This window comes from Macaca nemestrina, chromosome 17 (assembly GCF_043159975.1).
Source record: "Macaca nemestrina isolate mMacNem1 chromosome 17, mMacNem.hap1, whole genome shotgun sequence".
Classification (NCBI taxonomy): domain Eukaryota; kingdom Metazoa; phylum Chordata; class Mammalia; order Primates; family Cercopithecidae; genus Macaca; species Macaca nemestrina.
Genome location: NC_092141.1, coordinates 24,105,436 through 24,171,932, shown reverse-complemented (window position 1 = coordinate 24,171,932; position 66,497 = coordinate 24,105,436). Strand labels below are relative to the sequence as shown.

At 45.4% G+C, this 66,497-nt stretch overlaps 3 long non-coding RNA genes across 3 annotated transcripts; 2 read left to right on the top strand and 1 right to left on the bottom strand.

Moving 5' to 3' along the window:
* Positions 1-10,078: 10,078 nt before the first annotated feature.
* LOC139359342 (uncharacterized) lies at positions 10,079-15,884 on the bottom strand. The gene is made up of 3 exons (XR_011615263.1): positions 15,824-15,884; positions 12,038-12,187; positions 10,079-10,190 (listed from the first exon to the last, which is right to left on the bottom strand). It is a non-coding gene; the product is annotated as an uncharacterized lncRNA (long non-coding RNA).
* A 7,587-nt stretch (positions 15,885-23,471) lies between these two features.
* LOC139359341 (uncharacterized) lies at positions 23,472-26,668 on the top strand. The gene is made up of 3 exons (XR_011615262.1): positions 23,472-23,589; positions 24,535-24,633; positions 26,545-26,668. It is a non-coding gene; the product is annotated as an uncharacterized lncRNA (long non-coding RNA).
* Positions 26,669-53,969: 27,301 nt separating this feature from the next.
* On the top strand, positions 53,970-57,388 carry LOC139359494 (uncharacterized). The gene is made up of 2 exons (XR_011615532.1): positions 53,970-54,141; positions 56,346-57,388. It is a non-coding gene; the product is annotated as an uncharacterized lncRNA (long non-coding RNA).
* The last annotated feature ends 9,109 nt before the right edge of the window (positions 57,389-66,497 follow it).

Here is a 66,497-nt window from a genome sequence, read left to right as displayed (position 1 = left end):
TGCAGTGAGCTGAGATCATGCCACTGCACTCCAGCCTGAGCTCACAGAGCCAGACTCCGTCTAAAAAAAAAAAATTCAGAAGTTATAGGTACAAAAACAACATACAAAAACCAGTTAGATTTCTATATACTAGAAATGAGTAATCTGAAAATAAAATCAAGAAAGCTATTACCATTAAAATAACATCAAAAATAAAAAAATAATATGTAGGAATAAATTTAACCTAAGAGATGCAAGACTTGTACACTACTGAAAGAGGTCTTAAAGGCTACAAACAAATGGAAATACATCCCTTGCTGATGAATTGGAAGACTTAATAGTGTTAAGACAGCAGTACTACCAAAAACAATCTACAGATTCAATGCAATCCCTACCAAATGCTAACAACTTTGTTTACAGAAATGGAAAAGCTAAGAAAACTTACACTTCCTGATTTAGAACTTACTACAAGGCTATGATAAAACAGTGTGGCACTGGCATAAGGACAGAAATATAGATCAACGGAATAGAACTAAGATCTCAGAAATAAATCCATAGATCAACAGTCAATTGATTTTTGACAAGGGTTCCTAGACAACGCAATGGAGAAATGGTGCTAAGGCAAGTGGACATCCACATGCAAAGGAATAAAGTTGGATGCCTACCTCACATCACATACAAAAATTAACTAGAAATGGATTGACAGCCTAAATATGAGCTAAAATTGTAAAACTCTTAGAAGAAAATATAGGAGTAAATCTTCATGACCTTGGAATTGACAATAGATTCCTAGATATGTATGACACCAAAAGCATGACCAACAAAGAAAAAATTGCTAATTTGGATTCCATCGAAATTAAAAACTTTTTTGCATTAAAGAACACTATCAACAGAGTAAGAAAGCAAGTGACAGAACAGGAGAAAATGTTTGCAAATCATAAATATGACAAGGCTATGGCACCCGTAACATATAAAGAACTATTACAGTTCAACAATAAAAAGACAAAGAATCCAACCAGTAAACAGGTAAAGGACTTGAACAGACATTTCTTCAAAGAAATATGCAAATGGTCAAGAAGTACATGAAAAGATGCTCAACATTCTCAGTCATTAAGGAAATTAAAATCAAAACTACAGTAAGATATCACTTCACACCAACTATGACGGCTACAATTCTTTTTCTTTTTTTCTTTTTTTGTGACAGGCTTGCTCCGTCACCCAGACTGGAGTGCAGTGATAGGTACACTCTCAGCTCACCGCAACCTCTGCCTCCCGGGTTCAAGCAGTTCTCCTCCCAAGTAGCTGGGACTACAGGCGCCTCCCAGCCTCCCAAGTAGCTGGGACTACAGGCGCCTGCCACCATGCACGGCTAATTTTTGTATTTTTAGTCAAGACCAGGTTTCACCTAGTTGGTTAGGTTGGTCTCAAACTCCTTACCTCAGTTGATCAACCCACCTCGGCCTCCCAGGCGTGCACTACTGCACCCGGCCAATTTTTTTTTTTTTTAAGTGTTGGAGAGGATGTGGAGAAATCATAACCCCCTTACATCAATGGTTGAAATGTAAAATGTTGCAGGCACTGTGAAGAAAAATTTGATGTTTCCTCAGAAAATCAAACATAGAATTACAATGTGACCCAGCAATTCCACTGACACATACATAACCAAAAGAATTAAGCATAGGTACTCAGGCTGGGTATTGTGGCTCATGCCTGTAATCCTAGCACTTCAGGAGGCCAAGGTGGGCAGATCACTTGAAATCAGGAGTTTGGGGACCAGCATGGCCAACAAGATGAAACCCTGTCTCTACCAAAAATAAGCTGGGCGTGGTGGCACAAAACTGTGATCCTAGCTACTCAGGAGGCTGAGGCACGAGAATCACTTGAACCCAGGAAGCAGAGGTTGCAGTGAGCTGAGGTTGCACCACTGCACTAAAGCCTCGCCAATAGAGCGAGATTCCATCTCAAAAAAAAAAAAAAAAAAAAAAAAGGAAAGAATAGGTACTCAAACAAATCCTTGTACACAAATGTTTCTCACAGTATTATTTACAATAACCAAAGAGTGGAAATAGCCCAAATGTCCACTGATAGAGGAAGGAATAAACAAAATGTAGTCTGTATATACAATGGAATATAATTCAGCCTTAAAAAGGAATGAAATCCTGACACATCCTACAACGTGGATGAATCCTGAAGGCATTTTACTAAAATCCTGAAGGCACATTCCACTCATGTGAAATTATAGTATGTTTATAATAGGTATATCCACGGAGACAGAAAGCTGACTAGCGGTGCCAGAGAGTGGGAGGAAAGAGGAATGAAGAGTTACTGTTTGGTGGGCATGGAGTTTCCTTTGGAAATTAAAATAGTTTGAGGCTAGATAGAGGCAATGGTCACATAGCATTGTGAATTTACTAAGTACCACTGAATTGTTAACTTTCAAAGATTAATATTATGCGATGTAAATTTAACTCAATAAAAGAGAAAAAAAGAACCTGGGCCTTTGAGAGTGACAACATCACCATGGCCATCACCACCATCACCATCACCAACATTGCCACACCATTGTCACGACCACCTCAACCACCATCACCACCATCACCATCACCAACATCACACCATCATCATTATCATCATCACCTGCACCACCACCATCATCATCACCATCACCAGGTAAGGTGAGGCAGGACGGCTTGAACTGAGGAGGCAGAGTTTGCACCATCACCAATGTTGCTACACCACCATCATCATCTGAACCACTATCATCACCACCAACATCACCACACCATTATCATCTCAACCACTATCATCACCACCATTATCACCATCACCACCGACACCAAGATCACACCATCATTATCATCTCAGCCACTATCATCACCACCACCATCACCATCATCATTGACACCAACATCATCTCAACCACTAACATCACCACCGCCACAATCACCATCACCACTGACACCAACATCACCACACCATCATCACCTCAATCACTATCATCACCACCATCACCACCAACACCAACATCACCACCACCATCACCACCGACACCAACATCACCACACCATCATCTCAACCACTATCATCACCACCACCACCATTATCATCATCACCACTGACACCAATATCACCACACCATCATCATCATCATCTCAACCACTATCATCACCACCACCACCATCATCACCACCACCATCAACACGGACACCAACATCACCACACCATCATTATCATCATCTCAACCACTATCACCACCAGGATCATCAACATCACCATCACCATCACCACCACCACCACGACCACCATCATCACCATCACCACCAACACCAACATCACCACCCCATCATCATCATCTCAACCACCATCATCATCACCACCATCACCATCACCACCAACACCAACATCACCACACCATCATCATCTCAACCACTATCATCACCACCACCACCATCATCACCCTCACCACGAACATCACCACACCATCATCATCATCATCTCAATCACTATCATCACCACCATCACAAACACCACCACCAACAACATCACCACCATCATCACCATCACTACTGACACCAGCATCACCACACCATCATTATCATCATCTCAACCACCATCACCACCACCAACACCAACATTACCACACCTTCATTATCATCTCAACCACTATCACCACCACCACCACCATCACCACCAACACCAACATCACCACACCATCATCTCAACTACTATCACCACCACCAACTTCACCACACCACCATTATCACCATCTCAGCCATTGTCATCAACACCACCATTGTCATTATCATCACCATCACCACCAATACCATCACCAACATCACCATGCCAGCATTATCATCTCAACCACTATCATCACCACCAGCACCATCACCAACATCGCCACACCATCATTATCATCACCCCCATCGCCATCATTATCACATCAAACACCATCATAATCCTCACCGACATCATCACTATCACCATCATCACCATCACCACCATTGCAAACTCCATCATCACTAACTCTGGCTGAGCAGTCACTCTGAGACAGGCAGCATGCCAAGAACTAGTCTAATACCATTATTTTCCAACAATGCTGCAATAATGGGAATTCTTATTTTTAGCCTTATTTACCGGAATAGGGAAATTGAGGTATGAGAAGTTAAGGGCCTGCCCAGACACAGATTAGTCTCCTTATTCATTCATTGGGGATAGTACTGCCCTTGCCCTTAGGGCACTTACATGTGCAAATAAAGCCAGGCAAAGAGATGGGTGGGCCTGGCCCAGAGAGAACACTTGTTAGACAGGGTGAGCTGTTACTGCTAGTGCCCAAAGTATCAGACTAACCCTGCCAGGCCAGCAGGGTCTTGGGCCCTAGATGGGTGTTCTCTTCCACAGCCACCAGTCCTGAGTTCTGAGAACAGAGCGTGAAGCCCAGAAAAAGATCTTGGCAAATTATTTTTGAAAATATAAAGTTCACCGTATCCTAGAATACAAGCTAAAATAAAATCAATGAAGTCCAAAGAGTCAAGTATAAAAGGCAGGCCATTGGCCAGGCACAATGGCTCATGCCTATAACCCCAGCACTTTGGGAGGCTGAGGCAGGAGGATCATGAGGTCAGGAGATCAAGACCATCCTGGCTAATACGGTGAAACCCCCTTCTCTGGTAAAAGTACAAAAAATTAGCTGGTCATGGTGACACATGCATGTAATTCCAGCTACTCGGGAGGCTGAGGCAGGAGAATCGCTTGAACCCAGGAGGCGGAGGTTGCCATGAGCAGAGATTTCACCACTGTACTCCAGCCTGGTCGACAGAGTGAGACTCCGTCTCAAAAAACAAACCAACAGAAACAAAACAAAAACCCTCTAATCCCTGAATGCTTGGAGAGACTGATTTGAGTAACAAACTTTGGTCTGCCACACAGCCAGCTGTGCATGAATTACTTTCTCCACTGCAATTCCTCTGTCTTGATAACTTGGTTCTGTGTAGGCAGCAGGCAAGGTGAACCCATTGAGCTGTTACAGTACATTTTATAGAGTTAAAGACCTCCCCTTATTTTCCTTATCTTAGACTCTCAGATTCTTGATAACCTATTTCACAACCCTAGACAGTTATCAGCTAAATAACCTTAAATTTGAATATTAAAGGAAACAATTCAGTTGAAAATCAAATAGCAAAATTTACATCATAAAGTACAGAAAGAAGTCGTCTGATGGTGCTAGAGGGAGACACTAATATTTTTCTTTGAGCCAAATTAAACATAAAATTAAATTACACTCTTCCTTAAAAACCCAAGATTAGCCTCTCTCGCAATAACTATTTTAGAGAAAAAAAAAAAGTGAAAACAGAATTCAGTCAACTGACAAAAAAAAAAAAAAAAAAAAGACAAGGTCTTAGGAGAGTAAAACAAACACAAAAACCAAAACCATGAAGGCCTTTCATACAAAAACATGCACACATGCACACGCAGCACACATACATACATCTTGGAATTTACCCTTTAAATTAAGCTGACTTTTACACAGTTGTTCTCCTTTAAATGAAACTCTTTTCACCTTATTACCATATTTCAGCTAGGACAAAATTCTGCTAAACTAACAACGATCACACAAATTATATGATTTCTGAGGACTCTAAGTGTAAGCAGAAATTAACACCAGCTGGATGTTAAATGTTAACTTTATTCTTCAAATGCAATTTGCAAGACAGAATCCAAAACCAGTTTCTTACCTTGTCATGGGTCTCAGGCTGTAGACTGCTCTCTACCATCCCAGAAGCAGGGAAAAAACAAACAAAGAAACAAACAAAAACGAATTTGCCTGTTGGAAGAAGTGAGCTCAAACTCCGTACAGGAGTCACCTGCCTTCCATCATCACGGAGGTACGAAAACTTGTCTTCTCATTGGACGCAAGTAAAACTCCAAAAACCGAGGAGTTGTACAGCAAAATAAACTTTAGATCTTGGCCAAATTTTTGGAGATCACGGATTCTCTGGAGGGGGTGCTCTCAGACTTCAGCAAATTGTTCTATTGGTTTGAGCCATAAAGTTAGCTCACGCTGGTACCAAGCAATGATAGAAATTTGTCAAAGCTCAGGGCATCTCCACTCAGAATCCCCCCGTGGTTACCAAAAGGAGAACTCAGAAAATATGAAACAGGTTTCAGTTAATTTAGACAGTTTATGGCCAAGGTTGAGGACACACTCATTACGAAGCCCCAGAAACTCCTGACATGTGTACACCAAGGTGGTCAGGGCACAGCCAGGTTTAAACATTTTAGGGAGACATGAGACTTCAATCAATATACATTAAGAAGTACACAGGTTCAGTCTGGAAAAGCTGAACAACTTTAAGCAAAGGCAGCAAGACCGGAAGCAGGGAGGGAGCTCCAAGGTCATGGAAAAGTGATACACAAATAATTACATTATTTTGAGTTTCTGGTTAGCTTCTCCAAAGGAGGCAATCAGATATGCAACTATCTCAGTGACCAGAAGGGTGACTTTGAATAGAATGGGAGGTGGGTTGGCCCTAAGCAATTTCCAGCCTGAGTTTTCCTTAGTGATTTTGGAGGACCAAGATATTTTCCTTTCACAACAAAGAGTAAGCACATGTTTGAAAAGAACCACAAAAGTCACCCTGGGAAGTGACAGTCTGTCCAATACAGCGTTTGGGGAACAGGATATCCCTAGGAAAATAACAACATACAGTCTTTATTGTGTGAAATTCACAATAATTCATTCAACATGAATGAAAGACCTATACCCAGAACTTGAAAAAGTCACTCTCTAAGAAGAAAACATACAGTGTGCAGATACCAGGGCCGACTTGGATCTATGCTCACGGTTTGCCAAGAGGAAAACAAAAAAATAAAGAGGACAGAAAAAAATACAACCAACCAACAACCCAAACTCACTGACAACAGATTGATATGCTAATGAATTTCTTTTACTTCATCTGTTACCAACGTTAATGGAAAACCAGAACACTACACACACCTGAAACTGCATCTGACTACACGGCTTATGGGCAAGAAAGAATGAAAACAATGAATGAAAAGAAACATACAAAGGATGATAAGAAGTGTCTGGAGAGAAACACAGGTGATGAGGCATTTTTTGGAAAAGGTATAAGTAACTAACGTTACTAACTAGCAAAAAACACCAGAAAAAAGAAATTAATTACCAAACCCAAACTTATAAACCAGAGGCTTTTCTGCAAAGAACACATAAAACTGAAAACAAGTATGCTTGTTAACACCTGGTTAACATCACTAATCACGGCAAAAATGAAAATCAGAACAAGACTCAGATACCGCGTCCCTCTTGGTGAAATGAGTATTACAAAGACCTTCACATATCTTAAAAGAAGGGAAACCACAAATGCTGCTGTAAATTTCCAGAGAGGAGAGCTGTCTTATCCACAACTGTTGACAAGGTAAATTAGTATGTATGCTACAGAGGCCACTTGGATGTTCCTCTGAAAACTAAAAACACACCTACCATTTCATTGAGCTGTGCTACTATTGGAAACATACGAAATCAGTACAGGAAAGACATATCTGCCTTCCCATGCTGACTATGGCACCAGTCACAATAGCCAAGATAAGGAATCAACCTACTTGTCCACCCGCAGAGGATGAGATCCAGAAACTGCAGTATCCAGTCACAACCAGATACTCTTCAGCCAGACATGGGTACTGATATCAGGTCATCTGTGGCAACATGATGTAACCTGGAGGACATTATGGTAAATAAAACACACTAGGCAGAGAAAGACAAACCTCGCATCACCTCAATCATGAGGAATCTAGGAAACTATCTCACACAAACCTACAAAGCACCATAGTGCTTGCCAGGGTTAGAACTGAAGGCTGGGCATGGGTGGGCATAGGAAACAGGTACAAAGACACATTGCATAAGAGGAATGAAACTTGCCGTTCTATTCCTCAGCAGGATAACTAGGGAAAACTTTACCAAAGGGTAGTTTTCAAGACAACCAGAAAGGAAGGTTCTCACTCTCCTCAAAGATATGAAAACTCTACAAGGCAAAAAACAATGCTAAATATCCTGATTTCATCACTATGTGATGTATACATGGACCCAAATGTCCCACTCTACCATCTAGTTGTACATCTTAAGGACAGGGCTAATTCTGATTTTTGAAAGCAATGTAGAGAAACAATGCTAAAATTACCATGGGACCACAAGAGGCCCTTAAACTCCAAAGCCAGGCTGGGAGATCCAAACTACATTGGATGGAACGCACTCTCCGATTTCAAATTTCATGGAAGAGCTACAGACCCACTTCTGCCTACACAGAATAGGGAACCCTGAAGTAACCTGACATACCTACAACCATTTGACCTTTGAAACACCAAAGGTCAGATGGACAAAAGGCTCACTATGCAATGAAGGGCACTGGGGTAGGTGGCTAGCCACATGCAGATGGAACAACACTGGAGGCTTAACTCTCATCAGATGCAAAAAGTAATCCAAAGTGAATGAAAGATTTCAGTAGAAGACCTCAAACTATAAAAGTCCTACAAGAAACCCTAAGACATACCTTTCTTAATACGGGCTTTGAAAAGCATTTAGATAAGAAGTAACAGCAAGAAAAGCCACAATGGACAGTTGGGCATGAGAAACTGAAACACTGCCAGATAGCAAAATAAATCACAAGCATGGTAAATACAGAGTCTACAGGATGGGAGAAAATATTCCCAAACTATGCTTCTGACCCAGATCTAATAAGCCAAACTTTAACATGACCTTAAAAAAACCAGGAGATAGAAAAACAAACCATTCAAACAATGAGTAGACAATATAAACACACAGTTGTCAAAAGAAGATGTACAAGTGACTAACAGACAAGAATAAAACCTCAACATCACTCATCATGGGAGAAATGCCACTCACACACACACTGAGATACCATCTCATGCCGATCAGGATGACCATTTGTCCTAAGTCCAAGCATTAACATGCTGGCAAGGCAGAGGAGGAAAGAAAACACTGCTACACTCCTGGTGGGAATAAAAACTAGTTCTCACACTATGAGAAGTGGTTTGGCAACTCCTCAAAGAACTTAGAACCACCATCCAAATGAGCAATTACATAACTGGGTATCAACACACAGAAAAATAAATCATAAATCCTTCTTTCAAAATGACACAGGCCGGTATGTTCCTGGAAGTGCTATTCACATGGAAATATAAAATAAAATCGACCTATGTTCCCCTTAAGTTGATTCAATGTTTTAAAAGTGTTGTACATAGATGCCACAACATCCCATACAGTCAAAAAAGATAAAATAAAATTCATGCCCTTGGCAGCAACAAGGATGGAGCTGCAGGCAACTATGCTAAGCAAACTAAGGCAAGAACAGAAAATCAGATTCCATATAGTCTCATGGGGAAAGTATCTATAGACAACACAATGACTTTGTGATCCCTTTTTTTTCTCTCTGATGGGACACAGAAATTCCTGCTGACAAAAGCAAATATAAACTTGTGAGACAAACACTTCCGAGCTTCTGCATGGGGGAGAAAACAACGAACCCAAAGAGAAAGCATCTTACCCTGGCGGAAAGGATGATTGGGGTAAAATTAAGGAAAATCATAATTTTGGAAGAGTTGTTATCGAACATATTCAAGCACTATAGCTACTAAGTGGGGAAAAGATTAAATAAATAGACAAGCTAAAAATATGCAAAGGACCTGCACAACCTCTTCTGCACAGGACGTGAAACTGATTCACAGGTGAAACTAAAGATTCTCCACATAACTAGTCACTCCAAACATGTAAGTCAGAATCACACTCTGATATCAGATACCATTAAACTCCACTGAGAATGAACATTACCAGAAAAAAGCAATAAAAACTTTGGAAGGTAAAAGCAAGTGTAGGCTTACAGAAAGGGAAACTCTTATACACTATTCATGCCAATGTAAATTAGTGAATATACTGTGAAAAAATGTTGGGATGTTCCTTACACTGTGTATATGCATTTAAAGCAAAGGAAACCAGTACCTTAAGGAGTTATCTGACTTCCCATGTTTCATGGAGCACTATTCACAATACAGAAGATATGGAATCAACCTACCTGTCCACCCACAGATGAAGGGATGAAGAAACTGCAGTATATCTGCACAACGCAATACTCTTCATCCGTAACAAAGTAACGTAATTTTCATTTGGAGTCACATGGATGAACCTGGAAAATATGTTACATAAAATAAGCTAGGCATAGAAAGATAAAGACAGATTCATCTCACTTATATCAAATCCAAAAAACTTTGCCTTCACTAAGCAGAAAGTACAGTAGTGGTTTTCCAAGCAGAGGGGAAGGAGAGGATGGAAGGATTGGTTATGGAAACAAAGTTGCAGTTAGTTGGGACAAATACATTCTTGTTTGTGCTCTATACCACAGCTTGGTGTTTCTGTTTAACAAAATACTGTATTTTTCAAAAAACCTGGAAGGGAGCAATTTCAATGTTCTCACAAAAGAACAATAATACCTGTATGAAGGAACAAATATGATAAGTACCCCGATTTGATCATTACTAAAACTATACATGCATCAAAATGTCCCAGAGGAAAAACAGTCCCAGCATACTCTCTTAATTATATACTTTACTATGCACAGAAATGTAACGTGAATACACAATGCTAACGTTCACATGGAAACACAAACGGCCCTGAATGTCTAAGGAATCCTGACAAATAGAAACTAAGTTGGAGGACTCACAATCCCTGATATGCCACTATGCTCCAGCCTGGGTAAGAGAAAGAGACTCTGTCTCAAAAAGATTGTTAAAAATTTTGAGAGAATCATAGAAGTGATAACTACAGGGACTCTGTCACTCAGGCTGGAGTGCGGTGGCATGATCATGACTCGCTGCAGTCTTGACCTCCCCAGCACAAGTGATCCTCCCACCTCTTCCTCCTGAATAGTTGGAACTACAGGGCACACACCACCACGCCTGGCTAATTTTTTGAATTTTTTTTATACAGATAAAGTTTTGCCATGTTGCCTAGGCTGGTCTCAAATTCTTTGGCTCAAATGAGCTGCCCATCTCGGCCTCCCAAAGTGCTTGGATTACAGGCATGAGTCATCATGCGTGGCGATAAAAAAAAGAATGGCTAAATCAAAGTGAAAAATTTTTGCAAAAGAAAGGAAACAATGAACCCAAAGAGAAAGGCTGGGACAAGGTTTTGATGAATCACATATTGGCTAAGGGATTGTTATGGAGAATATGCCATATATTAACAGGACTAGGTAGCAAGAAAAAAACAAATGATCCACCCAAAACTCCCTTCCCCAGGTCAGGTGGCCATGAGTAGAGGGAGAGAATTAGGCAGGCGCTTGCATGGAGTGGAGAAAAGTGACCCCTATGTCCTGACAGCAGGGACAGAGATTTAAACATTCAGCAGACCAAGCACACTGGTTCACACCTATAATCCCAGCACTTTGGGAAGCTGAGGCAGGAGGATTGCTTTGAGCTCAGGAGTTCGAGATGAGCCTGGGCAACATGGCAAAACTCCGTCTCTACCAAAAATATTTTTTTAAAAATAGCTGGACATGGTGGCACAGGCTCAGCTACTGTGGAGGCTGTAGCTGGAGAATCCCTTGAGCCCAGAAAATGGGGTTTGCAGTGAGCTGAGATCTGCACTGCACTGTAGCCTGCGCAACAGGGCCAGACCCCATCTCCAAAACAAAACAAAAAAAAAAACAATTAAAAAATCACCAAACTCTGCAGGTTAAGTTGGATCCTTTCCTTCCATCTAAGGCTTGGATGCAAGACAGCCAAACTGGGGCCTGACCCAGGCCGGGCTTCCCCTTCCTCCCACAGCCAGAGCCTTCCTCTCTCTCCAACTACATGGGGAGTTTCTCTCAGAAACAGCCCTAAAGTCTCCTACACTTTCCAACCTCAAAAGCCCTTAAGGAATGAGTACTACTGTAAAATCAATACTAAGATGGCAAGAGAGAAAAAAGAAAAAGAGTGGGAACCTAGCAGGAATACACAGAACATTCCAGAAAATGAAATCTTCTGTACTCACCATGAAGGAAAAATGCCCCAAAGAAGCTGGGCTGTGGAGAAATCACATCGAAGTTGTCCTCAGCAGTCAGCACCAGGGATAGGAGGCCTTCTTCTTCCCCAGGATGCAGCCTCGAAGTTGTCCCAAAGGGGCCATGGCACGTGGTAGCTCCTGAGAACACACGAGCTCTTCTGGTTTAACATAGACAAGTCAATAAATGTAATACACCACATAAACAGAATTAAAAGCAAAATCACATGGTCATCTTGGTAGACACACAAAAGGCATCTGACAAAATCCAGCATCCCTTTATGATAAAAGCCCTCAGCAAAATATGCATAGAAGGGGCATGCCTTATGGTAATAAAAGCCATCTATGGCAAACCCACAGCCAACATTAATACTAAACGGAAAAATTGAAAGCATTTCCTCTGAGAACTGGAACAAGACAAGGATGCCCACTCTCACCATTTCTATTCAACAGAGCACTGACAGTCTTAACCAGAGCAATCAAACAAGTAAAAGAAATAAAGGGAAATAAAGGGCATCCAGATTGGTAAAGAGGAAGTCAAACTGTTGCTGTTTGCTGATGATATGATCGTATACCTGGAAAACCCTAAACACTCCTCCAAAAAGCTCCTAAAATGATAATTTCAGCAAATTTTCAGGATACAAAATTAATGTACCCCAATAAGTGGCTCTGCTATACACCAACAACACGTACACCAACAACATGCAAGCTGAGAATCAGATCAAGAATTCAACCCTTTTTACAATAGCTGCAAATAAAGAAATATAATACTCAGGAATATAACTAACCAGAAGGTAAAAAAGCTGTACAAGGAAAACTAAAAAACACTGCTGAAAGAAATCACAGATGACACAAACAAATGGAAACACACCTCATGCTCATGCTCATGCTCATGGATGGGTAAAATCAATATTGTAAAAATGACCATAATGCCAAAAGCAATTTACAAATTCAAAGCAATTCCCGTCAAAATATCACCATCATTCTTCACAGAACTAGAAAGGATAATTCAAAAATTCATATGGACCCAATAAAGAGCCCACATAGCCAAAGCAAGACTAAACAGAAAGAACAAATCTGGAGGCATTACGTTACCTAACTTCAAAATCTATACTACAAGGCCATAGTCAGCGGAACAGCATGGTACTGGTATAAAAATAGGCATGTAAACCAATGGAACAGAATAGAGAACCCAGAAATAAATTCAAATACTTACAGCCAACTGGTCTTTGACAAAGCACACAAAAACAAAGTGGGGAAAGGACACCCTATTCAACATATGCTGGGATAATAGGCAAGCCACTGCCAAAAAATGAAACTGGATCCTTATCTCTTACCTTATACAAAAATCAACTTAAACCTGAGACCTGAAACCATAAAAATTCCAGAAGATAACACTGGAAAAACCCTTCTAGGCATTGGCTTAGGCAAAGACTTCATGACCAAGAACCCAAAAGCAAGTGCGACAACAACAAAATGAAGATAAAGAGGTGAGAATTAAACCAAAAAGTTTCTGCACAGCAGAAGAAACAATTAGCAGAGTAAACAGACAACCCACGGAATGGAGAAAATCTTCACAATCTATACATCTGACAACGGACTAATATCCAGAATGCACAACTCAGACAAATTAGCAGGCGGGGGAAAAAAAAAGAAAAAAACAAAGCATTCAAATAATGGTCTAAGGACAATTCTCAAAGAAGATATAAAAAATGGCCAACAAATATATGAAAAAATGCTTCTAAAAGAATCAGTAAAAAAATAAATAAATATATAAAGTTCACACCAAAAGTAGTAATACTAGGAATAAAAGAGGGCTCAACACTGCAACTACTTAGAGGCAAAAGTTAATAAAGTCTTGTTTTGGGTTGTGAATCTTTGCCTTAAAACATTATACATGGCCGGGCATGGTGGCTCACAGCTGTAATCTCAGCACTTTGGAAGGCCGAGGTGGGTGGATCACCTGAGGTCAGGTGTTCTAGACCAGCCTGGCCAACATAGTGAAACCCTGTCTCTACTGAAAATACAAAAATTAACCAGGCATGATGGCAGGTTCCTGTAATCCCAGCTACTCGGGGGACCAAGGCAAGATACTGCTTGAACCCAGGAGACAGGGGTTGCAGTGAGCCGAGATTGCGCCATCATACTCCAGCCTGGGGGACAAGAGTGAGACTTTGTCTCAAAAACAACAACAACAACAAATACTACACATGATTCCCCCACATTCCTTTTTCTCTTGCAAAGAGGTGGGGATGAATCAGGTTTGCCCATGTGGCTGACAATACTCTTGAAAATGGTGGCAGAGAGCTGGGCGTGGTGCCTCACACCTGTAATCCCAGCACTTTGGGAGACTAAGGCAGGTGGATCACCTGAGGTCGGGAGTTCAAGACCCACCTGGCCAACATGGAGAAACCTGTTCTCTACTAAAAATACAAAATTAGCCAGGCACGGTAGCGCATGCCTATAATCCCAGCTACTCGGTAGGCTGAGGCAGGAGAATCTCTTCAACTCAGGAGGCGGAGATTGCAGTGAGCCAAGATCACCCCATTGCACTCCAGCCTGGGCGACAAGAGTGAAACTCCATCAAAAAAAACAAGAAGAAAAGGAAAGAAAAGAAAGGAAAGGAAATGAAAGGAAAGGAAAGGAAAAAGGAAAAGGAAAGAAAAGAAAGGAAAAGAAAAAGAAAAAAAAGAAAAGAAAATGGTGGCAGAGAAATAAAATAAAGTGAATACAGTTCACGTAATAATCTCATAAATTAGCACTTACTAGTCCTGTGACTCTTGCAAAGCTCCAGACAACTATGTGAGAGAGATGAAATGGCTCTTTACTACCAATATTTTATGTGATGCTTCGTTTTTTGATACCTTGAATACCTACTTACAACACATTAGCCCATTTATGCCAGAGGTTGCAATTTTTTGAATTTTTGCATGAGTGAAAAATCAGACTTTGTCGATGACCTTGAGCAGTAGGATATAAGTAACTCCCTCATGCTTACCATTCCAATGATGGAACACTAGACATAAGTGGGTTAACACAATCATGAAAGCATAGGTATTCAAGTAACTAATTATACAACACAGTTTTTTTTCCTAATCTCTAGAACACAGTAAGGGACCATTTATTTCAAAAATACAACACAGTGACAACTAGTTTCTTTTTAACTCAGTTTTGGTTTGTCGTTTGTTATGGCCATTGCTGGGCATAAAGAAAACAGAGAAGAAGAAACAAGAATAGAAACATGAAATAGAAGCAGCAGCAAAAGAAAATGAAGAGGAACAAGATGAAAAGAAGAAAACACAGGCTAGAAGAAAAAAGAACAGGTGTGGGAATCAGAAGGCCTATTATGAAACCTTTTATCCCCTCTGCAATTCAGGAAAATGTCCAAGACTATCACAACAAAAAAGAAGCAAAAAAGATACACAAATAGTCACACCCTAAATTTTGTTAAGAATGAGATAATGCTGCCACTTGCCTAGCTCAGTCACCAGCAGGAGGAGGGCACTCTCCAGAGATTGCAGGAGAAGGGGGAGAACTCCTCCTTTCCCTAGGTGCACCTCCACCACTGCCACCAAGGCCACCGGTACATCACCCGCAGGTTCCTCCCCACCCCAGGTCGGGCTGGGCCCTGCAGCACTCCTACTCCCCCTTCCCGGCTCCCAGACTTGCTGCTGCTACCACCACTAGCACCGAAGCCAATACAACCACTGTCACCCTCAATGCAGCAGCCCACCCTACAAGGTTCCTAACACTTTGCCCCCGCGGGCATCCTCCTACCACTCCAGTCGAGTTGCAGTCTGTCGCTGCCACCAACCGCGCATGAGGTGATCTGCAGAGCCACGATATAGGAAAGGCTCCAGCGTAGCACAGGTGACTTCTCCTCCTCCTCCCGCCTGGCTTGCAGCAGCTGGGCAGGCAAAGCCAGAAAAGCCTAGAATGGGACACAGGGAATGGTAGTGTTAGAGCCTCACCTTGTCATGCTGGCAACTGGGTGGCAGGGACCAGTTTCAGTGAAGGCACTCACACCCATCCTCCAAAGTCCAGCCTATCCTTCTGGCAAAAGCTGGCCAGGAACTGGGGCCTGGGGTGGGTGTGAGTGCCTTTGCTGAAACCGGCCCCTGGCCAAGTGCAGCTGGACAGAAATTGCTGGACCCACCAGCCTGCGCTCCTTGCGAAGCAGGAGTGGGAGAAACTCAGACCCAACTAGCCCTCCCCACCCAAGTGCTGGTTCCCGTTCCTGACACCTCCACCTACAGTGCCCCGCCCCCACAGTTCCCCATGATACCTACTAATCCCTACCCGGTGGTCTCTGCAACACAGAGCCTGGGGGCATGGCCTAGGGAACCATGACAGGTGTGGAAGCCCTACCCTGCTCAAGACTGCAGGAACAGGAGGAGATCACATTCTAGAGTTCAGAGTCCAGCAAGAGGAGAATGGTCACCGCAAAGAAAAATGAGGCCACTGCTGACACTGTCACTGCCACCTCCACAGCCCACGAACACCGCTGGCAGTGTAACTTCTGATAGCATCCCTAATCTGCCCCCTGCTGCTGGCAGTGAAGCCCCCAGATAAAACACACCCAACACATCCCGTGCCAACTGCAGGCAATGTAACCCCGATATACCCCCAAAACACCCGATAGTGCCCACAATCTGACCCAGCCATGGGTGTTGCTGCATAGATAGTGCCCCAATACCACCCCACTCCGCCATGGGCAGTGCAGCTCCTGATAGCTCACCGCAAGTAAGGACAGAGCAGCACCTGACAATGCCCCTAAACCACCCCCCACTGCCAACATTGCACCTCCAGATAACCACCCAACCCGCCCCCTGTCGCGGGCGGTACAGCAAAAAATAGCGCCCCAACCCGTCCCCAGCCACTGGCAGTACACGTTAGGGTACACAACTCACCTCCCCCGAGCACCTCCGCCACACCGTGGGCAATGTGGCCCCTGACAGCCAGCCAACCCACCCCACCACCAGCAATGCAACCCCAGAGAGTGCCCCCAACCAGTCCCCTGCCACAGGCAATGCAGCTTCCGGCAATGAGCCCCAATAGGGCATCCAACCCCTGCCCCCAGAGGTGGACAGTGCGGCACCGGATAACTCACCTACCCCATGACATTTCTACCACTCTGGCCGAGCTGCAAGGTCCGAAGTCACCACCAACCGCAGCGAGGCGAGCCGCGGTGGCGGCGCAGCCTCCAGCATGCGTCAGTGCCTCTCCTTTCTACTCGTCTTCCCGCCCGGCAGGAAAAGCTCCTGCTGCTGGCTGCCCTCCAACCGCTCTGTCGCCGCCACCAACCACAGCCCCAGCTCCAGTTGGCAGAAGCGTTGGCCCCTCCTCCTAGTTCCCTAAGCCAGGGACTCGCCGCCAACACCGAACAGCCTGAAATGGCCTAACGCTGCCTCAGCATGCTTTATATACTAATGTTACACCACACGCAGTTCCTGGACTACATGGTCTGATTGGATGGGAGAAAAGCCTCCAGGCCTACTCTCATTGGACTTTATTTTCATGCTGTGACTGGTTGTCTTAAGACTTGCTCTCACCCAATAAGAACATGATAATAAAGTCCAATCCGAGTAACCCTGGAGGTTTTTTCATGTCCAATCAGAACACGCCATCCAGGAATCCTCATGTATATAAGCTCAGTATATGCACGATGCTGAAGGGAAGTGAGGGCCTTCCAGGTTCCCATACTTTCCCGTAGAGCTGCTTAGTGCCTGGCTTAGAGTATCGGGAGTGGGTAATTACCGGTCGTTTGCTGGAGGCTGGAGCATAGCAGCTCGACTCGCTGCTGTTGGTGGTGGTGGCAACTGAGACAGCAGCGCGTCTGGAGCAATAGGAGGAGGAAAATAGCTTTGGGATAGATGGAGGGGGGTCAAGAGGGTGGTTAGTGCGAAAGGGAAAAGAGGATAGCGAGCAGGAGAAAGTGTTGCAAAAAGACCGTGGGGAAAAAGATGGTGGGAAAAAAAGTTTTTGGGTAGATGGAGGGGAAAAACAGGGTGGGCAAGCGGGAGGGAGGGAAGGTTTTGCAGAAAGGCGGTGGGTAAAAGTTTATGGGTAGATGGAGAGGGAAAAAAGGATGGCAAGAGGGAGGAGGAAAGAGAGTGGGGGGGGGAAACGGGGGCGAGCAGTAGGGAGAGAAGGTTTCGTGAAAAGACAGTGGGGACAAAAGTTTTCGGGTAGATAGAGGGGGAAAAGAGAGTAACAAGTGGGGGAAGGAAAAAGAGGGTAGCCAGCGGGAGGAAAACAAGATTTTGCGAAAAGACAGTGGGCAGAAAAGACAGACGGTGAAGAAAGAAAAGATGGTGGGTAAAAAGAGTTTGCGTAGATGGAGGGGGGAAAGAGGGTGACGAGGAGCAGAAAAGAGGGTGGCTAGAGGGAGCGGGGAAAGAGGGTTGGGGAAAATAGTTTGGGGTAGATAGAGGGCAAAAAAGAGAGTGGCAAGCCGGATAGGGCAAAGAAGAGTATGAGTGGGAAGGGGGAAGACTTTGTGAAAAGACAGTGGGGAAAATTTGGGGGGATAGATGGAGGGGAAAAAGAAGGAGGTGAACAGGAGTGAGGAGTAGGCTTTGCGAAAAGACGGTGGGGAAATGTTTTTAGGTAGTTGGAGAAGGGAAAGAGGGTGGCAAGGAGGAGCGGGGGGAAATACGATGAGGAAAACAGTTTTTGGGTAGATGAAAGGGGAAAAGAGGGTGGTAAGCAGCAGGAGTGGGGAGAAGGCTTTGGGAAAAGATAGGGGAAATGTTTTTGCTTAGATGAAGGAGCAAAAGAGGGTGAAGAGAGTGGGACGGGGAAAAAGAAGGTGGCCAGGGAGAAGGGGAAAAGACGGTGGGAAAAAACAGTCAAAGAGTTTGGGTAGATGGATGGGGAAAAGGGTGGTGAACGGGAGAGTAGAGAAGGGTGTGCGAAATGACGATGGGGAAAAAATGGTAGGGAAAAAGTTTTGGGGTAGATGGAGGAAGAAAAAGGGTGGCATGGGGGAGGAGGCCAAAGGCAGTCGGGAAAAGAAGGTGGGGAAATAATGGTGGGAGACAAAGTTTGGGGTAGAATTTTTTTTAAATCAGATTATTTGTATTTTTGCTTTTGAGTAGTTTGAGTTCTTTATATATTTTGTGTCTTAACCCCCTTTACTGATGCATAGTTTGGAAATACCTTCTTCCTTTCTCTGGGTTGTTGCTTCTACTGATTGCTTCCTCTGCTTTGCAGAAGCTTTTAAGTTTAATGTAATTACAACTTTGCTTTCGTTGCTTGTGCTTTTGACAAGTTTAATGTAAATACATCTTTGCTTTTGTTGCTTGTGCTTTTGATGTCTGTTAGAAAATTCCTTGTCCTAACTGATTTCATGAAGCATTTATCCTATGTTTTCTTCTCTAGTAGTTTCATAGTTTCAGGTCCTACATTTAAATCTTTATTTTGAGTAGACTTTTGTATATGGTAAGATAACAGTCTAGATGTATTCTTGTACATGTGGGTGTTGGGTTTTCCTAGCACAGTTTATTGAAGAGATTGTCCTTCCCGAATGTGTGTTCTTGGTGTTTTTGTTAAAAATGAGTTGACTGTAAATGGGTGAATTTATTTCTGATTTCTCTATTCTATTTCATTTGTCTGTGTCTGTCTGTCATTACTTTGTTTCTCTCTCTCTCTCCCACCCCTTTTTTAGATCGTACCATGCTGTTTTGATAGTACCTGCCTTACTATAGATTTGTAATATATTTTGAAATCAGGTTGTGTGATGACTCCAGCTTTTCTTTTTATTCCACATTTTTTAATCTATTTGAAGTATTTTGCACTTCCATGTGAATTTTAGGATTTTTTTTTTCTGTATGAAGAATGTCTTGTAATTTAATACTGATTGTATTGATTGTGTAGATCACATTGGGTGATACAGATACTTCCACAATATTCTTCTAGTGCTTGGACGTGGAATATCTTTTCATTTACTTGTGTCTGCTTTAATATCTTTCATCTATACTTTATAGTTTTCATTGTGGATCTTTTGTCTTTTTGGTTACGTTTATCCCTAGGTATCATTTTATTGGTAATGAAATAGATTTCTTGATTTCCTTCTTAGTTATTTCACTATTGGTGCATGAGTATGCTACTCATTTTTATATATTGATATTGTATCTTGCAACTTGACTGAATTTATTATTTCTAGTAGGTTTTTTTGTGGAATCTTTAGGGTTCTCTTTCTACGTATGATCATATCCCTTGCAAACAAAGACAGTTTGATTTCCTTTTTTTCCAATTTGGGTGTCTTCATTGCATTCTCCTGTCTAGTTGCTCTACCTAAGACTCAGTATTATGATGAATAAAAGTGGTGTAAAAGCAGCCACACTTGTTCCAAATCTTAGAGGAAGCGCTTTTGACTTTTCCCCGTTGATTATGATGTTAGCTGTGGGTTTGTCATATGGCCTTTATTGCGCTGACATATGTTCCTTCTATACTCATGCTGTTCAGTTTTTGTCATGAAGGAATGTTGATTTTTTTCCAGCATTTACTGAAGTGATTATATGGTTTTTGTTCTTGATTCACTGAATGTGATGTCGCACATTTATTTATTTGTGTTTATTGAATCATCCTCATATTCCTGGAATGAATTCCACTTGATCATGGCAGATCATCTTTTTATGTGTTGTCAAATGCAATTTTCAAGTATTTTGTTGAGGACTTTTTGCGTCTGTGTTCATCAGGGATATTTGCCTATGGTTTTCTTTTTGTGTTGTGCCCTGGTTTGGTTTTTGTACCAGGGTCATGCTGTCCTCATAGAACAAGTTTTGAAGCCTTCATTCCTCTTCATTTTTTTTGAGGAATATTTTGAGTAAAATTGGTATTAGCTCTTTTAAAAATGGTAGAATTCAGCAGTAAAACCATGATTATTGTGTTTTTCTTTGATTGAAGACTTTTTATTACTGCTTGAATTGCATTACTCATTATTGTTCTGTTCAGGTTTTTTATTTCTTCATCATTCTATCTTGGGAATTTGTTATGTGTCCAGAAATTTATTCATTTCACCTAGATTTTTCAATTTGTTTTTATATAGGTGTTTTTAATAATCTCTTACCATCCTTCGTATTTCTGTGTTATCAGTTGTAATGTCTCCTTTTTCAGCTATGATTTTATTTGTTTCCTTTTTCTTTTCCTTGGTCTAGTTAAAGCTCATCAGTTTTGATTTTTTTCTTAAAAATCCCAGTTCTTTGTTCCATTGACTTTTTGTATTTTTTGTTTCTATTTTTAAATTTTCCTCTTTAATATTTATGATATTTTTTCTACTAAATTTAGCGTTTCATTTTTCTTGTTTTTCTCATTACTTCAGGTGTACTGTCAGGTTGTTTATTTGAGATCTTTCTACTTTTCTGATGTAGGCATTTATAGCTATGTACTTTTCCTCTTACAACTGCCTTTGCTGCATCCCACAGGAATTTTTATGTTTTGTTTCCATTCTTATTTGTTTCAATAAATTTTTAATTATTTTATTTTATTTATTTATTTATTGGTTGTTCATGATCATGTATTTTAATTTCCATATATTTGTACAGTTTTTAAAGTTCCTCCTGTTACTGCTTTCTAGTACTATTTCACTGTGGTCAGAAAAGATACTTGATATGATTTCAGTTGTTAAAAATGTGTTGTGACTTGTTTTTTGGCCTAACACATAGTCTGTCTTGGAGAATAATGCATGTGCTACTCAGTGGAATGTGCATTGTGCAGTTGTGGAGTGGAGAGCTGTCCATATTAGGTCCATTTGGAATAGAGTACAGTTTAACTGATGATGTTTTGTTGTCTGGATGATCTGTCCATTGATGATAGTGGGGTGTTGGTTATAGTGGAGCATTGAAGTATTCTATTACTGTATTGCAGTCCATCCGTCCTGTAAGGTTTGTTGATATTTGCTTCTGTGTTTAGTGCTTGAGTGCTGGTTGCATATGCACTTATAATTGTTATGCTGCTGTTTACTTCTTTCTGACTACATGATTATCTTCATTTTTTTTCCTTTTTTGACTGAAAGTCTGTTTTATGTAAGTAGAGCTACTCCTGCTTTTTCTGTTTCCATTGGTATGGGATATCTTGTATCATCCCTTCACTTTCAGTCTATATATTATATATGTCTTTACGGGTGAACTGAGTTTCTTGTAGGTAGTATACAATTGGGTCTTATTTTTTAACCCATTCAGCCCCTAAGTCTTAGAGAATTTAATTCATTTATATTCAAGGCTATTACTAACAGGTAAAAACACACTACTGCCAGGTTTTACTTGTTTTCTGGTTGTTTTGCTACTCTCTCTTTTTTTTTTTTTATTCTTTCTCCCTTCCTTCCTCTTTCTCTTCTCTCTGATCTCTCTCTTTCTTTCTTCCTTTCTTTTCTTTCCTCCTTCCATTCCTTCCTGTCGTTATTTGTAGTGAGGTAATTTTTTCTGGTAGTGTGTTTTAATTCCTTGCTTTTAATTTTTGGGGTGTCTGTTATCGATTTTGTTTTCTGGTTACCATGAGGCTAAACAACATAATTATAACAAGTTATTTTAAACTGAAGAATACTTAACTTTGATTGGTCTCAGCTACTCAGGAGGCTCAGATGGGAGGATTGCTTGACACTAGGAGGCCGAGGTTGCAGTGAGTTGAGATCATGCCACTGCACTCTCCAGCCTGTGTGACAGAGTGAGACCTTGTCTCATAAAATAAATAAATAAAAATGCAATAGCTTATAATGAATTCTGATTGTAAATTTTGAGATGATGATTGATAAGGTATAGAAAAGAAAGTGGAAATCATTCGTAATCTCATTACCCAAAGATGACTACTACTAATGTTTTGGTACATATGCTTCCTAATTCATAACCCTCTCTCCCTCACACACACACACAAATGTACACATACAATAGATACATTTTATACACAAATATAATTTTATTGTAGCATTTTAAGAAAAACAGCTTTGTAATTTTTTATTTAAAATATTGTGAATATCTTTTGTGAATAATATTCATATAAAATATTATACATCTTAGGCCAGGTGTGGTGGCTCATGCTTGCAATCCCAGCACTTTGGGAGGCCAAGGTGGGTGGATCATGATGTCAGGAGATCAAGACCATCCTGGCTAACACAGCAAAACCCCGTCTCCCCTTTTAAAAAAAAAGTTAGCTGGACATGGTGGCACACACCTGTAGTCCCAGCTACTCGAGAGGCTGAGGCAAGAGAATCACTTGAACCTGGGAGGTAGAGGTTACAGCGAGCCAAGTTCGTGCCACTGGACTCTAGCATGGGCGAAAGAGCAAGACTCTGTCTCAAAAATATATATATGTTATACATCTTAGTTTTAAGATTGTGGTTTCTGCTCTTTGGGGTGGCAGGTACACTTCTTGCTAAAATGAATCATCTCAGTGTCTTTGATTTTCCTTCTCTCCCCTAGGCTATTGCTTTGGAAGGGGGCCCTGGATCTCCCTCCTGTTTACTTGGGGGCAAACATAGTATCATGGGGTTATGAAAACGTTGCCTGCGCCACATAGCAACCCTGGCTCCAGTTCTGAAAATAAAGGTAACGTAGGAGTTTTTGCTCTCTGATTAATACTAAGATGTAAATAAAGTGGTTTTAGATCATTGTAGCAAATGATTTAGATATAACTCTGTGTTCCTTTTAATTAAGAGCTCAGGATTTCTTCACAGTATGTTCATTGCCTGCTTTATCAGTAAAAGTATAGTAGAGACGGGGTTTCACCATGTTTATCAGGCTGGTCTCGAACTCCTGACCTCAGTGATCCACCCTCCTCGGCCTCCCAGAGTACTAGGATTACAGATGTGAGCCACCACACCCAGCTGTCACCTTCTTATTTAGATGGAGTCTTGTGTGAAACACACCATGGAACTCATGTTCACTTACAGCTGGGAAAGGCTGACCACCTTGTGTGATGAGATTGGAGCCTGTCTGCCACACCTCCCTGTGTGTCTCCGCATGTCCTCAGGCCTGCTGGCGGGGCGAGGGCTCCCTTGTCTTGATCTCTTATGCAGAGGAAGGACATGGCATGTGTTGAGAGCCAGCCTGGAGGTGGTACATAGTAACTGCCCAGCCAGTGGAACCCAGCAGGAAAGTGAGAACTGTTCTTGTCCATCCTTTTTTTTTTTTTTTTTTTTGATACAGAGTCTCACTCTGTTGCCTAGGCTGGAGTGCGGTGGCATGATCTTGGCTCACTGCAACCCCTGCCTACTGGGTCCAAGTGATTCTTTTGCCTTAGCCTCCCAAGGAGCTGGGATTGCAGGCGCCCAGCACCATCTCTGGCTAATTTTTGTATTTTAGTAGAGACAGGGTTTCACCATGTTTTCCAGGTAGGTCTCGAACTCCTGGCCTTAAGAGATCTTACCACCTTGGCCTCCCGAAGTGCTGAGATTACAGGCATGATCCATCGCGCTCAGTCTAGAACTTACTTTTCCCTTTTCTCTTCCTTTTCTTTACAAATTTGACACAGAGTCTTGTTCTGTCACCCAGGCTGGAATGCAGTGGTGTGATTGCGGCTCACTGCAACATCCACCTCCCCGGGCTCAAGCAATTCTCCTGCCTTAGCCTCCCGAGTAGCTGGGACTGCAGGTATGTGCCACTATGCCCAGCTAATTTTTCTTTGTATTTTTAGTAGAGACAGGCCAGGCTAGTCTTTAACTCCAGACCTCAACTGATCCACCTGCCTCGGCTTCCCACAGCGCTGGGACTCCAAGCATGAGCCACTGTGCCTGGCCGAACTTCCCTTTTCTTTCCATTTCTTGGTATTTGGAAAGTGAGCAGCCATGGTGTTTTCAGCTGGTGCAGACCCATCTGGTATGCTCGTAAGGCTTCTAGCTGAAGGAAGTGTCCACCCTGCAGTCTCGCTGGCATCCCATCACCTTCCAGAAGCAGGACGCCGGCTGTGTGTGCTCTTGGCCCACACTGAGCCTGTGCTCGGGGTGCTTCTCTTGCCAGTTTCCCCACCCCTTGTTTTGGGTGAGGTCCCTGCCCGGCTGGCATGGGAAACAGGATGGGGAGTGGTCACCACTATGGTTTGTTGCAGAGTGAGTTTTGTGGCTGCCCTGCCTAGGCCTGGCTCCCATGTTTCTCCCACTTGGCTGCAGTTCCAGCCCTACCCCGTCTCCCATGGCTTCCTGCCCAGCCCCGCACGGCAGCCTTCCCAGCACCCAGAAACGGCACAGACCCCACAGAACTCCAGTGTCCCCTCCCCTAGACTTTTACATACACCTGGTAAGTTGGTCCTGGGGCCCACAGCCCCATCATGTGAGCTGTATGTGGCCTGGTGGTTGAGGTGATAAGGTCACCTCAAAATTACAAAATTTTGTGACAATATTGTTTTTTCAGTTTTTTAAACTATGATCTTTTTTAAATTTTCTGTAATACCAATGCTTTTGATGAATGAATTAATCACGGACACCTGCTTAGAAGACAAAAATATATACAGAATTTTGTGGTCTACTTCCTCAATTATATAAATCATTACATTTTAACGAGCATGAAGTCACCACGCTGAGGAAAATGTAGATGTGTAAACCTCAAGTTTGCCATTATCTTATAGGAATGGGTGTGCTCAGTTACTTGACAGCTGAATTAAACCTTACTCTAGGGCAGCGCTCTCCACTACTAATATAATGAGAATCCCGTATGTTATTTAAAGTTTTCTAGTTACTACATTAAAGAGTAGAGTAAAGAGATGCAGGTAAAATTAATTGTATCAATGTTTTATTTAACCGGGTGTATATTATCTATAATTTTAACATGTAATCAATATAAAAGTTATTAATGACATAGTTCATTCTTTTTTTCAATAAAGTCTTTCGAACTTTGGTGTGTCTTTTATACTTACAGCACATCTCGATTTGAACAAGCCACACTTAAAGTGCTCAATAGCCATGTGTGGCTGGCTAGTAGCTACCATGTTAGACAGTGCAGCTCTAGAGTGGGGATCAGGTAACTTTTCTCTAAAAAGTCAGATAGTAAATATGTTAGGCTCTGTGGGTCATACGGTTTCTGTCATAACCATTCAGTTCTGCCTTTGGAACATGAAAGTGGCCATAGACAATATGTGAATGAACAGGTGTAGCTGTGTTTAACTAAAACTTTATATTTACAATAGCAAGTGATAGGCTGGATTTGGCCTGTGGATGGCAGCTTGCAGACCCCACTGTGGAGCACTAGGTTTATAGGCAGTCTCTGCTGTGCATGTGGTTTATTGTTTCTTATGTCAACTGCAAGGATGAGATAAATGGATAGAAACACTGGGTGTTTAATGAAACATAGGGGGCTTATAAATACTTGCTTTTTTTCTATAACCTATAGACTTGTTTCCTTTGATTATAATGCCATCAACACTTTGATAACTATTTCACTAAAACCCTACAGGGAAACTAAGCTTCTCTCAACTTGTATTCATTATGGTAGAATGCCATTATTGTGTCTGGTTATATCTGCATTCGGTTTTTGATGATGCTAGTAACAATGAACTTTGTGTTGCTGCAGCTCACAAATGCTTTTTTACATCTGCAAGAAATTAACTAGTCATCAAACGCTTAGTAGCACAGAAATTCTCGAGTGGTTGTGGGAAATTTTGATCTGCAGGAATAAATTTCTTCTTAAAAATAAGGTAAGCAAAATGACATCTTTAAAAAATGGAAGAATATTTGGAATGGTAACGGGGAGAGATTAAAAAGTGTTTTCTAGCTAAATTAGTTTCTATTTCAGCTTCTCCTTTCTCCCAAGGTTCTCAAAAGGATACATATGTGCAGAGGACAATGGCTGGCAAATCAACATTTTAAAAGTTATTCAGAGGCTGTGGCCTTAAAACCACACTGTTGATGAATTCTAGTTCTAGTTGAGTTAAATAGGTCTCTGTGGGGCAGGCCTAGGAAAAGTGGGGACTGCTATATCCAAAGTAGCTTGAGGAGCATGTTCCATCTTTACTCTCAAGTTCATACAGAAGACATAATTCATCCATTGAATTTGATTTAACATGTAGCTTCTATAATGAAGAATTCTGTTATGGCATAGATTTAGGAGTACTTGATTTAATGAGTTTTTGTCCATTTCTAGAATCATAGCTCTGAGAAATTGTAAAGGCCTAGATGTCATGGCTAGACTAGTCCAGAGAATTATCTATCAAGAAGGAAAAGGGAAAATGTTGAGGGTCCTCAATCTAGATTTATTTCTATTCCTCCAATAAGGGTTTCACCTCTTGAAAATATCAGGAGACTTCTTCGTTGGGGTGGAGTGAAATTTTTGAGATTCTGAACTATTGAAACATAGGTTGTGGAGGATAGAGAAGAACCTTAAATTTTTTTTAACAAATAGTTTCTATAGTTAATAAATTTAGGGATTCTCCTATGGCCTAGTTTTGGGAGTGCCTGATTCAATGAGTTTTTAATCTGGTACTAGCGGCATAGCTGTGAAAAACCTTAAATGTATGAAACTCATATCCTTTTTGTTATTATACTGCTTGTGGTTAATAAATTGTCTCTGTTTAGAAATAGATTAATGGTGAAGTGGTTTTATTCACATCTGGCCTATTTGATGTGTTAATGTAGCAAAATTTGGCATTATTCCAAAGATACAGAAAGAGACTAGACTTCAGACTTTCATGCCCTTGCCTATGGTGTAATCTCCAGAATATGAGTATGAGGAATCCACTAATGAATTCCTAGTGCCCTGGTCAGCACAGTCACTCTTGTGACATACTGGGTGTATATACCAGGGTTAATTACTGGTCCAGAATAACTTAATCTCAAGAGTTAATTTCTAGTTATCCCAACATGGCACAGGATAAAATCTTATAGAAAAAACAATCTTTGTCATTGAGATTGAATCATAGTTTTCACATAGTAGATTTACGTTCATGTTTTACTTATATTTGTGTTAGGCTTAATTTATATTTGTAGAATCTACTGTTTCTGATGATTTAGAGAATGGATGGGAAACTGAAAGAAATTTTAAAGACATTAAGTAAACATTAATTGTTCTAATGGGTTTCTAGTGAATCTCCTTCAAGGTGGGGCAGAGAGACTGAGAGGAGAGGTTTTCTAGGAGAGTCTCAGACAGGAAGACAAGTCAAACAAGTTTTTATTCCTCTTGGTGGTCAGTGCTTCAGTAAAGCTTATTTATTTCTTTTTTTCTAGCAGGCAGATAGAAGTTCCCGTCACTTTCTCCTTTTTCATGGAGTAGGATGTGATATTCCGTCTAGTGGAAATACCAGTCAAATGTCCATAGATCATGAAGAGTTACTACATACTCCTAGAGACTCTCTCCAGAAGGGAAAAGGGAACTCCTCCATGGTCAGCTTCTTTTGTAATTTTCCTGTATCATCTTGTGTGTTCTATTTGTTTTCTGAATGAACTTTGGTAAATTTCATCTAGGTAATATACTGTAATAGTGAAAAACTGATTAGACTCCCGTTCTATCACTGCTCTTTGTAGAACTTTGGGCAAGTTCTTAACATCCTTGTTCCTCAGTTCCTCAACTTTAAAATGGGGGCAATAATAATTCCTGCCCCAGAGTTGTTGTGAGGGTTAAATAAAAGGATGTGTAAATAGCACTTGACACAAGCTGTATCTGATAACTATAATTATTATAAACCTCCACCCCATAAGAAACCATGCATACCACAGAAGTATAGAATTTGTATCACCTAACAAAGATACAGATTTACAGGGATAAAAACAAAGAATATTGCTTCATGTTAAAGATAAGTGTTTCTCCTATCACAGGTGGGAATTGAATAATGAGAACACATGGACACAGGAAGGGGAACATCCCACACCAGGGCCTGTTGTGGGATGGGGGGAGGAGGGAGAGATAGCATTAGGAGATATACCTAATGTAAATGACTAGTTAATGGGTGCAGCACACCAACATGGCACATGTATACATATGTAACAAACCTGCACATTGTGCACGTGTACTCTAGAACATAAAGTATAATAATAATAAAAAAGATAAGTGTTTCTGTGTTTTGTGTTTGTGTGTATAATTTCTCTTAAATATAAATCATATTTCAAGTGAAAATATCAGATCATTATAGAAGAGTTTATTTTCCAGACCAAAACATTTTTCATCCCTAATTTTTAATACAACCTCACTAAAGAAAACAAAAATCTAAGCAGTATTGTATTTACTATTGTCTGTTGTACTTGCAGAATTTGCATTTGTTTATCAATTATTTTCTCCATTTTATGTTTGGGGAATAGATAATTCAGAATCAAGTCTATCTTCTACAGCAATATTTACTTTTTGTTTATGCCCTTGTTTCAAAGAGTGCTGCAGTGTGCTTATTTTATTACTTCCCTATAGCAAGTAGATAGAATTTTCTGTTACTTCCTCTTTTTTTATTTTATTTTATTTTTACTTTTTTATTTTTTGAAGATGGAGTCTCACTCCATTGCCCAGGCTGGAGTGCAGTGGCATGATCTCGGCTCACTGCAAGTTCTGCCTCCCAGGTTAACATTATTCTCATGCCTCAGCCTCCCAGGTAGCTGGGACTACAGGCACCTGCCACCATGCCCGGCTAATTTTTTGTATTTTTAGTAGAAGCTGGTTTTCACCATGTTAGCTAGGATGGTCTCAATCTCCTGACCTTGTGATCCACCCAGCTCGGCCTCCCAAAGTGCTGGGATTACAGGCGTGATCCACACTGCACCCGGCCCAAACAGATGATTTTTTGTATTTCATCTTTTGTTAGAAATTACATTTGTGGTGGGAGGGAGCTATTTTTTTTGCAGTAAATTATTCTATCCAACATGGAAACAGTAGTATGGATTTAAATATGTTTAATATCTTTCAGTAAATTGTCATCTTTAACCATGTTCAAATTATTACACTTTTGGCCAGTGGGGGCCTCTTTAAAATTCATTCCTAACCATTTTTTACTTGACCCTTATTAGTCAGTGTTGCTGTCTGGTATGACAAGATGTTTCAGGGTCATTATGTCTTTTTTATTTTTCCTTTCACTCCATACATATAAGCAGCCATTTCCTAAAGGAGTCCAGATTCCTTTTACTGGGAAATGGTAGTTCAAGATTACAATTGGGTGAGGGTTACTGTGGGATTAGTCACTAGTCATTGCTATGGGATTGATCATTAGTCATTAGTATGGGATTGGTCATTGTTTCTAGGCATTTTCAATGGAGATAAGTAAAATTATGTTTTCTTAGTACAAAATAAAATATATTGACTTTATATAGTTACTTCTATTTCAAATTCAAGACTACATGTTCTTTACCATTACTTTCATCTCCCATGCTGAAAGTCTTGGGTTTTTAGAGACACTAGGAGTGATAGAATTACAATACCACAGAAGTACCTGTTGCCTTGATTCTACAATACATGCAGGATCAAGATTTATCTTTGTTTTGTCACTAGAGTATATTCTACTAGCAATATACAGTTAATATTAACTTGAAATCACTGAGAATACTTCTTCTCTTTATGATTCTTCCATTAAAGAATTTGATACAGATTACAGTTCATTTACTTTTGACTTCCAGACTTCTTAAAATTTTAATTTTATGTTTATGTAAGTTGCATAGTTCTAAAATGAAATCTATAAAACAATATGTATTCCATATAGAATATGGATTCTCTTCTTGTCACTTCTACTTTCTTTTTATTTCCTAAAGGCAACCACTAATTTTTTTTAACATTTCATTCTTCTACTGTTTTGTTTTGCTTCTTAGTATAAGAAACATATATTTCTATCTCCTCCCTTGTCTTAGATGAATGGAACATATTGTGTATATTTTCTCCATCTTGTTTAACTTAAGATATATTCTGGAGATTATTCCATTGTTTAATAAATTTAGACTTTTTTTTGTTTTATGTTACATTTAATTTTAGACATGTCTTTTATTTAAGTGTCATTGTGTCATCCATGTTATTTGCTCTTTCGGCATATATAAAATACATATATACATGTGTACACATATATACATACATATATACATGTGTACACATATATATATATGTGGGAGTGTGTGTGTGTGTGTGTGTGTATATATATATATATATATTTTTTTTTTTGAGACAGTCTTGCTCTGTTGCCCTGGCTGGAGTGCAGTGGAGCTTAGCTCACTGCAACCTTTGCCCCCTGGGTTGAAGCAATTCTCATGACTCAGCCTTCCAAGTAGCTGGAACAGCAGGCGTGCACCACCATGGTCGGCTAATTTTTGTATTTTAGTGGAGACGGAGTTTCACCATGTTGGCCAGGCTGGTCTCGATTGCCTGCCTTGGCCTCAGTATGTATTACTGTATTTAGAAAGATTTGTCATTCAGACTAGCACTCAGACTGTGTAATGATAAGGAATTTATTGTAGAAATTAGATTGTATACAATTTTGAGGGGACTAAGTGAGTTGTGTGTCTGGAACAGGGAATCGGAGGATTAGAGGAGTCCACTAACCAGATAGTCCAAATCAATGAGAATGGGTAGACAAGTTGGAGCTGTTCGGGAAATCTGAGAAGTCAAGTATATCCAGCCACTGAAGTGAGATTATGAAGGAGGAGCTTGAGGAGGGCACTGTGGGAAACACAATCACTAAGACAGGGTTTCATCATATTGGCCAGGCTGGTATCAAACTTTTGACCTCAAGTGATCCTCCTGCCTCGGCCTCCCAAAGTTCTGGGATTACAAATGTGAGCCACCACACCCGGCTGTTTCTCTGATTTTTATGGAATACTTAGGGAGATCCACAAGCTGCATTTCAGCTCCTGCCATCTTCTAAAAGTCCCATTTTCGGCCCTTCAGGGTTTTTTTCCTCCATAATGTTTATAATCAACTTTAAGAAGTTCTGTACTTTCTGTTCTGCCCTCTCCTTTATACTCTAAAAATGCCCTCGCATTTTATTTAGTACTTTTTTTTATTTTTATTTTTTGGAGATGGAGTCTCACTCTGTCACCAGGCTAGAGTGCAGTGGCATGATCCCGGCTCACTGCAATCTCTGCCTCCTGGGTTCAAGCATTCTCCTGCCTCAGCCTCTCAAGTAGCTGGGATTACAGGTGCATAGCAATACACCCAGCTAATTTTTGCATTTTTAGTAGAGACTGGGTTTCACCATGTTGGCCAGGATGGTCTCGATCTCCTGACCTCGTGATCTGCCCGCCTCGGCCTCCCAAAGTGCTGAGATTACAGACATGAGCCACCGTGCCCAGCCTATTTAGTATGTCTTTTTTTTTTTTTTTTTTTGAGATGGAGTCTTGCTCTGTTGCCCAGGCTGGAGTGCAGTGGTGCGATCTCCACTCACTGAAGGTCTGCCTCTGGGTTCACGCCATTCTTCTACCTCAGCCTCCCGAGTAGCTGGGACTACAGGTGCCCACTACCATGCCCAGTTAATTTTTTGTATTTTTAGTAGAGACGGGGTTTCACCGTGTTAGCCAGGATGGTCTCGATCTCCTGACCTCGTGATCCGCCCGCCTCGGCCTCCCAAAGTGCTGGGATTACAGGCGTGAGCCACCGCGCCCAGGCAGTTTTGTATTTTTAGTAGAGACAGAGTTTCACCATGTTTGTCAGGCTGGTCTTGAACTCCTGACTTCAAGTGATCTGCCCGCCTCGGCCACCTGAAGTGCTGGGAATACAGACGTGAGCCACCGTGCCTGGCCTCTAAATTCATGTTATGGAGAATCATTTTCATGGTTAAAGTATCCTGAATTGACTGTGGCCTGTTGGGAGGTGGGATGGAGGAAGCTACTTGTGGAAAATGAAGAAAGGGAACCACACCAGAAGCAAGAAAGTGTCATCAATTTTTAAATCAAAGGCTCCATGAAAAAGGAAAGTACAAATAGCCTGTTTTTGTAGCTGACCATTGGACTGTGGACGGCACCTGCATCTACCAGGTTCTTCTGGATAGTCCCAATTTTAAATTTTTGACCTGATATTCATGAACACAGTGCTACTGGTTAGACCTTTGTCCAAGTGTTTCTTTGTTTTGTTTTTTGTTTTTTGTTTTTTTGAGACGGATTCTCACTCTGCCGCCCCGGCTGGTATGCAATAACATAATCTCGGCTCACTGCAAGCTCCGCGTCCCATGTTCACACCATTCTGCTGACTCAGCCTCCTAAGGAGCTGGAACTACAGGTACCCACCTCCATGCCTGGCTAATTTTTTGTATTTTTAGTAGAGACGGGGTTTCACAAAGTTAGCCATGATGGTCTCGATCTCATGACCTCATGATCCACCTGCCTTGGCCTCCCAAAGTGCTGGGATTACAGGCGTGAGCCACCATGCCCGGCCACCTTTGTCCAGGTTTAAGCTTTAGAAAATAAGGTCTTCATGCAGTGGGAAGCCTGGTTAGGGTTATGATTCTGCCCTGGGGCATCTGCCACTTCTGACCTGGATGTAAACTTGGCATTTACTATTTACTTCCACACTTGAACAGCCAAAGATGGGCTGAGCACAGAGGCTCACATCTGTAACTCCAGCACTTTGGGAGGCCAAGGCACAAGTATTGTTTGAGGCCAGGAGGTCAAGACCAGCCTGGTCAACATAGTGAGATCTTGTCTCTGTAAAAGCACACAAACAAAACCAAGGATGGGTGTGTGGCAGGTAGCAGATCAACCTGGAAAACCATTAATCTGAGAGCTGAAAGGACCCTTAGACCTGCCCCCAATTAACAGATGAGACTCTGCCCGGGGGTCATAGCCTAAGATAATGCATTGAGCTTTTCTAGAGATTTGAAAATAATCAATCTAAAACCCCGAAGCATACTGCTACTGTTTGCTACTTAATATGTTTTCTAGTCTGGGTGTGGTGGCTCATGCCTGTAATCCCAGCGCTTTGGGAGGTTGAGGCGACTAGATCACCTGAGGTCAGGAGTTCAAGACCAGCCTGGCCAACATGGTGAAACCCTGTCTCTACTGAAAATACACACAATTAGCCAGCCATTGTGGTATGTGCCAGTAATCCCAGCTTCTTGGGAGGCTGAGGCAGGAGAACCATTTGAACCCGTGAGGCAGAGGTTGCAGTGAGCTGAGATTGCGCCATTGCACTCCACCTTGGGCCACAAGAGTCAAATTCTGTCTCAAAAATAAAAATGATAATAATAATATTTTCTACAAGCAAGGGATTACTTTGTACTGCAAACTGGTGTGAAGGAATCCACCATGTATCAACTTTTGGAATGATGACAGTTATTTCTAGATCATGGAGGTGGGAATGCTTGTTGGTCATCTACTTTGTTCTTTGTTATATTGATTGATTTTTTTTAAACTAGCATTTTTATAACAATAAAGTCATAAAAATAAGTAACTAAAATAAAGTAAAATAATCTAAAAAGGCCAGGCACGGTGGCTCACGCCTGTAATCCCAACACTTTGGGAGGCCGAGGTGGGTGGATTACTTGAGGTCAGGAGTTCGAGGCCAGCCTGGCAAACATGGCGAAACCCCATCTCTACTAAAAATACAAAAATCAGCTGGGCGTGGTGGCAGCCTCCTGTAATTCCAGCTACTTGGGAGGTTGAGGCAGGAGAATCGCTTGAACCTGGGACAAGGTGCTTGCAGTGAGCTGAAATCACGCCATTGTACTCCAGCCTGGGTAACAAGAGCTAAACTCAGTCTCAAAACAAAAAAAACAAAATTTAATATAATTGAGTTGAATATTTAAACTTTTTACGACATTTCAAATTAGATTCTAATTCAATTGAAAAGAGAATCTCATAGAAGCAGATGTACTCAATTATGTTACCTCTGTGGTTTCATTTAAGCAATTTGTTTTGTGAAGGGACACTAATCCAACCAGATTTTAACAGTGTATAAATATGTATGTATTAATTTAATTACAATGACAATACTCTCAACTCTCCATTTGAATAAAGGAGAACATCTGATCTCTGTTCTGGGGCACTGTGCACTACAGGTGTGTGGAAATACTGATGCCCTCAGCTGTGTGGCAGTCTCAGTGGGACCTAGAGTGCTGGAGACCCTGGGCCATTCACCTCTAGCCACAAAAGTCTTTGTCCATTTACCCCCACTGCTATAGAAATATCATATTCAGTGGTTGTTATGATGCAAAAGAAAAGAAGAAGGGAAATTTATTAAACCTTTATGTATAAGTTATGTTAGTAAATAAAGTCAACTTTCTTCTGGTTTAACTAAAAAACTATACATATTTATGCCTTCTGGAAATTTTAAATATTTTGAAGCAAAGCAACTCATTATTGGTAAGACAACCAATTAAAACTGCAGAATTGTAGAGGTTATGGGTTACATGTATAAGAAAATTTCATAGCAATAATCTTTTAAGACTATGTGAAGAGACTCCACAGTGAAGCAGAAATCAGAAGAGGCTCCTAGACAGAAGAGACTTGCCTTGTCTCAGATGAGACTTTGGACAGTGGACATTTGGGTTAATGCTGAAATGAGTTAAGACTTTGGGGTACTGTTGGGAAGGTATGATAGGTTTTGAGATGTAAGGACATGAGATTTGGAGGGGCCAGGAGTGAAATAATATGGTTTGGCTATGTCCCTACCCACACCTCGACCTGAATTGTATAGCTCAGAATTCCCACGTGTTAGGGGAGGGACCCAGGGGGAGGTAGTTGAATCCCTAGGGTCTCTGAAATTAGAACAGAATTAAGAATACTGTGTATGCTATCAGTTCACCAATTTATCAAAAGTAGTTTTATGATTCAGGAGGGTGTCTGTTCTGCAATTAGAAGAAAAGAAAGAATATTTTATATTTTGACTCTTTGAATTTTCTTCACTAACAGTATTTCCAAGGCTAGGTAAGGGAGTTGCAAGTAGCACCAAGAGAAAAAAGCAGGCTTGAGCAGCTTTTTAAAAATGGTCTTAAAATATGCAAAATGGAGCCAGGTGTGGTGGCTCACTCTTGTGATCCCAGCAATTTGGGAGCCTGAGGTGGGAGGATTGCTTGAGGCCAAAAGTTTTGAGACCAGCATGGGCAGCATAGTAAGATCCCCATCGTTAAAAAAAATAATAATTTTTTAAAAAATTAGCTGGATGTAGTGGTGCATGCCTTAGAGTCCTAGTTTCTTGGGAGACTGAGGTAGGAGGACCTCTTGAGCCCAGGAGTTCAAGTCTGCAGTGAGCTACGATTGCACCACTGTCCTCAAGCCTGGGCAACAAAGTGAGACACTGTCTCTCTCCATATATATAAGTATATAAATAAATATACATAAATAAATATATACTTATAAATATATAAATAAATATATATTATAAATAAATAAATATATTTATAAATATATATTACATAATATATAAAATATATATATATACACACGGAAAAGGGAAGAGGCCAAATTATCAAAGACATTACTGAAGAAGAAGAAATATTTGTCCTGCCAAATATCAGAACTTTTATAAAGCTACAGCAATTAAGACAGTGTGGTCTTCACTGATTAACTGACTAACGAAAGAGAACAGAGCGCTCCCAAATAAATCTCCACAAATTTAATCTTTGATATGTGATGTAGATCACATGGCAGATCAGCAAGAAAAGAAGGGACTTTTCAATAAATAGAATAGAAAAATAGGGTTATTGATGTAGGAAACAAAATGAAATTATATTTCTACTTTGCTCTATATGCAAACATTAAATTCCAGATGGACCAGACTTACATGTCAGAAATAAAACTTTAAAACTTTTAGTAGAAAATGTAAGTGAATGAGACACAAAAAGCCATTTAACCATTAAAAAAGAATAGACATTTTGACTATCACAAAATTAAGAACTTTTCCATCAAAAAGTGGAAAGATGAGCTGGACATGGTATCTCAAGCCTGTAATCCCAAACACCTGAGGTCAGGAGTTTGAGACCAGGCTGGCCAACATGGTGAAACCCAGTCTCTAGTAAAAATACAAGAAATTAGCCGGGCATTGGTGGCAGACACCTGTAATCCCAGCTACTTGGGAAGCTGAGGCATGAGAATCATCTGAATCCAGGAGGTCTAGGTTGCAGTGAGCCACTGCACTCCAGCCTGAATGACAGAGCGAGACTCTGTCTCAAAAAAAATTAAAAAATAAAAGTTAAAAATTGAAAAGATAAACTATAAACTAGAGGAAGATATTTGCAGTACCTAAAACCTATGAAAGATTAATATCATATTGACGAAGTATAAGGAGCTCCTATGAATTAATTTTGAAAATAGCAACCCAACAGAAAATTGGGAAAAGACATTAATAGGGATTTCACAAAAGAGGGAGTCCCCAAAACATAAAAATTTTCTCACCCTCGTTAGTAATCAGGAAAATGCACAAGATGCTACATATCTATTCTCTTCAAAAATATTAAGAAGTTTGACAATACCAAACGTACTAGTCCACATTCACACTGCTGATAAAGACATATGTGAGATGGGGAAGAAAAAGAGGCTTAATTGGATTAAGGGTTCCACGTGGCTGAGGAGGTCTCAGAGTTATGGTGGTGGATGAACAGCACTACTTACATGGCAGTGGCAAGAGAATGTGAGAAGGAAGCAAAAGAAGCAAAAGACAGAACCCTTGAAAAACCCATCAGACCTTGTGAGACTTACTCGCTATCACAAGAATAGCATGGGAATCTCCGGCCCCAGGAATTCAGCTACCTTCCCCTGGGTCCCTCCTCGAACACGTGGGAATTCTGAGTGATACAACTCAAGTTGAGATGTGGGTAGGGGCATGGGCAAACTATATTATTCTGCTCCTGGCCCCTCCAAATCTCTTGTCCTCAGATTTCAAAACCTATCATGCTTTCCCAACAGTCCCCCAAAGTCTTAACTCATTTCAGCATTAACCCAAATGTCTGCTGTCCAAGGTCTCATCCAAGACAAGGCAAGTCTCTGCTGCCTATGAGCCTGTAAAATCCAAAGCAAGCTAGTTACTTCCTGGATACAATGAGGGTACAGGTAATTGAGTACATACAGCTGCTCCAAATGGGAGTAATTGGCCAAAACAAAGGGGTTACAAGCCCCATGCAAGTCACAAATCCAGCAAGGTAGTCAAATTTTAAAGATCCAAAATGATCTCCTTTGACTCCGTATTTCACATCAAGGTCATGCTGATGCAAGAGGTGGGCTCCCATGGTCTTGGGTTGTTCTGCCCCTGTGGCTTTGCAGAGTATATCCCACCTCCTGGCTGTTTTTATGGGCTGATGGTGAGTGTCTGCAGCTTTTCCAGTCTCACGGTGCAAGCTGTCAGTGAATCTACCATTCCGGGGTCTGAAGGACAGTGGTCCTCTTTTGAGAGCTCCACTAGGAAGTGCCCCAGTAGGGACTCTGCGTAGGGGCTACGACCCCACATTTCCCTTCTGCACAGCCCTAACAGAGGTTCCATCAGAGCCGCACCCCTGTAGCAAACTTCAGCATGGACATCCAGGAGTTTTCATACATCCTCTGAAATCTAGGTGGTAGTTTCCAAACCTCAATTCTTGACTTCTGTGCACATGCAGGCTCAACACCATGTGGAAGCTGCCAAGACTTGGTGCTTGTACTCTCAAAGCCATGGCCTGAGTTCTATGTTGGCTCCTTTCAGCCATGGCTGGAGGTGCTGAAATGCGCCACACTAAGGCCCTAGGCTACATACAGCAGAGTCAACCTGGGCCTGGCCCAGAAAACAATTTTTTCCTTCTAGGCCTCCAGGCTCATGATGGGCAGGGCTGCTATGATGACCTGTGAAATGTCCTTTAGACATTTTCCCCATTGTCTTGGGGATTAACATTCAGCTTCTCATTATTCATGCAAATTTCTGCAGACAGCTTGAATTTATCCTCAGAAAATGGGATTTTCTTCTCTATCACATTGTCAGGCTGCAAATTTTCCAAACCTATATGCTCTGCTTCCTTTATAAAACTGAAGGCCTTTAACATCACCCTAGTCACCTCTTGAATGCTTTACTGCTTAGAAATTTCTTCCAGCAGATACCATAAACCATCTCTCTCAAGTTCAAAGTTTCACAAATCTCTAGGGCAGGGGCAAAGTGTTGCCATTCTCTTTGCTAAAACATGAGAGTCACCTTTGCTCCAGTTCCCAACAAGTTCCTCATCTCCATCTGAGACCACCTTAACCTGGACCTTATTGTTCATAACACTATCAATATTTTTGTCAAAGCCATTCAACAAGTCTCTAGGAGATTCCAAATTTTCCCACATTTTCCAGTCTTCTTCTGAGCCCTCCAAACTGTTCCAACCTCTGCCTGTTACCAAGTTTCAAAGTCACTTCCACATTTTGGGGTAACGTTTCAGCAGCACTCCACTCCACTGGTACCAATTTACTGTATTAGTCCGCTTTCACACTGCTGATAAAGACATACCTCAGTCTGAGAACAAAAAGAGGTGTTAAGAAAAATAACTGTAATTGGATTTACAGTCCTACGTGGTGGGGGAGGCCTCGGTCATGGCAGGATGTGAAAGGCACTTCTTACATGGCAGCAGCAAGAGAAAATGAGGAGGAAGCCAAAGCAGAAACCCCTGATAAACCCATCAGACCTCATAAGACTTATTCACTATCACAAGAATACCACAGAAAAGACTGGCCTCCATGATTCAATTACCTCACCCTGGTCCCTCCCACAACATGTGGGAATTCTGGGAGATAGAATTCAAGCTGAGATTTGGGTGGGGACACAGCCAAACCATATCACCAAATATGGAGAGACTGTGGATCAACAAGATCATCTCGAACTTATGCAGAAGGTGAGAGTTTAAATTAGAACAACCACTTTGGAAAACAATTTGGATTATCTTATAAAGATGAGCATAATCATATGTTATGGCAAAGTAATCCCTCTACCATAGGCCCTGGAGAAACTCTCGTGCATATGTCACTGAAGTAGTAAAAAAAAGAAAAGAAAAGAAAAGAAATGCTCATGTAATACCATTCATAATAGTAACAATCTGGAAATAAGCCAAATGTTTATTAATAAGAAAATGGGTAAATTAATGGTAGAATGGGTAAATAAATTATACTCTTAAAAAACTAAATAACATGTCATTTAGGGCAATCATATATATGCAATAAAACAAAGGTTTTTTAAAGGAAGGGAATCCTAAACATAAATTCAGGGTAGTAGTTACCCTGGGGCTGAAGGGTGTAAATCAGGAAAAAGGACAGAGGAGGAGCAGATGTTAGGATCAGGACCTTAGTTCTTGGTTGTGTTGTGAGTTCACAAGTGATTACCATATTATTCAAATACATTCAAATACATTTACATAGATGCCTAGGCACAGACAAGGATTAAATAGGAGCCAAGGTATGCTATGAGCCAAGGATTATGATTAATCAAATTTTATGCACTTTAAGCCATTTGAAAAACAGAAAAGCAAAACAGCAAAATAATTTTTAAGAAATTGAATATAGGATGCTATGTTCTGAATGTTTCCCCCTAAAATTAATCACCAATGTCATAGGATTAGGAATAGGGCCTTTAGGTAGTGATTCAGACATGAAGGAAGAGTCTTCATAAATGGGTTTAGGGTCCTTACACAAGGACTGGAGGAAGCGGGCTTTCCCTGTTTTGCCCTTCTGCCTTCTGCCATGTGAGGGCACATTGCATCCCCTCCTGAAGACACAGTGCACAAGGCGCCATCTTGGATGCAGAGACCAAGCCCTCACCAGACACCAATCCTGCTGGTACCTTGATGTTGGACATCCAGCCTATGGAACTGTGTGAAATACATTTTTGTTCTTCAGAAATTACCCAGCCTTGTGTATTTTCTTATATAATAACACAAACTCATTAAGGCATAATGCCTCTTGTCATTTTCTTCTGCAATTTTCTTTATTGCCTCTTTACACTGGGTCACTTTATATTTGATCCTTCATAATATCTCTCACTTTTGGTTTTTCACATTTCTGTTCCAAGTGTATTCTTAGATACATATTTTTCACTATTTGTTAGTATCCAGGTCAGAAAGTCCAGGATACATTATCTCAAGGGTTTAGTTTCTGCAACAACATAAGTATTAATGCCTCCCGCAAACTAGGTATTTCCTATCCAATTGTAACTGCCATCTGGAAGCAAAGTGTAATTACAGTCTATGAATGCAGGGTTGATTTTTAGTGTACCCAGGGTGTGGTTCAATGCTAATTTTTAATCGTGCAGATATATTATATATTGAGTGCTTGGCACACAAGTGTGTCAGTTGCCAGTTATCTCTGAATTTATCCATACTGTTACAGAGTGAAGGCACAGACTGTGAAGTTGGACCAGGTATCACACCCACAACATTTGGGGATCTTTGATTTTTTTTTTAACCTTTAGCTGCTTAACTGTCACATGTAGCAGCTCAGCTGAAAGGCACTTTTATTGTGGGGACTTTCCCTTAGTGCTCCGTGGTGCACAAGAGCAGATCTATGTAGAAGTATTTAAATATTTTGTGCATCAACAGGAAAATTAAAGGAACAACTTCTTATTGTGTCTTTTAGTCCCTGAATACAAAACCACAGTGACAATAACTAGGTCATGGCATTGTATTCAGAGAGGGTCAGCCTTGGCCTTTGAGAGTGAGTCCCCTTTACCCCACTGAGCAGGCCAGGCACTGTGGCTCATGCCTGTAATCCCAGTACTTCGGGAGGTCAAGGCAGGCGGATCACGAGGTCAGGAGATTGAGACCATCCTGGGTAACATGGTGAAACCCCATCTCTACTAAAAATACAAAACATTAGCCGGGCATGGTGGCGGGTGCCTGTAGTCCCAGCTACTCAGGAGGCTGAGGCAGGAGAATGGCGTGAACCTGGGAGGCGGAGACTGCAGTGAGCCAAGATTGCACCACTGCACTCCATCCTGGGCGACAGAGTGAGATTGTGTCTCAAAAAAATAAAAATAAAAATAAAAAACAATAAAAACTCAATGAGCAGTTGGGAAAGTTCAGGTGGAACAGGCAGTGAATAGCAAACATGGTGGGGGCGCTCACTGTCATGAGCGGCCTTGCCGGCCATAGTCAGCAGACCTGTCTTCTGCTTGACAGCAGGCAGGTTGATAAGCATTTTCTTGGAGAGTTTCTTGATTCTTCCGATTTGTGGCAGGATGGACTGAGTTAGAAGAGCTCAGGAAGGTTGTTAAAGAACACAGAAAAACAAGATGAATTGTACTCCTCAGCAGGCCTAGGTTAGAGCAGCATGTCCTTGAAGCCTCAGCCTCTCCTGGGACACAGCATAATGCCCCTAATGATTTGAAATTTGGTGGAGAGTGGGTTGCTAATCCCTGTGTTCAGGGAAAAAAGGGACATCAATAGCAAAAGGTTATAAAATAAGTGGGCCTAACATCAGCTTATTGCAGGAGGTAGGGATTTAAGATGTAAGAATTTAGCTGCATGTGGAAGCTCACACCTGTAATCTCAGCACTTGGGGAGGCCAACGCAAGAGGACGGCTTGAGGCCAGGAGTTTGACATGAGCCAGGCAACATAGTAAGTCCCCATTTGCACAAAAATGTTTTTGAAGAAAAGTAGTTGAGTGTGGGGGCACATGCCTATAGTTCCAGGTACCTGGGAGGCTGAGGCAAGAAAATCGCTTAAGCCTGGGAGATTGAGGCTGCAGTGAGCTATGATCACAATGCACACCAGCCTGTGAGTCAGGAGACCCCAGTTGGTGCCCCGAAGCTCCCCTTCCACTGGTAGATGTCAGCTCGAGTAGGTCCTGAGGACAAGAGTCTCGGGGGTCCGGCCCTGGAGGCCCCGAAGCCCCCACTCACACAAAGACCCCTACTATATCCGCGCTCCAGCCGCCAACAGGACTGCCACAGAAGCCCCCGCCCAGGCGTCAATGAACCTATTTAAAAGGGCCGCAGCCGGAATTGGAACAGCAAAGGAGTCGACCTGGGCAATGCGCATGCACGTGGTGCTAGCCCGTTCTCCTGTCACAGTGACTCCAACGGTTGGCTAAGGACAAATCCCTGAGCCTTAACAAAACAGGAGCCCTCCGTGGCAGTGCCTCAGTGTCGAGGCACCAGCCTGACCAATCCAGGGAGTCGTAAAAACACAGGACACTACGCTACACGGAGGGCTGACCAGGATGCAGAAACAGCAGACAGAGTACAGGGAAAGCAGAGCGGAATCCCAGACTCAGGCCTCCCGGACAGCATTCAGGTGAGACCCCCAAAAGCCGTGCCTTCGTGATCTCGAGACAGGTCTGCTTGTGTGCCTGTGGGCTGCTCTCTCATCTGAGGGTCGTGCTCCCGAAGAACAGAACCCCTCAGCCTCAGGTAATATCTGGGAGGGTGTGTTTCTTTGCCGCTGCTGTATGTCTGTGTGCGTGTGTCTCGTCTTCTCTTTCTCTCTGCCTCTCACTGTCTATCTGTTTCTCTCGCTTTCTTTGTTTGTCTCTCTGTGTTGTGTGCCTGTGTGCGTGTGTGTTGGGAAGAATGTGTTCAGTGCGCTACAAAGCAATTTCTTGCAGGAAGGCCGGTCTTCGGTGGGCCTCTTTCTGCGTCCCGGGCTGGGTCATGTGACAGTTGTCAATCACATCCGTACCAGTTCCACTCTGGATTTGTGAAGGCCTCCATAATGTGAGGAGATGTGTCCGTCTCAGGTAAATTGAAATTTCGGACCGATCCTGGGCTGCTTCTTTTCCACGATCAAGATGACCACACTCCAGCCAAAAAAAAGAAAAGCCTCAAAGAACACATTGTCCTACAGAAGGGGAGCAGACCGAGGGGAAAGGAGATGGTTAAATCCCTTCACGTCTCTTCTCAGAGAAATGAAGACACACCACGAAACAATCTTAAAGAAAAAGCTGAGAACGGAAACGACAAGGATGCCTGTCAAAGCAACAGAAGCCTCTCAGGACCAGCAAACTGATTTGGAATTCTCCCCTTATGCCTGCAGCAATGGTTTTCAGGAGTTCTTGAATGGTTTCTGTCTGCTCTAGGGGGCGCCACTGCCATGCGTGGTCACATTGGAATTACCTCGGAAGCGCCACTGGACCTCTTTAAATGTGTGCTAGAAAGCAGGAACAGTTTGAAGGAGACGCAGGTCATTCAGAATCAACGAAGGCCACTGCTGTTTCAAAGGAGGGAGGCAGAGGGCTTACGGGTCAGTGAATTTTCAGCTGACACCACGCCTTGAGGCCCATGGGATGATTCTGGGCTGCAGCCAGGCCCCGCCTGCCTCAGTCGATGTGCTCAGCCCATCCATTTTCACCCGGAGGGTTCCGGAATCGGATCTGACGGGGGGTCGTGAGATGACCCCAGCAGGTGCCCTGAAGCTCCCCCACCCCGGGGGAAATCGGCCCAAGGAGGTCCTGAAGACAGGACTCCTGGGGGTCTTGGCTTTGGACCTGGGACGCCGCCCGCGGCCCCCTCTCCCACGCGGCGCCCTACCGGACCCCGGATCCAGCCGCTGCCAAGGCTGCAGCAGGAGAGCCCCTGGCGACCAGCGGCCGCTATCATTTAAAGGGGACGCAGCCTGACTGCCCGCAACGGAGCGCGGGGCGGCCAAGCCAATGCGCATGCGCAAGGCGCGAGCGGGCGGGGGTGGCTGCCATCAGAGTGGTTCCCACGGTTGTCACGGAAACCACGCACCGACGCTTAGCAAACAGGAGCCTTCCGTAGCAGTGCTTGGGTGTCGGGGCTCCGAGGCTCCAGCCTGACCTCTCAACGGGGTGGACAGGACTGTCTCCGGACACCAAGAGTCCTGGAAAAGGGTTGACAGGATTGTTGAAAGCACAGGCGGAGTCCCAGGGTAACAGCGCCGCATCCCAGCCTCAGGCCCGCCCGGACGCTGTTCCGGTGAGTCTCTCCAGAAGTCGTGCCACCGCAATCGCGAGGACGGGTCAGCCTGCAGGCCCGTGGGCTGCTCTCTCGACCGAGGGTCGTTCTGGTCGAGAGTCGAACCCCGTAGCCACAGCGGCTGCCTGGGGGTGTTTGTTTCTGCGCCCCTGCTCTATGACAGTTTGTGTGTGTGTGAGTGTGTGTGTGTCTCCCATGTTCGATTCTCTCTGTCTGTCACTGTGAGTTTCCTGCCCCCTCTCTGTCGCTCTGTCGGTTGACGTGTAAGAGTGTGTGTGTTTGTGTGTGTGTGTGTGTGTGTTTACAGGAATGTGCCCTGTGCGTCAAAAAGCGATTTCTTGCCGGTCAGCATGTCTTTCGTAAGCGTCCTTCCCAGTCTCTGCCTGGGTCGTGTGTCCCCTTTTCCACCGTTTCCTCGGTGGTTCCACTTGGGATTCTGAAGGCCTCGACCACGTGAGGAGATGCGTCGCTCCCGGAGCAGTTGAAATCTCATCCCCATCCCATGCGGCCTCTTTTCTGGGATCAACACGAACACACTCCAGCCACGGACAACAGCCGCACGGGAGCTCATTGTCCTGCAGGAGAGGAGCAGGCCCACATCACAGAAGAGGCTTGCATCTTTTCAGGGCTCTTCTCTGAGAAAAGAAGCCACACCACGACACAGGCTGAAAGAGGAAGCCGGGAATGGGAGATGGCCACAATCCCAGTCACTGCAACGCTGGCCTCACTGGACAAGCCACCCGTTAGGCACCACTCCCCTGAATCCTGTGGGGGTTGCATGGTGCTGTACCCTGCCTGGGCTCTGGCCTCTGCTCCGTCGTCCCTCTGGCTGTGTATCCCCTGTTTCTCAGGGGCATAGATACTTCTTGGTCTGGCTGGATGTCTTCCATGAGGATCATTTCCCAGTCCATCAGGGAGACACTTCCTGGAGATCCCTGTCATGATCGTTTCTCTCTTCAAACCTGCTTCTGTTTGGGCCGATTTCCACCGGGGGAGGGGGAGCTTCAGGGCGCCTGCTAGGGTCTCAGGACAGCGCTTCAGATCCGATTCTGGACCCCTCCGTGTGAGAAAGCATGGGCTGAGCACACCTAGTGAGGCGGGCAGGGCCTCGCTGCAGCCCGCAATCATCCCATGGGCCTCAAGGCGTGCTGTCAACTGAAAGTTCACTGACCCATCTGAGCACTCTGCCTCCCTCCTCCTTCGAAAGACAAGTCCTTGTCTTCTGAGACAGGTGCTGTTGCCTTTCCTCTGCACATCCAGTCTCATTCCTGAGAGTGAGACTCCCATCTGCTCGTGGGTGGACTGAGCCCCTGAAACTTTTGGCCTGCTGCTAGATCCCAGGCGTTCTTTGATTTTCCCTGGCATTCATGGAAAGATCACCGGTGCCCCCCTTCCACCGGGCACATGCCTGGATACCAGTGTTTCTTTCCCATCGCCCCGTGTGCCCTCACTGACACACGTTCACCCCATCTGCCCTAGGGGACGCCAGTGCCCCGCATTGGCTCCAGCACGGAATCGCCCCTGGACCTGTTTACACGTGTCCTGGAAAGCACAATCAGCTTGAAGGAGCCCCAGGCCCTTCAGAATCACAGCAGGCCACTGCTCTTTCAAAGGAGGGACGCAGAGGGCTCACGGGTCAGTGAATTTTCAGCTGACACCACGCCTTGAGGCCCATGGGATGTTTCTGGGCTGCAACGAGGCCCTGCCTGCCTGAGTCGATGTGCTCAGCGCATCCATTCTCCCTCGGAGGGGTCCAGAATCGGATCTGACGGGGGTCGTGAGATGACCCCAGCAGGTGCCCTGAAGCTCCCCCTCCCCCGGTGGAAATCGGCCCAAAGAGTTCCTGAGGACAGGACTCCTGGGGATCTTGGCTTTGGACCTGGGACGCCGCCCGCGGCCCCCTCTCCCACGCGGACCCCTACCGGACCCCGGATCCAGCCGCTGCCAAGGCTGCAGCAGGAGAGCCCCGGCGCCCAGCGGCCGCCATCGTTTAAAGGGGACGCAGCCTGTCTGCCCGCAGCAGAGCACGGGGTGGCCGAGCCAATGCGCATGCGCCCGGCGCGAGCCGGCGTGGGGCTGCCATCACAGTGTTTCTCACGGTTGTCACGGAAACCACGCCCCGACGCTTGGCAAACAGGAGCCCTCCGTGGCGGTGCTTGGGTGTCGGGGCTCCGAGGCTCCAGCCTGACCTCTCCACGGGGTCGACAGGACTGTCTTCGGACGCCCGGAGTCGTGGCAAAGGGTTGACCAGATTGTTGAAAGCACAGGCGGAGTCCGAGGGAAGCAGCGCCGCATCCCAGTCTCAGGCCCGCCCGGACGCTGTTCGGGTGAGTCTCCCCAGAAGTCGTGCCCCCGGGATCGCGAGGACGGGTCGACCTACAGGCCCGTGGGCTGCTCTCTCAACCGAGGGTCTTTCTGGTCGAGAGTCGAACCCCGTAGCCACAGCGGCTGCCTGGGGGTGTTTGTTTCTACGCCCCTGCTCTATGACTGTGTGTGTGTGTGTGTGTGTGTGTGTCTCACATTTTCGATTCTCTCTGTCACTCTCTGTGAGTTTCTTGCCCTCTCTCTGTCGGTTGACGTGTAAGAGTGTGTGTGTGTGTGTGTGTGTGTGTGTGTGTGTTTGCAGCAATGTGCCCTGGGCGCCAAAAAGCGATTTCTTGCCGGTCGGCATGTCTTTGGTAAGCGTCCTTCCGAGTCTCTGCCTGGGTCGTGTGTCCCCTTTTCAACCGTTTCCTCGGCGGTTCCACTTGGGTTTCTGAAGGCCTCGACCACGTGAGGAGATGCGTCGCTCCCGGAGCAGTGGAAATCTCATCCCCATCCCATGCGGCCTCTTTTCTGGGATCAACACGAACACACTCCAGCCACGGACAACAGCCGCACGGGAGCTCATTGTCCCGCAGGAGAGGAGCAGGCCCACATCACAGAAGAGGCTTGCATCTTTTCAGGGCTCTTCTCTGAGAAAAGAAGCCACACCACGACACAGGCTGAAAGAGGAAGCCGGGAATGGGAGATGGCCACAATCCCAGTCACTGCAACGCTGGCCTCACTGGACCAGCCACCCGTTAGGCACCACTCCCCTTAAGCCTGTGGGGGTTGCATGGTGCTGTACCCTGCCTGGGCTCCGGCCTCTGCTCCGTCGTCCCTCTGGCTGTGTATCCCCTGTTTCTCAGGGGCATCGATGCTTCTTGGTCTGGCTGGATGTCTTCCATGAGGATCATTTCCCAGTCCATCAGGGAGACACTTCCTGGAGATCCCTGTCATGATGGTTTCTCTCTCCAAACCTGCTTCGGTTTGGGCCGATTTCCACCGGGGGAGGGGGAGCTTCAGGGCGCCTGCTGGGGTCTCAGGACAGCGCTTCAGATCCGATTCTGGACCCCTCCGTGTGAGAAAGCATGGGCTGAGCACACCTAGTGAGGCGGGCAGGGCCTCGCTGCAGCCCGCAATCATCCCATGGGCCTCAAGGCATGCTGTCAACTGAAAGTTCACTGACCCATCTGAGCACTCTGCCTCCCTCCTCCTTGGAAAGACAAGTCCTTGTCTTCTGAGACAGGTGCTGTCGCCTTTCCTCTGCACATCCAGTCTCATTCCTGAGAGTGAGACTCCCATCTGCTCGTGGGTGGACTGAGCCCCTGAAACTTTTGGCCTGCTGCTAGATCCCAGGCGTTCTTTGATTTTCCCTGGCATTCATGGAAAGATCACCTGTGCCCCCCTTCCACCGGGCACATGCCTGGACACCAGTGTTTCTTTCGCCATCGCCCCGTGTGCCCTCACTGACACACGTTCACCCCATCTGCCCTAGGGGACGCCAGTGCCCCGCATTGGCTCCAGCTCGGAATCGCCCCTGGACCTGTTTACACGTGTCCTGGAAAGCACAATCAGCTTGAAGGAGCCCCAGGCCCTTCAGAATCACGGCAGGCCACTGCTCTTTCAAAGGAGGGACGCAGAGGGCTCACGGGTCAGTGAATTTTCAGCTGACACCACGCCTTGAGGCCCATGGGATGTTTCTGGGCTGCAACGAGGCCCTGCCTGCCTGAGTCGATGTGCTCAGCGCATCCATTCTCCCCCGGAGGGGTCCAGAATCGGATCTGACGGGGGTCGTGAGATAACCCCAGCAGGTGCCCTGGAGCTCCCCCTCCCCCGGTGGAAATTGGCCCAAGGAGTTCCTGAGGACAGGAATCCTGGGGATCTTGGCTTTGGACCTGGGACGCCGCCCGCGGCCCCCTCTCCCACGCGGCCCCCTACTGGACCCCGGATCCAGCCGCTGCCAAGGCTGCAGCAGGAGAGCCCCTGGCGCCCAGCGGCCGCCATCGTTTAAAGGGGACACAGCCTGTCTGCCCGCAGCGGAGCACGGGGCGGCCGAGCCAATGCGCATGCGCGAGGCGCGAGGGGCGAGCGGGCGGGGGGGCTGCCGTCACAGTGGTTCCCACGGTTGTCACGGAAACCACGCCCCGACGCTTGGCAAACAGGAGCCCTCCGTGGCGGTGCTTGGGTGTCGGGGCTCCGACGCTCCCGGCTGACCTCTCCACGGGGTCGACAGGACTGTCTTCGGAAGCCCGGAGTCGTGGCAAACGGTTGACCAGATTGTTGAAAGCACAGGCGGAGTCCGAGGGAAGCAGCGCCGCATCCCAGCCTTAGGACGGCTCCGACGCTGTTCGGGTGAGTCTCCCCAGAAGTCGTGCCCCCGGGATTGCTAGGACGGGTCGGACTGCAGGCCCGTGGGCTGCTCTCTCAACCGAGGGTCGTTCTGGTCGAGAGTCGAACCCCGTAGCCACAGCGGCTGCCTGGGGGTGTTTGTTTCTGCGCCCCTGCTCTATGACTGTGTGTGTGTGTGTGTGTGTGTCTCCCATTTTCGATTCTCTCTGTCTGTCACTTTCTGTGAGTTTCTTGCCCTCTGTCGGTTGACGTGTAAGAGTGTGTGTGTGTGTGTGTGTGTGTGTGTGTGTGTGTGTTTGCAGCAATGTGCCCTGGGCGCCAAAAAGAGATTTCTTGAAGGTCGGCATGTCTTTGGTAAGCGTCCTTCCGAGTCTCTGCCTGGGTCGTGTATCCCCTTTTCAACCGTTTCCTCGGCGGTTCCACTTGGGTTTCTGAAGGCCTCGACCACGTGAGGAGATGCGTCGCTCCCGGAGCAGTGGAAATCTCATCCCCATCCCGTGCGGCCTCTTTCCTGGGATCAAGACGAACACACTCCAGCCACGGACAACAGCCGCACGGGAGCTCATTGTCCCGCAGGAGAGGAGCAGGACCACATCACAGAAGAGGCTTGCATCTTTTCAGGGCTCTTCTCTGAGAAAAGAAGCCACACCACGACACAGGCTGAAAGAGGAAGCCGGGAATGGGAGATGGCCACAATCCCAGTCACTGCAACGCTGGCCTCACTGGACAAGCCACCCGATAGGCACCACTCCCCTTAAGTCTCTGGGGGTGTCATGGTGCTGTACCCTGCCTGGGCTCTGGCCTCTGCTCCGTCGTCCCTCTGGCTGTGTATCCCCTGTTTCTCAGGGGCATAGATGCTTCTTGGTCTGGCTGGATGTCTTCCATGAGGATCATTTCCCAGTCCATCAGGGAGACACTTCCTGGAGATCCCTGTCATGATGGTTTCTCTCTCCAAACCTGCTTCGGTTTGGGCCGATTTCCACCGGGGGAGGGGGAGCTTCAAGGCGCCTGCTGGGGTCTCAGGACAGCGCTTCAGATCCGATTCTGGACCCCTCCGTGTGAGAAAGCATGGGCTGAGCACACCTAGTGAGGCGGGCAGGGCCTCGCTGCAGCCCGCAATCATCCCATGGGCCTCAAGGCATGCTGTCAACTGAAAGTTCACTGACCCATCTGAGCACTCTGCCTCCCTCCTCCTTCGAAAGACAAGTCCTTGTCTTCTGAGACAGGTGCTGTCGCCTTTCCTCTGCACATCCAGTCTCATTCCTGAGAGTGAGACTCCCATCTGCTCGTGGGTGGACTGAGCCCCTGAAACTTTTGGCCTGCTGCTAGATCCCAGGCGTTCTTTGATTTTCCCTGGCATTCATGGAAAGATCACCGGTGCCCCCCTTCCACCGGGCACATGCCTGGACACCAGTGTTTCTTTCGCCATCGCCCCGTGTGCCCTCACTGACACACGTTCACCCCATCTGCCCTAGGGGACGCCAGTGCCCCGCATTGGCTTCACCTCGGAATCGCGCTGGACCTGTTTACACGTGTCCTGGAAAGCACAATCAGCTTGAAGGAGCCCCACGCCCTTCAGAATCACGGCAGGCCACTGCTCTTTCAAAGGAGGGACGAAGAGGGCTCACGGGTCAGTGAATTTTCAGCTGACACCACGCCTTGAGGCCCATGGGATGTTTCTGGGCTGCAGCGAGGCCCTGCCTGCCTCAGTCGATGTGCTCAGCGCATACATTCACCCCCGGAGGGGTCCAGAATCGGATCTGACGGGGGGTCGTGAGATGACCCCAGCAGGTGCCCTGAAGCTCCCCCTCCCCCGGTGGAAATCGGCCCAAGGAGTTCCTGAGGACAGGACTCCTGGGGATCTTGGCTTTGGACCTGGGACGCCGCCCGCGGCCCCCTCTCCCACGCGGCCCCCTACCGGACCCCGGATCCAGCCGCTGCCAAGGCTGCAGCAGGAGAGCCCCGGCGCCCAGCGGCCGCCATCGTTTAAAGGGGACGCAGCCTGTCTGCCCGCAGCGGAGCACGGGGCGGCCGAGCCAATGCGCATGCGCGAGGCGCGAGCGGGCGTGGGGCTGCCATCACAGTGGTTCTCACGGTTGTCACGGAAACCACGCCCCGACGCTTGGCAAACAGGAGCCCTCCGTGGCCGTGCTTGGGTGTCGGGGCTCCGAGGCTTCAGCCTGACCTCTCCACGGGGTCGACAGGACTGTCTTCGGACGCCAGGAGTCGTGGCAAAGGGTTGACCAGATTGTTGAAAGCACAGGCGGAGTCCGAGGGAAGCAGCGCGGCATCCCAGCCTCAGGCCCGCCCGGACGCTGTTCGGGTGAGTCTCCCCAGAAGTCGTGCCCCCGGGATCGCGAGAACGGGTCGGCCTGCAGGCCCGTGGGCTGCTCCCTCAACCGAGGGTCGTTCTGGTCGAGAGTCGAACCCCGTAGCCACAGCGGCTGCCTGGGGGTGTTTGTTTCTGCGCCCCTGCTCTATGACTGTGTGTGTGTGTGTGTGTGTGTGTGTGTGTGTGTTTTTGTGTGTGTCTCCCATTTTCGATTCTCTCTGTCTATCACTCTCTGTGAGTTTCTTGCCCTCCTCTGTCGGTTGACGCTTAAGAGTGTGTGTGTGTGTGTGTGTGTGTGTGTGTGTGTGTGTCTCCCATTTTCGATACTCTCTGCCTGTTACTCTCTGTGAGTTTCTTGCCCTCCTCTGTCGGTTGACGTTTAAGAGTGTGTGTCTGTGTGTGTGTGTGTATTTGCAGCAATGTGTCCTGAGCGCCAAAAAGCGATTTCTTGCCGGTCGGCATGTCTTTGGTAAGCGTCCTTCCGAGTCTCTGCCTGGGTCGTGTGTCCCCTTTTCAACCGTTTCCTCGGCGGTTCCACTTGGGATTCTGAAGGCCTCGACCACGTGAGGAGATGCGTGGCTCCCGGAGCAGTGGAAATCTCATCCCCATCCCGTGCGGCCTCTTTCCTGGGATCAAGACGAACACACTCCAGCCACGGACAACAGCCGCACGGGAGCTCATTGTCCCGCAGGAGAGGAGCAGGCCCACATCACAGAAGAGGCTTGCATCTTTTCAGGGCTCTTCTCTGAGCAAAGAAGCCACACCACGACACAGGCTGAAAGAGGAAGCCGGGAATGGGAGATGGCCACAATCCCAGTCACTGCAACGCTGGCCTCACTGGACCAGCCACCCGTTAGGCACCACTCCCCTGAATCCTGTGGGGGTGGCATGGTGCTGTACCCTGTCTGGGCTATGGCCTTCGCTCCGTCGTCCCTCTGGCTGTGTACCCCCTGTTTCTCAGGGGCATAGATGCTTCTTGGTCTAGCTGGCTGTCTTCCATGAGGATCATTTCCCAGTCCATCAGGGAGACACTTCCTGGAGATCCCTGTCATGATCGTTTCTCTCTCCAAACCTGCTTCTGTTTGGGCCGATTTCCACCGGGGGAGGGGGAGCTTCAGGACGCCTGCTGGGGTCTCAGGACACCGATTCAGATCCGATTCTGGACGCCTCCGTGTGAGAAAGCATGGGCTGAGCACACCTAGTGAGGCGGGCAGGGCCTCGCTGCAGCCCGCAAACATCCCATGGGACTCATGGCGTGCTGTCAACTGAAAGTGCACTGACCCATCTGAGCACTCTGCCTCCCTCCTTCTTCGAAAGACAATTCCTTGTCTTCTGAGACAGGTGCTGTCGCCTTTCCTCTGCACATCCAGTCTCATTCCTGAGAGTGAGACTCCCATCTGCTCGTGGGTGGACTGAGCCCCTGAAATTTTGGCCTGCTGCTAGATCCCAGGCGTTCTTTGATTTTCCCTGGCATTCATGGAAAGATCACCTGTGCCCCCCTTCCACCGGGCACATGCCTGGATACCAGTGTTTCTTTCCCATCGCCCCGTGTGCCCTCACTGACACACGTTCATCCCATCTGCCCTAGGGGACGCCAGTGCCCCGCATTGGCTCCACCTCGGAATCGCGCTGGACCTGTTTACACGTGTCCTGGAAAGCACAATCAGCTTGAAGGAGCCCCAGGCCCTTCAGAATCACGGCTGGCCACTGCTCTTTCAAAGGAGGGACGAAGAGGGCTCACGGGTCAGTGAATTTTCAGCTGACACCACGCCTTGAGGCCCATGGGATGTTTCTGGGCTGCAGCGAGGCCCTGCCTGCCTCAGTCGATGTGCTCAGCGCATCCATTCTCACGCGGAGGGGTCCAGAATCGGATCTGACGGGGGGTAGTGAGATGACCCCAGCAGGTGCCCTGAAGCTCCCCCTCCCCCGGTGGAAATCGGCCCAAGGAGTTCCTGAGTTCAGGACTCCTGGGGATCTTGGCTTTGGACCTGGGACGCCGCCCGCGGCCCCCTCTCCCACGCGGCCCCCTACCGGACCCCGGATCCAGCCGCTGCCAAGGCTGCAGCAGGAGAGTCCCTGGCGCCCAGCGGCCGCCATCCTTTAAAGGGGACGCAGCCTGTCTGCCCGCAGCGGAGCGCGGGGCGGCCGAGACAATGCGCATGCGTGAGGCGCGAGCGGGCGGGGGGCAACCGTCACAGTGGTTCCCACGGTTGTCACGGAAACCACGCCCCGACGCTTGGCAAACAGGAGCCCTCCGTGGCCGTGCTTGGGTGTCGGGGCTCCGAGGCTCCCGGCTGACCTCTCCACGGGGTCGACAGGACTGTCTTCGGAAGCCCGGAGTCGTGGCAAAGGGTTGACCAGATTGTTGAAAGCACAGGCGGAGTCCGAGGGAAGCAGCGCCGCATCCCAGCCTCAGGCCCGCTCCGACGCTGTTCGGGTGAGTCTCCCCAGAGGTCGTGCCCCCGGGATCGCGAGGACAGGTCGGACTGCAGGCCCGTGGGCTGCTCTCTCAACCGAGGGTCGTTCTGGTCGAGAGTCGAACCCCGTAGCCACAGCGGCTGCCTGGGGGTGTTTGTTTCTGCGCCCCTGCTCTATGACTGTGTGTGTGTGTGTGTGTGTGTCTCCCATTTTCGATTCTCTCTGTCTGTCACTTTCTGTGAGTTTCTTGCCCTCTGTCGGTTGACGTGTAAGAGTGTGTGTGTGTGTGTGTGTGTGTGTGTGTGTGTGTGTGTGTGTTTGCAGCAATGTGCCCTGTGCGCCAAAAAGAGATTTCTTGCCGGTCGGCATGTCTTTGGTAAGCGTCCTTCCGAGTCTCTGCCTGGGTCGTGTGTCCCCTTTTCAACCGTTTCCTCGGCGGTTCCACTTGGGTTTCTGAAGGCCTCGACCACGTGAGGAGATGCGTGGCTCCCAGAGCAGTTGAAATCTCATCCCCATCCCGTGCGGCCTCTTTTCTGGGATCAACACGAACACACTCCAGCCACGGACAACAGCCGCACGGGAGCTCATTGTCCCGCAGGAGAGGAGCAGGACCACATCACAGAAGAGGCTTGCATCTTTTCAGGGCTCTTCTCTGAGAAAAGAAGCCACACCACGACACAGGCTGAAAGAGGAAGCCGGGAATGGGAGATGGCCACAATCCCAGTCACTGCAACGCTGGCCTCACTGGACCAGCCACCCGTTAGGCACCACTCCCCTTAAGCCTGTGGGGGTTGCATGGTGCTGTACCCTGCCTGGGCTCCGGCCTCTGCTCCGTCGTCCCTCTGGCTGTGTATCCCCTGTTTCTCAGGGGCATCGATGCTTCTTGGTCTGGCTGGATGTCTTCCATGAGGATCATTTCCCAGTCCATCAGGGAGACACTTCCTGGAGATCCCTGTCATGATCGTTTCTCTCTCCAAACCTGCTTCGGTTTGGGCCGATTTCCACCGGGGGAGGGGGAGCTTCAGGGCGCCTGCTGGGGTCTCAGGACAGCGCTTCAGATCCGATTCTGGACCCCTCCGTGTGAGAAAGCATGGGCTGAGCACACCTAGTGAGGCGGGCAGGGCCTCGCTGCAGCCCGCAATCATCCCATGGGCCTCAAGGCGTGCTGTCAACTGAAAGTTCCCTGACCCATCTGAGCCCTCTGCCTCCCTCCTCCTTCGAAAGACAAGTCCTTGTCTTCTGAGACAGGTGCTGTCACCTTTCCTCTGCACATCCAAGCTCATTCCTGAGAGTGAGACTCCCATCTGCTCGTGGGTGGACTGAGCCCCTGAAACTTTTGGCCTGCTGCTAGATCCCAGGCGTTCTTTGATTTTCCCTGGCATTCATGGAAAGATCACCTGTGCCCCCCTTCCACCGGGCACATGCCTGGACACCAGTGTTTCTTTCGCCATCGCCCCGTGTGCCCTCACTGACACACGTTCACCCCATCTGCCCTAGGGGACGCCAGTGCCCCGCATTGGCTCCACCTCGGAATCGCCCCTGGACCTGTTTACACGTGTCCTGGAAAGCACAATCAGCTTGAAGGAGCCCCAGGCCCTTCAGAATCACGGCAGGCCACTGCTCTTTCAAAGGAGGGACGCAGAGGGCTCACGGGTCAGTGAATTTTCAGCTGACACCACGCCTTGAGGCCCATGGGATGTTTCTGGGCTGCAGCGAGACCCTGCCTGCCTCAGTCGATGTGCTCAGCGCATCCATTCTCACCCGGAGGGGTCCAGAATCGGATCTGACGGGGGGTCGTGAGATGACCCCAGCAGGTGCCCTGAAGCTCCCCCTCCCCCGGTGGAATTCGGCCCAAGGAGGTCCTGAGGACAGGACTCCTGGGGATCTTGGCCTTGGACCTGGGACGCCGCCCGCGGCCCCCTCTCCCACGCGGCCCCCTACTGGACCCCGGATCCAGCCGCTGCCAAGGCTGCAGCAGGAGAGCCCCTGTCGCCCAGCGGCCGCCATCGTTTAAATGGGACGCAGCCTGACTGCCCGCAGCGGAGCGCGGGGTGGGCGGCCGAGCCAATGCGCATGCTCGAGACGCCAGCTGGCGGGGGGCCGCTGTCTGAGTGGTTCTGAAGGTTTTCACAGAAACCAGGCCCCGACGCTTGGACAACAGTAGCCCTCCTTGGCAGTGCTTGGGTGTCGGGGCTCCCAGGCTCCAGCTTGACTTCTCCACAGGGTCCACAGGATTGTCTCCGGACGCCAGGAGTCGTGGCAACGGGCTGACCAGATTGTTGAAAGCACAGGCGGAGTCCAAGAGAAGCTGTGCCACATCCCAGCCTCTGGCCGGCCGGACACTGTTCGGATGAGTCTCCCCAGTAGTGGTGTCCCCGGGATCTCGAGGTCGGATCGGCCTGCAGGCCCGTGGGCTGCTCTCTCAACCGAGGGTCGTTGTGGTCGAGAGTCGAACCCCTTAGCCACAGCGGCTCTTGGGGATGTTTGTTTCTGCGCCACTGCTGTATGACTGTGTGTATGTGTGTGTGTGTGTGTGTGTGTGTGTGTGTGTGTGTGTGTGTTTGTGTGTCTCCCATTTTCGATTCTCTCTCTGTCTGTCACTCTCTGTGAGTTTCTTGCCCTCTCTCTGTCGGTGGACCTGTGTGTGTGTGTTTGCAGGAATGTGCCCTGTGCGCCAAAAAGCGATTTCTTGCCGGTCGGCATGTCTTTGGTCAGCCTCCTTCCGAGTCTCTGCCTGGGTTGTTTGTCCCCTTTTCAACCGTTTCCTCGGCGGTTTCACTTGGGTTTCTGAAGGCATCTACCTCGTGAGGAGATGCGTCGCTCCCAGAGAAGTTGAAATCTCATCCCCATCCCGTTCAGGCTCTTTTCTGGGATCAAGACGAACACACTCCAGCCACGGACAACAGCCGCACGGGAGCTCATTGTCCTGCCCACATCACAGAAGAGGCTTGCATCTTTTCAGGGCTCTTCTCTGAGAAAAGAAGCCACACCACGACACAGGCTGAAAGAGGAAGCCAGGAATAGGAGATGGCTACACTGCCAGTCACTGAAACGCTGGCCTCTCTCTTCAATCCACCCGTTTGGCACCACTCCCCTTAAGCCCGTGGGGGTGGCACGGTGCTGTACCCTGCCTGGGCTCTGGCCTCTGCTCCGTCGTCCCTCTCGCTGTGTATCCCCTGTTTCTCTGGTCCATAGATCCTTCTTGGTCTGGCTGAATGTCTTCCATAAAGATCATTTCCCAATCCATCAGGGAGACACTTCCTGGAGATCCCTGTCATGATCGTTTCTCTCTCCAAACCTGCTTCGGTGTCGGCCGATTTCCACCGGTGGAGGGGGAGCTTCGTGGTGCCTGCCGGGGTCTCAGGACTCCGCTTCAGATCCGATTCTGGACCCCTTTGGGTGATACAGCATGGGCTGAGCACACCTAGTGAGGCAGGCAGGGCCTTGCTGCAGCCCACAATCATCCCATGGGCCTCAAAGCCTGCTGTCAACTGAAAGTTCACTGACCCATCTGAGCCCTCTGCCTCCCTCCTCCTTTGAAAGACAAGTCCTTGTCTTCTGGGACAGGTGCTGTCTCACTTCCTCTGCACATCTAGTCTCATTCTTGAGAGTGAGACTCCCCTCTGCTCCTCGGTGGAATGACCCCCTGAAACTTTTTGTCTGCTGCTAGATCCCAGGCGTTCTTTGATTTTCCCTGGCATTTATGAAAAAGTGCCTTTTGCCCCCCTGCTACTGAGCACATGAATGGACACCGTTATTTCTTTCGCCATTTCCCCATATGCCCTCAGTGACACGTTCTGACACTCTGCTCCAGGATACATCAATGCCATGCGTGGTGGCATTGTTGCCACCTGGAAATCATCCCTGGAATTGTTTACAGGTGTACTGGAAAGTGCATCAGCTTGAAGGGGCCCCAGACCCTTCAGAATCATGGCAGCCTACTGCTCTTTCAAAGGAGGGAGGCAGAGGGCTCACGGGTCAGTGAACTCTCAGCTGACACCACGTCTTGAAGCCCATGGGATAATTTTGGGCTGTAGCGAGGCCCAGCCTGCCTCCGTAGATGTGCTCTGGTGATCCTTTTTGTCCCAGAGTGGTCCAGAGTCGGGTCTGATGAGGGGTCCTGAGACGATCCCAGGGGCCCCCTGAAGCTGCCCGTCCCCTGGTGACAATCGGCCCAAGGAGGTCCTGCAGATGGGACTCCCGGCGGTTGGGTCTGGGGACACCGTCCGTGGCCCGGTCTCCCACGTGGCCCCCTACTAGAGCCGGGATCCAGCCGATGGCAAGGCTGCAGCAGGAGGGCCCCTGGTGCCGAGCTGCTGTCATTGTTTACAGTGGACTCAGTATGTCTGCTGGGAGCAGAATTCCATGACGCTACCAGTGTCCCGGAATGCGGTATCAGCTTGCAGGAGCCCTATGGTAAAGAAGACTAGGCTAGCTGGAGACAAAAAATGCAAGGAAAGGCATAAACCAATGGGAGCCAGTGGTATTAATGGTGGCACTTGGTAACTTGCAGATGAGGAGCAGTTTTTGGACAGAAAAGAGGGTAACATATTTGTTGACTACCTGGTCTGTGTCACCTTTTTTTGTAATCTCCCAGCTACCCTGTGAGATAAACATTATTATTCCCATCTTATTGATGAAGAAACTGACTTTCAGAAAATGTTTAATTCCCCAAGGCTGCCATGTGGATGATCTGAGTCTTAGGGCCAGCTCTGTCTGGCTGTACATTCTTTTTCACACCATCACATTAACCTTTGGGAAATGAAGGAGGCAAGGCATAAGGTAGTGAGGCCCAGAGTTTCCCATAGGAACCCATCAGTGGATCTGTCAAAGTCAAAACATGAGCTGAAATATGTTATAATAATACTTAGCAGGGACCCGGGTATAGTGTCTCACACCTATAACCCCAACACTTTGGGAGGCCAATGCGCGTGGATCACTTGAGCTCAGGCCAGTATGGTGAAACCCCGTGTACAAAAAATTCAAAAGATTAGCTGAGTGTGGTGGTACATGCCTGTAATCCCAGCTACTTGGGGGCCTGAGGCACGAGAATCACTTGAATCTGGGAGGCGGAAGTTGCAGTAAGCTCGGATCATGCCACTGCACTCCAGCCAAGGAGACAGAGCAAGACTCCATTTCAAAACAAACAAACAAAAACAAAACAAAACGAACAAAAAAACCTTAGAAGGGGAAGAAGTCATCTGAAGAGAGCTCTGACACAGCCCTTGGTTTCTTCTAAGGAGCAACAGTGGAGTTAGGAGCCGTGCCTTATTCCTCTGTGCTCCCTGGTGCCTTGTGCTTGTTTATTGAACAGTCTATGTCATTGTTTTCCTGGAATAGCATAGTGATTAAGAGCATGGGCTTTCAAATTTGACAGATCCAGATTTAAATCCTGTCTTCACTGGAAATGGTGGTTTTTTATTATACATGGAAATAATTGAAAATGGATCCCTAGCTCATACTAGCAAAAATCAATTCCAAATGGATTAAGAATCCGAATTGGACACCATTGTTTGTTTCACCATTGCCCTGTATGCCCTCAGTGACACACGCTCACACCGTCTGCTCTAGGATATGCCAGCGCCACGCGTGGTCGCATTGGCTCCATTGGTTGCATTGGTCGAACATCAGCAAAATTTAAAACATTCAGAAGATATACATACAAGCAAATATCTTTATGACCTGAGAAAGGGACCAAATTCTTAATCAAGACACAAAATTACTAGCTATAAAATAAAAGATACATACATTTGATTGTATTAAAACTAAGAATTAAACAGATTTTTGGAGCGGGGCCAAGATGGCCAACTAGAAGCAGCCCTGATTGGAGGCTGCCATCAAAAATAAGCAAAAGAGCATACGCATTCAGCACTGGCAAACAAGGTATCCAAGTTCTCTCATCAGGACTGACTGGGCAGCTGGTGTGACCCACAGAGAGGAAGGAATAGTGGTGTGGTACAGTGGGCCACCTAAGAAGCACATGGAGCTGGGGACCCCCCAGCCACTAGCCAAGGGAAGTGGTGAGTGAGTATGCCACCCACGCTGGGAAACTGCTTTTTCCATGGAACTGTGTAACCCACAAATAGGAATATCCCACTTGTGAGTCTACACCTCTGGGGCCTAGAGTCCTAACCATGAGCCACACAGATTTTCAACATCCACTTAGCTAGAATCTGCTTAAACCTGCTGAGTTCCCTGTGGGGAGGGGTGGCCGCCTGCTGTCTAAGCCATCTGAGTTCCTTGGTGGAGGGGCGGCAGGCAACACTGGGCCTGCTAGCTGCCTAACACACTAAGCTCCCAGGGCAGGAGAAAGGATGGCAGCCATCTCTACAGCTCCAGGCTGGGCTTTTCCCCTGATGGAACCAGGGAGACCGGATGGCTTGGTCCCAAGAGGTATTCCCCACGGCCCAACACACCAGCTGTGGCAGACTGTGTCCAGAATGCCGCTTCAGGCCTGACCCTGACCCAGCCCTCCTCACTGGGTGGGGCCTCCCTGTGGGAACTCCAACAACTCCAGCCAGGGACTCAGGGACAAAACTCTGATTTCTCTGGGCCTGAGCTCCTAGGGATAGGGTGACCATAGTTTCCATGGAACAGCAGACTTAGTGATCCCTCCCACTATTTCTGAGGAATATGGGCAGCCCAGATGAGTGGGTTTCCCCCAGCATGGGTCACCCCCCTCCACCAAGGCACAAACACTTCATTAAATGGGTCCTGCTACCTATGCCACCCAATTGTGTGAGACCCTCCAACAGGGGTGTCAACACCCTAAACAAGAGTGTTCCTACTGGCATCAGGTTGGTGCCCCTTGAGGTCAAAGATCCCAGGGGAAGAAGGAGACACCCATCTTGGCTGTTCTCCAGCCTCCTCAAGTGACATCTCCAGGCATGGGAGCAAACCAGATGAATAAGGCCTGAGGTGAACCCACAGCAAACCGCAGCCACCCTACAGAAGAAGGACCTGAACATTGAAAGAAAAACAAACAAAGAAAGAGAATGCAACAACAACATTATCAACAAATATGTCCCCACAAAAACCTCATCCAAGGGTCAACATCTCAAAAACTGAAACTAGACAAACTCATGAAGACGAGAAAGAATCAACAAAAAAAAACTCTGAATTCCCAAAAGGTGAGAGTGCCTATTCTCCAAATGATCACAACACCTCTCCAGCAAGGGCACAAAACTGGAGGGAGGATGAAATGGACAAACCGACAGGAGTAGGCTTCAGAAGGTAGGTAATAACAAATTCTTCTGAGCTAAAGAAGCCTGTTCTAACCCAATGCAAAGAAACTGAGAACTTTGATAAAATGTCAGAGGAGCTGCTAACTAGAATAACCCGTTTAGAAAGGAACATAAATGACCTGGTGGAGGTGAAAAACACAGCACGAGAACTTCTTGAAGCATGCACAAGTGTGAATAGCTAAATCAATCAAGTGGAAGAAAGAATATCACAGTTCAAAGACCATCTTGCTGAAATAAGGGAGGCTGACAAAATTAGAGAAAAAAGAATGAAAAAGAATGAACAAAACTTCAGAGAAATATGGGACTATATAAAAAGACTGAATCTATGATTGATTGGAGTACCTGAAAGAGATGCGGAGAATGGAACCAAGTTGGAAAACACATTTCAGTGTATTATCTAGGAGAACTTCCCCAACCTAGCAAGACAGGCCAACATTCAAATTCAGGAAATACAGAGAACACTACTAAGATACTCCATGAGAAGATCATAATCCTCAGATACATAATCCTCACATAATCCTCAGATTCTCCAAGGTCAAAATGAAGGAAAAAATGTTAAGGGCAGCCTGGGACAAAGGCTAGATCACCTACAAAAGGAAGCCTATTAGACTAACAGTGGATCTCTGAGCAGAAACCCTATAAGCCAGAGAAGAGTGGGGGCCAATATTCAACATTCTTAAAGAAAAGAATTTTCAATCCACAATTTCGTATCTAGCCAAACTAAGCTTTATAAGTGAAGGAGAAATAAAATCCTTCTCAGATAAACAAATGCTGAGGGATTTTTGTCACCACCAGGCCTGCCTTGCAAGAACTCCTAAAGGAAGCACTAAATATGGAAAGGAAAAACCGGTACCAGCTACTGCAAAAGCACACCAAAATATAAAGACCAAAGACACTATGAAGAAACTGCATCAACTAGTGTGCAAAATAATGAGCTAGCATCATGATAACAGGATCAAATTCACATATAACAATATTAACCTTAAATATAAATGGACTAAATATCCCAGTTAAAAGACACAGACTGGCAAATTGGATAAAGAGTCAAGACCCATCAATGTGCTGTATTCAGGAAACCCATCTCACATGTAAAGACACACATAGGCTCAAAATAAAGGGATGGAGGAAAATTTACCAAGCAAATGGAAAGAGAAAAAAAAAGCAGGGGTTGCAATCCTAGTCTCTGACAAAACAGACTTTATATCAACAAAGATAAAAAAAGACACAGACGGGCATTACATGATGGTAAAGGGATTAATCCAACAAGAAATACTAACTATCCTAAATAAACATGCATCCATTACAGGAGCACCCAGATTCATAAAACAAGTTATTTTAGAGACTACAAAGAGGCTTAGACTCACACAATTTAACATCCAACTGTCAATATTAGACAGATCAATGAGACAGAAAATTACAAAGATATTCAGGACTTGAACTCAGCTCTGGATCAAGGGGACCCAATAGATATCTACAGAAATCTCCACCCCAAATCAACAGAATATACGTTGTTCTCAGTGTCACATGGCACTTATTCTAAAATTGACCATGTAATTGGAAGTAAACACTCCTCAGCAAATACAAAAGTACTGAAATCATAATGAACAGTCTCGCAGACCACAGTGCAATCAAATTAGAACTCAGGATTAAGAAACTCATTCAAAACCACACAACTACGTGAAAATTGAACAACCTGCTTCTGAATGATTCCTGGCTAAATAATGAAATCAAAGCAGAAAGTAAGAAGTTCTTTGAAACTAATGAGAATAAAGAGACAACGTACCAGAATCTCTAGGACACAGCTAAAGCAGTGTTAAGAGGAAAATGTATAGCACTAAATACCCACATCAGAAAGCTAGAAAGATCTCAAATCAACACCCTAACAGCACAATTAAAAGAACTAGAGAAGCAAGAGCAAACAAATCTAAAAGCTAGCAGAGACAACAAATAACTAAGATTAGAGCAGACCTGAAGGAGTTAGAGACATGACAAACTCTTAAAAAAATCAATGAATCCAGGAGCTGATTTTCTGAAAAAAAAAAAAAAAAATAGACTGCTAGCTAGACTAATAAAGAAGAAAAGAGAGAAGAATCAAATAGACACAATAAAAAATGATAAAGGGGATATCACCACTGACCCCACAGAAATAGAAACTACTCTCAGAGAATACTATAAACACCTCTATGCAAATGATCCAGAAAATCTAGAAGAAATTGTTAAATTCCTGGACACATACACCCTCCCAAGACTAAACCAAGAAGAAGTTGAATCCCTGAATAGGTCAAAAACTCTCAATAAACTAGATATTGATGGAACGTATTTCAAAATAATAAGAGCTATTTATGACAAACTCACAGCCAATATCATACTGAACAAAGCTGGAGACATCACGCTACTTGACTTCAAACTATACTACAAGGTTACAGTAATCAAAACAGCATGGTACTGGTACCAAAACAGACATATAAACAAACGGAACAGAACAGACACCTCAGAAATAATGCCATACATCTACAACCATCTGATCTTTGACAAACCTGACAAAAACAAGCAATGAGGAAAGGATTCACTATTTCATAAATGGTGCTGGGAAAACTGGCTAGCCATATGCAGAAAACTGAAACTGGGCCCCTTCCTTACACCTTATACAAAAAATAACTCAAGATGGATTACAGACTTAAATGTAAAACTGAAAACCATAAAAGTCCTTGAAGAAAACCTAGGCAATGCCATTCAGTATATAGGAATGGGCAAAAATCTCATGATGAAAACACCAAAAGCAATTGCAATGAAAGCTAAAATTGACAAATGGGATCTAATTAAGCTAAAGAGCTTCTGCACAACAAAATAAACTATCATCGGAGTGAACAGGCAACCTACAGAATGGGAGAAAAATTTTGTGAACCGGCATCAAACAAAGGTCTAATATCCAGCATTCATAAGAAACTTAAACAAATTTACAAGAATATAACAACCCCATCAAAAAGTGGGCAAAGGATATGAACTAGCACCTCTCAAAAGAAGACATTTATGTGGCAAACAAACACACAAAAAAGCTCAACATCACTGATCATTAGAGAAATGCAAATCAAAACCACAATGAGATATCATCTCATGCCAGTCAGAATGGCAATTATTAAAATGTCAAGAAACAATAGATGCTGGTGAGGCTGTGGAGAAATAGGAATGCTTTTACACTGTTTTTGGGAGTGTAAATTAGTTCAAACACTGTGGAGGACAGTGTGACGATTCCTCAAGGATCTAGAACCAGAAATACCATTTGACCCAACAATCCCATTACTGGGTATATACCCAAAGGAATATAAATCATTCTACTATAAAGAAACATGCACATGTATGTTTATTGCAGCACTATTTACAATAGCAAAGACATGGAACCAACACAAATGCCCATCAATGACAGACTGGATAAAGAACATGTGGTACATATACACCATGGAATACTATGCAGCCATAGAAAGGAATGAGATCATGTCCTTTGCAGGGACATGGATGAAGCTGAAAGCCATCATCCTCAGCAAACTGACACAAAAACAGAAAATCAAACACCACAGGTTCTCACTCATAGGTGGGAGTTGAACAAAGAGAACACATGGATACAGGGAGGGGAAAAACACACTCTGGGGTCTGTGGGGGGTTGGGGGTGAGGCATCAGGACAAACAGCCAATGTATGCGGGGCTAAAAACCTAGATAATGGGTTGATAGCAAACCACCATGGCACACCTACACCTATGTAACAAACCTGCATGTTCTGCATGTGTATCCTGGAACTTAAAGTAAAATAAAAAATAAAAAAATAAGAATTTCTGCACAAAAGTAAAAATACAAGCTACAAACTTGGAGAAAATATTTGAAACACAGCTAACAAAAGATTCGTTTTAAAAAAATACGTAAAGCACTTCTAAAATAAGAAAAAACTCAATAGGAAAATGGGCAAAAGCCGCAAAGAAGCATTTCATAGAACAAGAAACACCTTTAACTAATAAGTCTATAACTAGATACTCACCTCACCAATAATCATGAAGGGACATTTCATCACCATGAAATGCCAGTTTACACACATATGACTAACAAATCCAAGAGGTATGACAATACCAAACGTTGGATATCAACAGGGTCTCAAACACATTGCTGGGGGGAAACTGGAAAACAATTTGGCATTATCTGTTAAAGTTGAATTCTGGCATACCCAGCAAATCTATCTGATGTATTCCCTATTTCTCTAAGTATATACCCAAGAGGAAATTTAGTACATGTACGCCAGGAGGCACATATACAAAGACTAACCACGGTTGAACTTGCCAAAATAGCAAAAACCTGAAACCAACCTAACTACCTATTGAAAGGAGAATGCATAAACAAATAATAGTATACTCATAAAATGGAATATTCCACAGCATAAAGAAAAAAGAGTTACAGCTGGACTCCTTCACATGGGTGAATCAAAGCAGCATCATGTTGAATGAAAAGAGGCAAATCACAGAAGACTGCATACACAACATGATATGCTTCTTATAAAATTTGAAAACTAAGCAAAATTAAAACAAAACTAAGCAAAACTGAATAATATACAACTTATGTACACACATTTCTGTTTTAAAAACCTTTTAAAAGAGGCAAGGAAATGCTAAGCATAATATTCAAGAAATATTTATCTCTGGGGAGAAGATAGAGGTTGGAAAGTAGAAAACACACAGGGAGCTACAAGTTGTTGAATATTCTGTTCTTGTTTTGGGAAGTGGGTTCCAAGTATTTATTATATTATTTAGTGTATATACATAAAGTAAAAGAAAAGATGGCTTTCAATGGATCAGTGCGGATAATTGCCATGAATGATTAATTCTGATTAATCCAATCCTGTGAACCAAAGAGCCAATCAGTCAATAAATAAGAAATCCTGGCTCCATCACATGCTAATTTTATGAAATTTTATTCACTAAGGGGAAAGAAAAACCATGGACTATTATAAGAATTAACTGAGAGATAATGGGAACTCTTTTATATCAGCTTTATTGGGATGTAATTCATATCCCATACAATTCACCCATTTAAAGTGTATATAATTCAGTGGTTTTTCATATGGAGTTGTGAAACCATTACCACAATCAA